This window comes from Eleutherodactylus coqui, chromosome 6 (genome assembly GCF_035609145.1).
Source record: "Eleutherodactylus coqui strain aEleCoq1 chromosome 6, aEleCoq1.hap1, whole genome shotgun sequence".
Lineage (NCBI taxonomy): Eukaryota > Metazoa > Chordata > Amphibia > Anura > Eleutherodactylidae > Eleutherodactylus > Eleutherodactylus coqui.
In genome coordinates, this window is record NC_089842.1 from 7,536,620 (window position 1) to 7,608,708 (window position 72,089).

The 72,089-nt window shown below is 46.1% G+C and overlaps 1 protein-coding gene across 1 annotated transcript; it reads left to right on the forward strand.

Moving 5' to 3' along the window:
* The first annotated feature begins 10,998 nt into the window (after positions 1 to 10,998).
* On the forward strand, positions 10,999 to 46,910 carry LOC136631777 (NXPE family member 2-like). The gene is made up of 6 exons (XM_066606112.1): positions 10,999 to 11,048; positions 11,190 to 11,287; positions 13,209 to 13,897; positions 15,180 to 15,241; positions 37,798 to 38,019; positions 46,277 to 46,910. Exons 2-6 carry the CDS (start codon positions 11,198 to 11,200, stop codon positions 46,813 to 46,815), a joined length of 1,602 nt encoding a protein of 533 aa, XP_066462209.1. The 5' UTR covers positions 10,999 to 11,048; positions 11,190 to 11,197; the 3' UTR covers positions 46,816 to 46,910.
* The last annotated feature ends 25,179 nt before the right edge of the window (positions 46,911 to 72,089 follow it).

Consider the following 72,089-nt stretch of genomic DNA (forward strand, 5'->3'; position numbering starts at 1 on the left):
ATTTCATAAGGGACAAACACCCCCCCTGCAAACACTCTAAATTTCCACACATCTTCTTGGCTTCCAGCGAGGGAAAAAAGAAAAGAGGAGTAATGATAGCAATAAGCCAAAACGCATCATTCTCCCAAAGAAACCTAATTGCGGATCCAGCGGGCCGCTACCTAATATTGGTATGCGAGATAAACAATATCACCTATACCTTGGTAAATGTCTACTTCCCCCCCAATAAACAAGCTAAATTCTTTAAAAAAGTCATGTCAGAAATGGCCAAAATTCGGGAAGGAAACCCAATCATTGGAGGAGATCTGAACTCTGTACTGGATCCCGAGCTAGACTCCACGGCAAGCAACAGAGGCATATCTCCTATTGCTCAAATTATCCATGCAGAGGGGCTTTACGACGTATGGAGATGCCTTCACGGGTCCGAAAAAGATTATACCTTCCTCTCTGCCCCACACGCATCTTACTCCAGGATCGATGTATTCCTGCTGCCGCAGAAGGGCCTAGAAAACACCCTTCAGGCCGAAATCGGAACAATCTCATGGTCCGATCACGCCCCCATATCTTTGTCACTCAGAGAGTCATCCAACTTCACCCCATCATCTCCATGGAGATTGAATGAGTATACTTTAAATCTCCCCGAACACGAATCATCTCTTAAAGAGGAGCTAGAGGGCTTTTTCGTAAACAATATAGGTTCGGTCCCGAACATGTCCACCGTGTGGAACACTCACAAAGCCTTCATGCGGGGCATGTTCATAAAAATCGGAGCCAGAGCAAAACGAAAAAGAAATGAGGAATTCAATCGCCTGATGGACCAAATTAAATCCCTAGACTCCTTAAATAAAAAAGACCCATCCACACAAAAGACAGCAGATCTGTTCAACCTAAGAGCAAAGCTCCAAAACTTATTAGTGACCAAGCACGACATATCATTTCTAAAACTTAAAATGCAATTCTACGCACACGATAACAGGACAGGGGCTCTGCTAGCGAAACAACTTAAAGACGTTAGAGCAAAAGAAAGAATCAGACACCTATTTGACCCCCAAGGCAGGAAAATTTTCCATCCCCAAGGAATTGTCAACGCGTTTGCGGCATATTATTCTTCCCTATACAACTTAAAAGACAACCCAAACATTCACCATCCCCATAGCGAAGAAATACAAAATTTCCTACAAAACATAAATCTTCCCTGCCTTTCTCCAGAGCAACTAGACTCCCTCTCTGCGCCAATCTCCACACAGGAAGTATTGGACACAATCAAATTATTAAAACCCCATAAGACCCCTGGCCCTGACGGCTTCTCAAACGGCTACTACAAAAAATTCGCCCCAACACTAGCCCCCCATCTGGCATCTGTGTTCAATGGAGCAATGAGGAGCGGTTCCTTCCCACCTGAAATGTTGGAAGCTCTGATCGTCACCATACCTAAACCCGGGAAGGACAACACATCTCCGGCTAACTTTCGCCCCATTTCCCTCCTGAACACAGATGTTAAAATATACGCAAAACTTCTCAGCATAAGACTTCTCTCGATCCTCCCCCTTCTGGTGGCAACAGACCAGGTTGGATTCGTCCCCCAAAGACAGGCCCCCGACGGTACCCGACGATTCCTAAATCTTGTCAGGGTGGCAGAAAGGAACAGAACCCCAGCCCTGCTCTTGGCGCTAGACGCTGAGAAAGCGTTCGATCGCATACATTGGGGATTCCTGGAAGCCACCCTGGGAAGGTTCGGTTTTTCGGGACCCATCAAGTCTGCCATCTTGTCTCTGTACTCGGCACCGTCCGCAAGGGTCCTCTCTTCAGGATGCCTCTCCTCACCGTTTGCTATTTCCAACGGCACTAGGCAAGGGTGTCCCTTGTCGCCCCTAATATTCGCCCTGATCATGGAACCATTAGCGGAAACGGTCAGAGCTAACCAAAATATCCAGGGTATCAAAGTAGCCTCACAGGAACATAAAATTGGATTATACGCGGACGACGTTATCCTTGCCATCACAAATCCTGTAGCCTCCCTGAGACAAGCCCAAACTGCTCTAACCAAATTTGGCAAGGTGTCATACTATAAGATCAACGACACCAAATCTCAAATGTTAAACCTAGGCTTGGACGCTAAAACTACGCAGTCTATCTCAGAATCCCTTCCCTTTTCCTGGTGTAAGGGCTCCCTACCATATTTAGGTATTAATATAACATACCCTAGCTCCTTAACCTTCTCCCAAAATTACACACCACTCCTACACCGCATCCCGAGCATTTTAAGTAAATTTCGCAAACCCTTCATTTCATGGGCTGGCAGAATAGCTGCGGCTAAAATGATGATTCTCCCGCGTATATTATACGTTTTCAGAACGGTTACTATCCCGATCCCCACTCACTTCCTATCAAAACTTCAAGCTCTCATCAACCAATTTATCTGGGGAGGAGCACACGACAGAATTAAATTCTCGACTCTGGCAAAACCATATGAGCAAGGAGGTATGCAAGCCCCTGACATTAAGAGATACTTCGCCGCAGCTACACTGGATCAAATTAAACATTGGTGGATCCCTGCATCCCCCAAGAAATGGGTGAACATAGAAGCAGCAACTTTGGGAGCCCCCCTAATCTCCCTTCTAGGAGCTACCCCCTCCCCCCTCCCGCCCCATACCCTACCAAGCATTCAAGCGTCAGTCCACATATGGAATCAATTAGTTTCCTCAACCCCGGAAAAGGTGCCGGCCTCACTCCTTCCACTGAGATTTCTATCTTCCACCCTCCCAGATTTTGAATACGGGACCTGGGAGAAATTCGGAGTTAAAAAGATTGGAGACCTTTATAAGGAGGGGTCCACTATGGACTTCCCCACAATAGGTAGGATACATAAACTCCCCAATAAACTAGGTTTTTCGCACCTAAGACTAAGGTACGCACTACAATCCATAGATGCCCACAAGCCCATATTCCCCAAAGCGGCCTTCACATTCTTTTCACTATCAACAGAGGTCTCGGGAGGTATATCCACCTTTTATGAATCGTCATTCTCCCTGATCGCCCAAACTAAATCTACCCACATGACTCTATGGGAGCTTGACTTCAAACAAACCTTTAGTCTGGAGGAGTTGAGCCGGGCGCTTTCATGGACCAAGAAGATCTCACATGGCATCTCTCACTGGGAATCCTCCCAGAAGATATTTCTCCGCTGGTATCTCACCCCGGCAAGAATAGCCAGAATGAACCCTTCAACCTCGGAGGCTTGCTGGAGAGAGTGCGGTGCAAAAGGTACATACTTTCACATGTGGTGGCTATGCCCCACCATTCGGTCTTTTTGGAACCTAGTATTTAATTTAATACACTCCGTTACAAACCAGCACGTCCCTCCGGACCCTACCCTGGCTCTATGCTTCTTAAAAACAGATAAATTATCCCCTTTCTATTCAGCCATCACCTCACACATTATCCTAGCGGCACGCCTAGCAATAGCTAAACATTGGAAATCAAAAGAAGCTCCCTCTATATCAGAGGTTAGAAATTCGGTGGAACTCACCTTCCACCTAGAGGAAGCCTACTCGCGTAGATTTGTCTCCCAACACCCCCGTACATCCTTTTGGGCAACTTGGATAGACTACACAACCAAGAACCCCTCATAGAGAGGATGGGAATCAAGCAATAAATGAAAAGGAGGACCTATCCTAAACACAGCTCTCAAACCCCGAACTCACTAGAACGTAATGACTGGTAAATAGAACCCTGAAACAATCACCCCCTTAAACATGGAAATGAACCTCCGTTGTTGTGTTGTTGTTTTTTTTTTTTTTGGCTATGTCCTTATAACATATGTTTTTGTTTATGTTCATGTTTGAATCTCAATTCTGCTATGATTATTTCTCACCTATTAAGGTGCCTCTTTAAAACTGTAAAATGTTGTTTATTTTGAAAAAATGTCAATAAAAATTCAATTATTAAAAAAAAAAAAAAAACCCAGTAAGGTAAAGATTTAAGTTAAGCTCCTACCCCGGCAATTCGTTAGAAACCACTGAGGAAGATAGGAAAGGGGGGGAGCTTTTAACCTCTCGGTGTGTTCCTGTCCTATCAGGAGGAGGCTATCTCAGGTGGTGCTGTAGTGGAGACTCCTGGAAACCCGATTATCAGGTAGGTATAATCTCTTTTTTTCAGGGTAAAGCTTATATTTCAAGTTCCCTCCCGAAAATCATTGCATGGGGTACTACAAAGTAGCGCAACTTTATAGTACCACATGTGACTTTGTAGCGCCACAAAATCACGCTATCACTGCAAGAAAACGCAGTGATATCGCACGGACCACCGATGCGATTTTCTCGCATCTAAATAGCGTCGCCTGTGTGGATGCAGCCTTGGGGTCAGGGCTACATCCACAATTAACAAGTCAAGGTCAGGAAAAGAGTAGTTGGGAAAACTGAGTAGACAGACTGGAGTCAAAAACCAGAAGAGCAGACAGAATCTGAGCCTACTCCATACCCCAACCCTGACCGCATGATGTGCGTTATGCTGTCGTCAGCAGGTTAAGAGAACAAGTGTCACCCGAGCAAAACATTTGCGATTTCTCTGTGACTTGCTGTCACATGAGTGTTTCAGGCCTACAATTTGGCTGTTCGGCTAGGGCTACACGGCAACTTCTGTCACGGGTCATGAAGATCGCAGTGCTGCATCCCGCTATTGTCAGTAGTGTTACGTTGTTTAACCCTTTCTAATCCAATTTGTATCCTGGTTTTCCTAGGGGGCTTACTCTTTTTCTGCTGTTATAGAACGGCACTATATGCTGGCTAAAGCCAGTACTGCATGAGGTGACACATTGGATAGGCTCTGGCAGCAGAGAAGCTGGCAATATACAGTAAGAGAACCCCGACGGATGTCTTCCAACATCGGAGCTGTACAGCCTTAAATCATAATGTCTTTAGACGTCAGACAGTGGATTGGAGAGGGTTAATTCCCAGTCATTGTTACAAGGCTTGCTTAAAAAGTCTGACCTTGGCTTGAAGGAATGCTGCCTTCCAATACGTGGCACTGTAGAGGTTTTATTCCATCTCCCTTATTTGCATATTACCCAGAGGAGCGTGTATGGCAATTTGAGTCTCTTCACTCACCATCTAGGTGCTCTCCTAAGGAAAAAAGATAGCATTTCCCACCCTAATGTGACTGAAACAACACAATAGCAAGAAATCCAATTATTATAGGTTTTGGTTGCTCCATTGACATCAATACTTGTTGCACATGAATCTGCCTTGCCTGTGACCTGTCTGAGATTTGGCAGATTTTTAACTCCTTAGTGGTGTGGCCTATTTTGGACCTAAAGCCACAACGATTGTTTTAGGGACTTTCATCTTCACTTTTCCAAAGTCACAACTTTATTACTTTCCTGTCGACATTTAACTACGAGGGGTATTTTTTGCGTGCAAGCTGTAGTTTTTACCATTGGTACAATGGTACCATTTTGGGTACATATAGTGTGTTGCACAACTTTTATTACATTCTTTTTGGAGGACTGGATAAAAAAAACACATAAATACAGGATAAATGACATGATAATTCTCTTCTGCCGGTACGTTTACAATAATACAAAATTGTTTTAGATTTTCCCGCTTTTGCATAATAAAACCCCTCTTTTTTTTGTATCGTTGCATTTAAGGCCTCAAAGCTTTTATTTTCCCATTGATGAAGTTCTGTGAGGTCTTTTTTTGTACGATGAGCTGTAGTTTTTATTGGTACCATTTAGGCATATAGATTGCTTTTTTCATCATTTATATTGTCTTTTTTATAGCATTAGCTGTGTGGGCTAAAAACAGTGTTCATTTTAGGCAGGATGCCATAATACTCAACATGTTTGAAAAAAAAACAATTTGTTTTCCTTTTTTGACGTACCTATAGGGGACTTGAACTTCTAATGCTATGATCGCTATGATAATACATTTCAGTACTGTTGTACAACAATGCATTATCACTTGTCCCAGTGATCCCAGGATATGAAAGACTGAGACACCATTGACTGCCGTCCAGTTGCCATGGCAAACCAACAGCCCTCCAAGATTACATGGCAGAGGGCCAATGACATCACAGCGGGAGCACCCTCCATCTATGAACCTCTTACATGTCACAATCAACCTTGATTGTGGCATGTAAGTGGGGTTTAACAGCGAGAGATCAGATCACTAGTGGGAAGGGGTTAAACAGCCAAATGGAAGCACTGAACCAGTTGCTAACAGCAAATCACACAAACTTTTTTTGTTGTGTGACTTACATGCTTGCTGTGTTGCCGTGTAGCCCTAGCCGTAAACAGCCAAATCGCAGACAAGTCACAGTCACATGTGACTTACATTAATATCTATGGTGGAAACGTTGCATGCAACTTGCAACCAAAATCCAACCAATTTTCATTTTCTGCAACTTGTGTTGAAATTTGTGGTCTAACATGACTTCAACACAACACCATTGACAATCATTAGATGTAGTGTTGCTGTGCGACACTGTGATCTTTGTGTCTTGCGACACATCTTGCCATGCAGCCCTAGCTTAAAGGGGTTGTTCAGTTGCAAACTATTGATGGCCTATCCCCAAGATATCTATATACTATCTATAGTAGGTAGACTAGAAATTATTAGGAAATTATAGCACTAGTGTTTCTGGTGGCACATTGCATCACACAGCTCTGGTACATGGACGTCACACACACAGAGCTCTGGTACATGGACGTCACACACATACACAGCTCTGGCACATGGATGTGACACACACAGCTCTGGCACATGGATGTGACACACACAGCTCTGGCACATGGATGTGACACACACAGCTCTGGCACATGGATGTGACACAGAGCTCTGGTAAATGGATGTGACACACACAGAGCTCTGGTAAATGGATGTGACACACACAGCTCTGGTAAATGGATGTGACACACACAGCTCTGGTAAATCGATGTGACACACACAGCTCTGGTAAATGGATGTGACACACACAGCTCTGGTAAATGGATGTGACACACACAGCTCTGGTAAATGGATGTGACACACACAGCTCTGGTAAATGGATGTGACACACACAGCTCTGGTAAATGGATGTGACACACACAGCTCTGATACATGGACTTCACACACATAGCTCTGATACATGGACTTCACACACACACACACACACACACACAGAGCTCTGGTACATGCACGTAAAACACACACACAGCTCTGGTACATGCACGTCACTCTCGCACACAGCTCTGGTACATGCACGTCACTCGCACACACAGCTCTGGTAGATGCACGTCACTCGCACACACAGCTCTGGTAGATGCACGTCACTCGCACACACAGCTCTGGTAGATGCACGTCACTCGCACACACAGCTCTGGTACATACACGTCACTCGCACACACAGCTCTGGTACATGCACGTCACTCGCACACACAGCTCTGGTACATGCACGTCACTCGCACACACAGCTCTGGTACATGCACGTCACTCTCACACACAGCTCTGGTACATGCACGTCACTCACACACAGCTCTGGTACATGCACGTCACTCTCACACACAGCTCTGGTACATGCACGTCACTCGCACACACAGCTCTGGTACATGCACGTCACTCTCACACACAGCTTTGGTACATGCACGTCACTCGCACACACAGCTCTGGTACATGCACGTCACTCGCACACACAGCTCTGGTACATGCACGTCACTCGCACACACAGCTCTGGTACATGCACGTCACTCGCACACACAGCTCTGGTACATGCACGTCACTCGCACACACAGCTCTGGTACATGCACGTCACTCGCACACACAGCTCTGGTACATGCACGTCACTTGCACACACAGCTCTGGTACATGCACGTCACTTGCACACACAGCTCTGGTACATGCACGTCACTCGCACACACAGCTCTGGTACATGCACGTCACTCACACACACAGCTCTGCTATATATATGTACTGTAAGCACCTGGTGGTTGTTAGTATTTTGACTGGGGTCTGTTGCTCAGGACCTCCACTGTCCTCTGGGTCAATGTGCTCATTTCCCGAGCTCATTTCTGCAGGAAGAAGACAGCTCTGTTCTTATTGTAGTTGCCTGGATTGCGATTGCAGGCCACATTCCCATTGAAGTGAATAGCATGTAATATCAAGCCTGGCCACCGCACTGAAAAATGGAGCTGTCTGCTTCCTGCTGAAATCAACTAGGGGCACAATTACAGCAGCCCAGAGAACTGCTGATTGATGGGGGTCACAGGCGATCGGTCATCAATAGCAGTAGTGGTCTATCTTGAGAATAGGCCATTAATTGTTGAAAACTGGACAAGCACTTTAAGGGTGACTACCCACTACAGTTTTTTTTTTTTTACTGCGAAATTCGCAGCATTTTTTTTATGCAGGGGTCTATAGGACTTGTAATGTTGAAATCGCGATAGACCCCTGCAGAGAAAAAAAACGCTGCGAATTTTGCAGTGAAAAAAAAACTGTAGTGGGTAGTCACCCTAACAGTTGAATTAATGGCTGTATTTGTCTGTGGCACAAAATAAAAAGAAGAGTAACCACAAATATTATTAACCTGAACATAAAAAGTATAAATAAATCTTCAATTCAGATTTGATGTAATTGAAACGTCTGTTCTCTTTTTAATATAATTTGCACTTCCAGCTTCCATCCCTACATGACAGCTATGATTAGGAGGTTTACGACGTTAATTAATTATGCTATTTTTATACTTTATATACGGCTTTATGATATTTGATAGTCTTCTTTAGAACTTTAAATACCATGTAACATTCCAGGTGTCTGTACAGAATGAGCCTGGTAATTACAGCCCTGAGATTCTTGTGGAACTTGCTTCATCTGGAAGCTGTGAACATAAGCAAAGAACACAACTGCTATGTTCTTGTTGGCCATGGGAAACCGACCCACATGGATGCAACACAGATATGGCAATCGGTCACGTTCACCCTGAGCACAAGACACACCATGCCCAGGATGAACGGAAGGACGTGTTCACACAGGGACAGAGAAAGTGCATACACAACACAAACATTAGATAACAACTTCAGGAGTCCTGCCCACAAGCGGCGCGACCGTCCCAACAGGGACGGCCCCATGCTGGAACCTAGGGACCTGGCTTGCCATAGATGGAATACAACGCTGAACAGAACACCGTTCACACACACACAAACAGACAAGGGAATCTTACCCAGAACCTCATGCATAAAACCAAAGCGGAACATGCTTAAAACCAAGCAGGGCTTTGAGAGGAAATTAGGAAAATAGCAAAAGGGGTAAATGACCAGCACCCGCTAGAAAGCAGGGCTGGTATTTACATGCAGCAAACCAGCCTTGATCGGCTGGAGAACTCCACACCATCAGCCAACCAAATCAACCACATCTGCAGCAGTGTGCTTATGGAATCCCAGAGAACCACAGGTCCCAGGAGCACAAACGTGACCAGAGCTGTGTCAAAATTTTTTGTAAGGAAGTAGCATTAAGCAGAGCTCCCCCTTACACAGTAGTGGCATTAAAGCAGCTGATAGCCACTCTGTGTAACCCCACCCCTTCCCAGTTCGAGATGCAAACAGAAGAGGGGGACAGGGATTCCTGCTGGAAAGAGCACTGGGAAGCTCTATGTGTGTTCCCCCTCTGTTGGCCAAGTGTAGGAAGGGAGCCCAGGTTTGAGTTGTGCTGTAATGAGCTCTGTTATGTTTCCTATAGTTATCTATTTTGGATGGTATAAGGGTGACCGGCCTCTACTGGCCGTTGTACATTACTGCACTTTATATATTTCTCTATGGAGTGTTGTATGTGACTTCTAATGGCTGCAGAGATCAGGTGGGAGATCTGAAGGACTTGATATCATAGAGAGCTACAAGCTGGAGAGCAATTTCAGTAGTACTAACCCTAAGAGAGACTGGATTGCTAGGAGAGAGAGCTGCAAAAGACTGAGGGGTTGGCTTGGGGAGCCATGTTAGACTTGTCCTGGAGAATCTGTTCCTGTTGGAAAGGGACAGTTGCGCAAGAAAGGAGGCAGCTGGTATTTACGGTAAGAAGCTCAGCTCAATAATGCACCAGAAACAGCATCAATGAGAGAACAAAGCTGCAGGGACTACAACTAAAGAGACAACTACAAAGGATTCACATTGTCCTGCGAATCGGGGTACTCCCAACAGATGTCCAAAGATGCATCACCTACCTTACAGTACCAACCACGCTGGAGATATGTAAGCGAGGTTGGCCCTCACGGGCAGTGACATAAATGCAGGTCTGCCATCAAAATACTTGACTTCAAGCCAACAACAGAGGAACATATATTCATCCACCAGTTGCGAACAAGTTATTGGACAACACCTGTGGGCGACTACCATTGCTGGGTGACATGTTGGGTGGTACTACAGTGAAATGTGTTGCTGATCTCTGATTCATCACAGATTGTTACCATCCCTCCGCTCACGGTTGAGTTAAGCAGACTCTAATGGGACATTTACCCACAATGATTACCGCTTAAAATTAATTCAAACTAACTAAATTGAGCGATAATTGTTCAGTGTAAATACAAAAACCTAGTTTACAATTCGTTCTCTATTCATTATCGCTGACTTTCAGGTGAAGCGCTGAGTGAGAAGCCCGCGATCTAGCGGTGAAGTCTGTCAGTCTAAACGCTCTACACGTGCGTCAACAACCTTCGCGGTCACGTCAGCGCTCGTGCAGATGTTTAGACGACTCTCACCGTGTAAAAGGGACATCAGTTAAGAGTCAGGTTGTCTAACGTCTGACTAACCGCATATTCCTATCTATTACCAGAAGCTTCTACGGTAACTTCATCTCCAGGGCTGTTTTTGACTTCCTCTGGATCAAATTGGGGAGTGATAGGCTGAACTAGATGGACAGAAGTCTTTCGTCAGCCTAGCATACCGTGTTACAAGCAAACAATAAAAATAAAACCTCCTTCTAGTGATATATTCAGCACACACCCATTGTCCTACTTCATTTGCTTTGGTTTAACAAGGTATCGCTTCTGCTGTTCCAGTTTTCATAGATGACGGCGAGAGCGGCGTGGTAAGTTCAACTTTGTGTAGTGTAGAGATAGAAATGGCAGAAATAGATATAGATATTAGATAGATAGATATGAGATAGATAGATCTACTGTAGCTGTTCTGTGAAATCTAGTTTTTAGTGATACTTTGTATCCCTTCTCAGCAGGCACAATGAGCGCCCTCAGATATAAGGGTTATCTGATCTCATTGGTGGCGTTCTGTCTCCTGGCCGGCATGATTTATCACCAAAGCTTAAAAAAGGTAACTTTGTGATCACTGAATGTTTGTACTGTCAGTATAGTAGGAATTCATGGTGGCAGATCATTTACTAAAGAAGCACACACAGCATCTAAGCTGCGCCACTTTTTTTGCGTTTCTACAGATGGGCGGAGTTAACAGGTTTTGCGGAACTTGCAGCGTTTTTTGCTGTAGAATTTGTATCTGTAAGTGCATTTTTATCTGTAAATGTTCCACTGTGGAATGTGTTGCGGTTTCGTGATCCGATAGATCCCGCACGGACGTCACGCTGGCAAACTTTTCCAAGCATCAGCAAACACAGATTTCCAGGCAGATTCAGAGCTTTTCCGCAGTGGAAAAGCAGCAAAAACCACAACAATGCTGTATTTGCGGTTTTTGATACAGAGTTTTTGTTACCCATTGATCTCCATGGAGAATATCTGCAGCAGTCGCGCACGGTTACCGCAACATAAATGGACAGATTTTAAAACCGCAGCGTCTTTCAAATGTTCTGCTTTGGAGAAGTAAACATTTGTGACGTGTAAAGCTGATTTGTTGGATCGCATTAACTTGTACTGTAAACGCTGCGGAGTCTCCACAGTGGCTACACAAGCGGACATTCGCAGCGATTACGCTCATGGAGTTTTGCCCTTACGCACATTTATTTACGTGCAAAATATGGAGTACTGAATCCCCATTGATTTGCACTGGGGCATCTAAACCAGCGTTTTTCACGCCCGGCGGCCTGCACACTACATGCATTTGCATATCCTAACTGTCGTCTGTGATGCGGACAAGATTAGGTCATGCAATGGAGTCTGTGCCTGCGATAGTGAGTAAAATCCGTGTGCTGTCTGCGTGTCGGGGCTCCTTCATGCGGGCGTACTTCTCATCAGTATTTTGTGAGTCAAAACAGAAGTGAGTCCAAAATATGGAAGAAATGCAAATGCTGGTTTTGACCCACAAAATACTGATGAAAAATACGCCCGCGTGAAGGAGCCCTCAGGCATCTCAGTGTGAATCCACATTAGATGGGAAAAAACAGCGATCGGAGCGACTTCCAATGAGCCCGGTCATCGATGCTAGGCTGGCCAGGGCCGGGATGTCACTGCCGACTGCGTGTCATCTCTAGTTCTGGCCCACACTGCCCCCAGTCCAGTGGAATGTGATGGCGGGAGTAATCAGGACGTACGGAAACAGCCGAACGAACTTAACTGCACTATTTCTGTAACTCTCTAAGTTTCTAAGGGCTCATTCACACGGGCGTATTGTCAACGTATATTTGCCATGCATAACACGTGGTGAATGGAGGTCATGAAAGTCGCACAAAAATTATGCAAATATGAACTCCATTCTATTGACTGCATACCCTATTTTTTTGCGTTCCTCAGAACGCATCGCCCAATATTTTCATTGGGACAGCCAAACATACCACATGCCATGCGATGTGCATGTGAGCTCGATGTCATGTTTCCTATTGAAATCAATGGGAAATACTTGCAGATCCTCCAATGCGTGTGAAAGAAGCGCTGGAGGATCGGAGGTGATGCAAAGTGTTTTTGCATTAAAAAGCCTCATATGTGTGAGTAAAATGCACATTATCAGGTGCGATATTGGGATGGATTTCTCGGTCCGATATCATGGTCGGCTCTGTGAAGGTAACCTTATGGAAACAATGTAGCAAAGTACCCACAGCTCCTGAGTTGTAGAAACATTGTTGCTTGCGGTGCTACACGGTTTCCTTAACCGCCATTGATTTATATGCTATATATCCCTTTAAGGTGCTTCAGGTAAAGCAACAAAGGCAATGGTTACTAAAGTCATACAAACCAAACAAAGACATAATAGGAAAAGAAAGCTTGGAAAACCATTAGACCGACTACACCAATGCCATTGTAGACTCATTGATGACTGTAGCACTTCTATTATATTTTCTCTTTGACAGCCTTTTAATAAAGAGGATCGCATTGAATTAACTAATGGCGCCACTAAACCACCTTCAGCAATTCAAATGCGGGTCAATGAAATCTACAATCAGATAGACCAGAGGATGCCTAAAGTAACTTTCGCCGATAAAGACAATACAACCAGCGCCACTCACAGCAAAGTGTTCATCAAGAACCCCCAAACCCGTTATTGTGTTGGGGACCAGTTAACCGTACGGGTCGATGTATATGACTATCTAGCAAAGAGAAAAACCTACGGAGGAGATTATCTTAGATCAAGAATTTCCAACCCAAAGACGAGAGCAGGCTCTTCCGGAAGTATCAAAGACTTTAACAATGGAACGTATCACATTGATTATACCTTGTTTTGGGAAGGTGCAGTGGTGGTGACCGTATTTCTCATACACCCAAGTGAAGCAGTCTCCGCACTCTGGAAGGCAAGAAACAGCTGGTACGGCTATGTAGACCACGTAGGGAAATTCATAAGAGAAGGGGAAGAGAAGGTGACAAAGTGTGGATTTGCACTCGATACAAAAGAGGAGCTGTGTGAATACGCTGACCACGACAACGAGGAATACTTTTATTGTGTCAAACCTCAAAATTACAGCTGTGATTCGTATGCGGAGTTTAAAAATTGGAAAACTTCCCGTTCAAGGCTGTCCCGACTGGAGGCAAGTCTGCTGGTCAGGTAGGTGATCATACCGTTATTTTAGAGAACACATTAAAGAGGTTGTCCACCGCTAAACTTTTTACCTATCCTCAGGCAGACCGCCATTTGGAACATCCACCAATCAGCTGCTTGCTGGGCTGCTGACAGTGTGTACAGAACAGGAAGCAGACAGCTTCGTATACATCTCGTGAATGAACTGTAAAAACCTGGTACATGGTGCAACCTTCCAATTAGGATACTCTTGGCAAGTGGCTGAAGATAGTGTCAGGCAGACAGATGTGGATCCGCCTTGACACACAGTGGTTTGACTTTGGGTTATCTAAGGTGGCAGCACCTGGAGAACCCTGGTTTTCACATTTAACACCAAGCCATTACACACACAGATAGTCTTGCTGCTGACATTGCAGTGGGCCAAGGTGTGGTACATGGAGGTCTGAACAGGGATGTAGTGAGGAAACCAGCTGAAGTTTGGGCTGGCAGCACAGGTGCGTAAAAGAGGTCCAACCTGAAGGTGAGGGTAGGCAACAAACAATAGCAGAGTCCAAAAAATAGGGCTGAGGTCAGCGGCGTCGACTGAAAGCAGGTAAGCAGTGACAGATAAATTTTGTTATTGAGTAAAACACCAGCAAAGAAACACGTTTCAAAGCAAGGGGCCCCTTCATCAGTTAAGCTGTGATACAGGCAGTAATCACCAGTATTAATGCAGCTTTTGTATGGTTCAGTAACGGGAAGTTAAGAATTAGGCACAAATTGAGGCAAAAGGACCTCAATTGCCAAGAGTATCTTCATTGGTTAAGTTGCGCAACGTACCACGTTTTTACAGTTCATTCACATGATTTTTAATGCCCACCCATCAGGGTAAGGCATCCACCTCATTGGCAGCACTTTCGTTTGAACTTCATCTCTATGTTTTGCTCATGGCCATACCCAACATTCTCATCTTTAAGGACCATTTCAAGTTTGCTCCACCCACGTTTTCTTCATACTAGTTCCTTAGACTGGTAACGCATTGAATTAAACGTCATACTAACCTAGGTCACTGCAATGTGTACACACTGGCAGCCGGGGGCAGCAGACCCTTGCCAATCAACAATTGACTACCTATCCAGAGGACACGTCATCAGTAGTGACAAGGTGGACAGCCCCTCTAATAGGTTTTCAACTTTGTTGAGAAGAATAATGCGCCAGGTAGGAGATTGTAGGAATATATTATTCTGGTGCAGATGTGTAGGAAGCAAATGTTAAATTCTTTGGTAAATTCTATTTCCTAAATTAAAAGAGCTCCAATTTTTTCCTTTAGGTCGAATGTCAGAGTAGAAATTCCCGTAAATTTTGAGGCAGTGAATGTCGTTCTCTGTAACAGTAAGTACGAACCATTATATAAAGTGGAAATGAGCTTCTGGTATGTCACAGGAGATTTTGGAGTGCCATTCAGGTGTCATGGCAGCCTAGGGCCTTCTGAAGACCCTTGACTGCCTCCAGTGGTTGTATATGATGATGTGCCTGTGGCCTGTGTCATGCCTTAATAGGATGTTTGTCAGAATACAGTATAATGCAATACCGTGTACAACCCTAATTCCAAAAAAGTTGGGACGCTGTGCAAAATGTAAATAAATGTGAACGAAAAAGAATGTAATTATTTGGAAATCTCATATAATTATATTCTATTCACACTAGAACACAGAACACATAGAAGAAGGGGGAAGGGCGACCTTTTTCTATTTTACTTTAAAAAATTACCTCAATTAGAAATTGATGGCAGCAACACATCTCACAAAAGTTCAAATGCTTGCGAGTTCAAGTCCCCTAAGTAAATGTGTAAAAAAAGATTTAATAAAGTATTTTGCAATGGCTGTGTACGTAAAAGTATGAACTATTAAAACCTTACAAGGTTTATGCCAGACGGTGAAGGCCGTTAAAAAAAAAAAAAGATGGAACGCCAGAATTGCAAATTTTGTTTTGATATCCCAACTTTCAAAAAATTTGAATTAAAAGTGATCAAAAATATGTATGTTTCCCAATGGCATTCATAAAAACTACAGCTCAACCTGCAAAAAAAGGAGCCTAACACAACCCAATTAACAAAAAGATTAAAATGTTATGGTTCTCAGAATAAGGAAAGCCATTGTGCTCACCAATTTATCCACTTGTGTTCCTATGATGATGTTCCATAGTTTTCTTCCCATCTATCTTTACCAGCCTCCAGTTCCGACCTGTTAAGGCGGGTCCCTCTTACCAGCCTCTGGTGCTCCGTCAGGCTTTCGTGCAGTCCTCAGTCCCGACAGAGCATTGCTTGCTGGTAACGGGGGTTGAAAACCCCACCTCCAGCAAGCAATTGTTCTGATTAGCTGAACCACGGTGCTCAGGGACCAATCAGAGCTGGCACTCAATGAACCAATCACCGCCATTCAATGTGATGCTGTGATTGGTTCATTACCAGCAAGTGATGCTCTGTCGACGTGCTTCACTGTTGCCTGCAGACATTCATTATTGTGCTGCTCTCTAAACCTTCGGTAAACAAGCTGCCTTTTGTTGCAGACAAATTTCACATTGTGATTCCTCAGTCTGGAGCATCGGCTGCCATTTTTCTGCCCCGGTTCTTATGTTTTTGTGCGTAGTTGAGTCACTTGGCTTTCTTTCTACATGGAAGGTATGGCTTTTTGTCACAGTTCTTCCATAAAGGCAACTTCTGGCCAGACTTCTTCAAACAGTAGATGGGTGTACATGGATACTACTGGTTTCTGCCAGTTCTGAGCTGATGGCACTGCTGATCATCTTCTGATTTTAAAGGAAAGAAAGCATGATGTGTCTTTTATCTGCTACACTAAGTTTCCTTGGCTGACTATTGGGTCTACAGTCCTCAACGTTGCCCGTTTCTTAATACTTCTTTAAAAGAGCTTGAACAGTACATCTTGAAACCCCAGTCTGCTCTGAAACCTTTGCCTGGGAGAGCCCTTGCTGATGTGGTATAATTAATTTCCTTGGGTCTGGTTGCTGTACTCAGTCTTGCCATAACGTGTGACCTGCCATGAGCACAGTACAGTTTTTCTTTTTTCAATATTTGTATTTCCTATGCTGTCGCTTATCGGTGACACAGGTGTAGTGGTCCAGAGTTGGGGAGTCTTTGGTGTATGTCCTTTTTGTTTGTTGTCTTTTGTGTATTGGTGGGTCTATGTTGGTGCTAACCAGCTTGTCTGTCTCAAGTTATGTGTATTGGCCCAGACAATTCATAAAAAGGTCAAATGTCTGGTGTCTCTCTAACTAACTTCATCTAACTTTGTGTCTATGATGTGTTTGGTGGTTTGGGAGAAGTTAAGAGGTAGAGTCTAGCATACTGAGAGGAAGTTGGGGAAATGTAGCCGGTGGAGCAGGATGTGCCAGTGGGAGGCTGAAGCTCGCTTTTGCTTCTGCCTACGCAGAGCCAATGGGCTATCTCACTCTCATTGAGATATGACCACTTAAAAGGACTGAAGCTCAGAGTAACAGATCCTGGTGGGACCAGCTGGAAAGAGTAGTTAACAAGCAAAGAGAGGCAGGATTTATAATGAAACTACGGTGTCAGGAGTGAACCCCCAGGGTTCCTCTATTCCGATAACTTGAACTGTGGATGCCTAGAATCGAGAAGGAAAGTGCCTCCTAGAAGAAAGCGTGAGAGTGTGTGTAACAGAGATGAATCTAAGGAAGCCTACCAGAAGTGTTGTGTCTGAACTATCAACTTGTTGTGTTCTTGGAAAATCAAAGCTGGATTCAGTGAGTAAAGAAAACAGAGTACCTCCGGTTTTGAAAACTATTTTTGTTTGTGTACTCTTTTATTTAATGACGAGCAACCATCTACTGGAAAAGAGGTACTGGTGTCACGTGGCAATACCATTAGGACTAATCATCATCATTTATATCTGTCTGTTCTATTTTGCTGGGCCCAGGATAGCCATTGTGGGAGAAAGATCACAGTGCCACCCGTGATAACCATCTTGAGAATCCCAATGGTCTCCTCCGCAATGGCTCGCCTCCGACCGGATGCCACACAGGCACCTTCAGCCCATACGCAGTGTTAATTGCACGTGGGCTGTGAGTTGGACGGCCTTCACTGACTTCAATGAAGGCCGTCTGCGTGGCGTTTGCGGCAAAATAGAGCATGCTGAAATTTTTCTTCAGCTCGCAGAATACGTGATTTGAGTGTGAATTAAAAAGCGAAAGTTCATGTTTTTCAATGCCTGCGTTTTGCTGCACGGACTCTAATCGCGGATTTCGCAATTGGATCCTAGAGGATCATAGGGTGACAAGAGTACTGCGTATACAGTAGTTATCTGCACACCGGGGGCGTGCTAGAGGCGCAGTGCATGAGCTGACACACTGTACAGAACTCAGTATTTGTCTTCATGATGTGACATTACAACTGAATCACTCAATGTTCCGGATCTCCTGGGTCACAGTTAGCAGGTCACCGGCATAAAGCACCAGTGCACTCTGCTCTCTATCCCTCCCTTCATCACTTACTGCTCTTTACATTCTGTTGACTTGTTGAGATGTTTGAGAACTCAACCTTCTGAAACTTGCAGTTTTCACAGGCACAGTGTGCATTAAGTGATCCTCTGTCAGTTCTGGTCTTAGGTTAGATGGCACTCTGTGCAGGATTTTTTATAATATATATAATATATTGCACTGATAGGCAGTCTGCTTGTGCAGAAACCAGTAAGATAGCAGCATATCTACGCCAGAAAAACTCAATGACTAACTACTGCACTAGATCCAAGCACCTACCATAAATACAGCACTAAAACCAAGTTGATTACATAATTACAGCACCAGAACCAATCAATATAAATACAGCACCAGAACCCAATTCATAACATAAATACAGCCAAACCAACCTTAATACATAGATGCAATACCAGAATTAGGTTCATAACATAAATAGAACACTAAAAACAAGCTCCGTACATAGATACAGAGCCAAGCTCATTACACAAATAGAGCACCAAAGTCCAACTCATTACATAAGTACAATACCAGAACCTAGCTCATAACCTAAACAGAGCACCAGAACCAAGATCACTACATAAAAAAGCAGAACTAAGGTTGGTACATGAATATAATATAAAAATAGAATTAAACTAATAAGCCCTGTTACAGGCCAGTATTTTCAGAGTCTGCACTGACCCCTAGCGCCGGTTAACTCTCCTCCAGCAGGGGAAACCCAGACCTGCAGAGCCGACAGCTTCCAGGGCCTCCGATGATGTCATGTGATACCCTGTGTGGGAGGAGTCAGGGATCACATGACCACGGGGGCTAAGTAAATGTAGGAATCTGCGGCGGTGGGAGGACTCTGCAGCTGTGTGTGTCAGTGTGGGAGTCAGTCAGGATGGATGGATGTAGTGGAGCTTTGTGTGTTGGAGCTGTGGGGTTATGTATGGATGGAGTGAGTGAGTGGAGCTGTGGGTGTGATCTGTGTGGGGGTCAGAATGGGTGTAGTGGAGCTGTGTGTGTGATGTGTGGGGGTCAGAATGGTCAAAATGGATGTAGCAGAGCTGTGTGTATGATTGTGGGGGTCAGAATGGATGTAGTGGAGCTGTGTGTGATGTCTGGGGATCAGGATGGATATAGCGGAGCTGTGCGTGGGGGTCAGAATGGATGGAGCAGAGCTTTGTATGTGATGTGTGTGGGGCTCAGGATGGATGTAGCACAGCTGTGTGTGCGATGTGTGTGGAGGTCAGAATAGATGTAGTGCCTTTTTGGCTGCTGCATCACACTCTTGACTCATCTTCAGTGTATGATCTATTAGTATACCCAAGTCTGTTTCACATGTGCTTCTGCTTAGCCCAATTCCTCCCATTCTGTATGTGCTTTTTTAATTTTTTTTGCCCATATGTAGGACTTTGCATTTCTCCTTGCTAAATACTATTCTGTTAGTCACCGCCCACTGTTCAAGCTTCATTTATAAAAATGTTGACCAACACCGGGCCTAGGACAGAGCCTTGTGGTTCCTCACTTGATACATTCTTCCACTTGGATGTGCAGTAGAGATGAGCAAGCACCAAAATGCTCAGGTGCTCATTGCTCGAGTCGAACTTTTCGTAATGCTTCGCGTAATGAACCCCATTGGAGTCAATGGGGGACTCATGCATTTTTGTATGGGACCGATGTTCCACTTAGGTGATGACAAGTGAAACACCAGAAAACATCAGAAAGTCATGAAAAAGACCACAGAAACGGATAGGGAAGGGCAGGGGCAGCATGCATGACTGCATCTAAGGCTCCCAGGTCCCACTATTAAGCCAAAATGGGGGCAAGAGCCTAGCAGTCACCCCCCTAACAATTTACTTGGGACAAACCCTCATTAGCAAGGCACACACGCTTGCACATCTTAGCTAAACACCACATTACCTGCAACCAAGGACAATCACAGCCTGCGGGTGACACTGCTGCCTCTTCTCCTAGGTTACATGCTGCCCAACCCTCCGCGCAACCCTGTGGCCACAGCGCACACAAAATTTTCCCTGTGCAGTTTTCAGCTGGCCTCATGCCACACGCTCGCTTGATAGCCATACCACCCTCATGTCTATTTATAAGTGCGTACTGGATCAGGAGGAACCGGAGGCACACACAACAAAGGGTTGGCAGAGCTAAGCAGCGACCCTCTTTGAAAGTGTGGGCGATAGCCCACAATGCTGCTGAGAATTAATGATAAATTGACGTACAATTATCAATCCAATCCCGTGCCACCTCATCACAAAATTGTCAGGAGCTGCAAACGTGGGCATAAAGGGGACTCAGGTGCCAGCACTTCTACACATCTCCACAATGCAGCAATACTCTGTGTGGGAAGCACGTGAGCGGGCCCAGGGTGAGGCTCGGTCCCAGCCTCCACCTTGTGTGACCCAAGGTGCCGCGAGTTACATAGCAATGGGAAATCCATGTGTCCCCACACAATTCATTCTGTGTAGGTGTCAGATAGCTCAACACCACAATGGGAAGTCTTTGAGTTCCTTGGGCTCGCCTATGCTGTTGGTGCAAAAAGATGGTATTACACAGAAAGAAATCAGAGTGCCCAAAAATGGCAGAGTTTCACCCCCCAAGGGCCTCGGCCCACATTTCTACCCTAGTCAGTCAGTGTATTTGTGCCAGACAGGTAAAACACCGCGATGGGAAGTCTTTGTGCACCCATAGCATAGGCGAGCCCCTGGAACCCAAGGAAAGTATTACACATGAAGAAGTCAGAGTGCCCAAACATGGCAGAGTTTTACCCCGCCAAGGACCTCCGCCTCTGCCTACATTTCTGCCCAATTCATTTTTTGTATGTATTAGATTAGATGAGGAAGCCTTTGTGCATCCACAGTATAGGCGAGCCCCTGGAACCCAGTGACAGTATTAAACAGGAAGAAAGAGAGTACCCAAACATGGCAGAGCTTCACCCCACCCAGGACCTCGGCCTCGACCACATTTCTGCCCAATTCATTCTTTGTATGTGTCAGATAGCTGAACAATGCAATGGGAAAGCCTTTGTGCACCCACAGCATAGACGAGCCCATGAAACTCAAAGCCAGTATTACACATAAAGAAATCACAGTGCCCAAACATGGCAGTTTCAGCCCCCCCCAAGGGACCTCGGCCCACACTTCTGCCCTAGTCATTCAGTGTATAAGTGCCAGATAGGTAAAACACTGCAATGGGAAAGCAGTCTGCACCCTAGCCAAGTCACTCAGTGTATTTCTGCCAGACAGGTAAAACAATGCAATGGGAAGTCTTTGTGCTCCCACATCATAAGCAAGCCCATGAAACTCAGACGGTATTACACATAAAGAAATCAGAGCACCCAAACAAGGCAATTTCACCCACCAAGGACCTCGGCCTCGGCTCACACCCTCAGTAATCATGGACATACAGCGGACTCTGATGCTAGTACAGCTGTGAAAGTCTCTTTAAATCAATCACGGTTGCTTTCATCGCTCCAAAGACTGGATGAACCACAAAGAAGTTCCACAGGCCAAACCTGGTGCAGTTGATTCTTCACCCCCCCCCCTAGGACTTTGGCCTCTGCACACACCCTCAGTAATCATGGGCCTCAAGCAGACTCAGATGCAGTAATGCTCCTTTTGTTTTGCCCAAACCTCTGTCTCAGATAACTGTGGTAACACAAGAGAAAAAGCATATTGCCCAGTGCTGCTCCCCAGACCCCAAGCAGAAGGAGGAAGTGGCATAATAAGGCTTAGAAACCATGACCGAGGTAGGACCCGCAATACTTTGTGCGGGAAGTATGTGAGCGGGCCCTGGGTCAGGCTTGGTCCCAGCCTCCACCTTGTGTGACCCGAGGTGCCGTAAGTTAAATAGCTATGGGAAATCCATGTGTTCCCACACACTTCATTCTCTGTATGTGTCAGGCAGCTGAACACTGCAATGGGAAACCTTTGTGCACCCACAGTATAGGCGAACCCCAGTAACATTTCTGTAGCTAGAGTATAGGCGAACCCATCAAACCTTTCAGTAGCAAGTGTATAGGCGGACCCCAGTAACATTTCTGTAGCAAGAGTATAGGCAAACGCCTCAAACCTTTCAGTACCAAGTGTATAGGCAGACCTCTGTAACATTTCTGCAGCAAGAGTATAGGCGGACCCCAGTAACATTTCTGTAGCAAGAGTATAGGCAAACGCCTCAAACCTTTCAGTACCAAGTGTATAGGCGGACCTCTGTAACATTTCTGTAGCAAGAGATAGGCGAACCCCTGTAACATTTCTGTAGCAAGAGTATAGACAGACCCCTGTAACATTTCTGTAGCAAGAGATAGGGGAACCCCTGTAACATTTCTGTAGCAAGAGTATAGGCGGACCCCTGTAACATTTCTGTAGCAGGAGTATAGGTGAACCCATCAAACCTTTCAGTACCAAGTGTATAGGCGGACCCTTGTAACATTTCTGTAGCAAGAGTGTAGGCGAACCCCTAAAACATTGGTTACCAAGAGTATAGGCGAAGGCTGGAAAAATTAGTTAGAAAACAGTATAGGCAAGGCCCTGAAAAATTTGTGTACCAAGAGTACCAATGTACCCCTGAATAATTGCTCAACCGCGAGGGCAGGTGAAGCCCATAAACATTTTTTAGATAAAGCTCACTGTTGCTTAATTTGTAACAGAGCCTGCAGGCAGCCCTGTGAAAAAAATTTGGTTTCTGTTAAAGTATAAATACTTTTGAAACTTTGAAAAATTGTAAAAAAACTTTTAAACAGAGCCTTTTGAGCCGCAGAAAAATTGGCAGTTCAGCGTGATGACATGCTGTTTTAGGAGGAGGCGTAGTAGGAGGAGGAGTAAGAATATCCAAGAGTGATTGACAAAGCTAATTCCTCCTTTTTTTGTGGTGATAGAGGATGCATTTTTCTCCTGTTGCAGAGAAAAGTCATTAGGTTCCACTGCTTCCATCTTTATGAGTGCAAGCATGTCGGCACTGGCAGTTGACAGGCTGGTACACTTATCCGTGATGATTCCCCCAGCTGCACGAAACACCCGCTCTGACAAGACGCTAGCGGCATGGCAGGCCAGCACTTCCAGGGCCTACAGCGTAGGTTTGTCCCACGTGTCCAGCTTTGACACCAAATAGCTGTATGGAGCAGAGGCATCACGGAGGACGGTGGTACGATCGGCTACGTACTCCCTCACCATCTTTTTACAGTGCTTCCTCCGATTCAGCCTTGTCTGGAGAGTGGTGACACAGTCTTGCTGGGAAGCCTTAAAGCTGGCAAAGGCCTTAGAGAGTGTTCCCCTGCCTACGCTGGACATGCTGCCTGATCCCCGCTCCTCCCCTGCTACTTGGCCCTCGGAACTGTATCTTCTACCACTAGCGCTATCAGATGGGAAATTTAGCATCACTTTTTCCACCAGGGCCCTGTGGTATTGCAGCACTTTTGTACCCCTTTCCTCTTTGGGAAAGAGAGTGGAAAGGTTCTCCTTATACCGTGGGTCAAGAAGGGTGTACACCCAGTAATCCGTAGTGGCCAGAATGTGTCTAACGTGAGGGTCATGTGAAAGGCAGCCTAACATGAAGTCAGCCATGTGTTCCAGGGTCCCAGTACGCAACACATCGCTGTCCTCACTAGGAAGATGACTTTTAGGATCCTCCTCCTCCTCTTCAGCCCATACACACTGAACAGATGAGAGGAAAGCAGCATGGGTACCCTCTGCAGTGTGGCCAGCTGTCTCTTCCCCCTCCTCCTCCTCCCCCTCCTCCTCCTTTCAAAACGTGCTGAGATATAGACGTGAGGGTGGTCTGGCTATCAAGCGACATACTGTCATTCCCCGTCTCCTGTTCCAGCCGCAAAGCGTCGGCCTTTATGCTTAGCAGCGAACTTCTCAGCAGGCAAAGCAGCAGGATAGTAATTCTAATGATGGCTGCATCGCCGCTTACCATCTGGGTAGCCTCCTCAAAGTTTCCGAGGACCTGGCAGATATCTGCCATCCATGCCCACTCCTCAGTAAAGAATTACGGAGGCTGACTACCACTTCACGGCCCATGTTGCAGCTGGTATTCCACTATTGCTCGTACAGCCTGGCCAACATGTGCAGCGTAGAATTCCAACATGTGGGCGCGTCGCATAGCAGTCGGTGCTCTGGCAGCTGAAACTGACGTTGCAGGGTCCTCAGGGTGGTAGCGTCTGTGATGGACATGCGGAAATGTGCGCAGATGCGGCGCACCTTGCCGAGCAGGTCAGACAAGTGGGGGTAGTTTTTCAGAAACCACTGAACCACCAGATTGAAGACGTGGGCCAGGCATGGCATGTGTGTGAGGCTGCCATACTGCAGAGCTGCCACCAGGCTACGGCCGTTGTCACACACGACCATGCCCAGTTGGAGGCTCAGCGGCAAAAGCCAGAGGTCGGTCTACTCTGTCAGACACTGCAACAGCTCGGGGCCCTTGCCTCTTGTCACCTAAGCTGATTAGTTCCAGCACGGCCTGCTGACGCCTGCCCACCGCTGTGCTGCCGCGCGCTACCGACTGCTGTCCATGTGCTTGCACTTCTTAATTGAGAGGTAGAGGTGGCGGAGAAGGAGGGGGAAGGTTTGGAGGAGGTGGCATAAAACGCCGCAGATACCACCACCAAGGTAGGACCCGCTATTCTGGGTGTGGGTAGGACATGAGCGGTCCCAGGCTCTGACTCGGTCCCAGCCTCCACCAAATTCACCCAATGTGTCGTCAGGGAGATCTAGTATACAGAATATGTATGTGTGGCAGCATATATGAGTGCAATCAGTTATTCAAAAAAAGAAAGAACTTTATTGATCCATGTAGCCTATTCAGGCAACGTTTCAGCCACACATCGGCCTTTTTCAAGCCATCTGACCAGGCAAAGAGTCCATGCTGAAAAAAAAAAAGCATGGACTCTTTGCCTGGTCAGATGGCTTGATAAAGGCCGATGTGTGGCTGAAACGTTGCCTGAATTGGCTACATGGATCAATAAAGTTCTTTCTTTTTTTGAATAACTGATTGCACTCATATATGCTGCCACACATACATATTCTGGATGATATCTACGTTGCTAGTTCACAACCTTTTGTGGCTATTGCATTCCTTGTACTGAGGAGGTTCCTCCCTGATGGGAGTTTTTTTGTAATCAGTGAGTGCTGTGGGCTTCTAGCATTTCGGTCAGGGAGATATAGTGGCCCTGCCCGCCAGTACTTGTCCACGTGTCCATGGTTAAGTTGGCCTTCCCTGTAACCATGTTGGTGAGGGCATGATTTATGTTGCAGGAGACGTGCTGGTGTAGGGCTGGGATGGCACACCGGGGAAAATAGTGGCGACTGGGGACCAAGTAGCGCGGGACCGCTGCCGCCATCATGTTTTTGAAAGCCTCCGTTTCCACAAGCCTGTACGGCAGCATCTCCAGGCTGATTAATTTGGCAATGTGCACATTTAAAGCTTGTGCATGCGGGTGGGCGGCGGTGTATTTCCACTTTCACTCCAATGCTTGAGAGACATTGCTGGATGGAGTGGAGGACGGTGGAGGTGAGGGTGTGGGTGCAGGCCGGGAGGCTCTCGTGCCTGCATCCTGGGAGGGGGTTGGATCTGTGTACCAGGTTGTGGCACAGGGGAAGAGGCAGTGGTGTGACCAAGATGCGGTGAGTGGCCTTCGTCCCACCTTTTGGGTACTTGGCCATCATATGCCTACGCATGCTGGTGGTGGTCAGGCTGGTAGTGGTGGCTATAGTGTACGCAAAATACCCCAGTTTGTCCCCTGTAATCCACACTATATAACCAGACTGTACACATTTTTAACAGTCTTTTTTTTTTTTTTGCTATAGTCTATGCAAAATACCCCAGTTTGTCCACTGTTATTCACACTGTATAACCAGACTGTACACATTTTTCATATTTTTTTTTCTTTTGCTATAGTGTACGCAACATACCTCGCAGTTTGCATAGCATTTTGACTCAGTGCATTATACAACATGATCAACACTAGGGGTAAGGGTTGAGGACGAGGACGTGGATGTGGGCATCTGAATGAGGGTGTGGGCAGAGGCCAAGGTCCTGGGAGGGGTGAAACAGTGCCTGCTGCTGAGGGAGAAGTAGAGGTTGCTGTTAGGGCAGTAAGTCTGAGGGAGGAGCAGACTGAGGATTCTGAGAAAGAGCTAGTGGATGATGAGGTGGATGATGAGGTGACTGACCCGACCTGGGTTGGTAAGCCTACTGAAGACAGTGCTTCAGAGGGAGAGGAAAGTGCAGCACCAGAACAGGTTGGAAGAGGCAGTGGGGTGGCCAGAGAGATAAGCAGGGCCAGAGCAAGTAATCCCCCAAATGTTTCCCACAGCACCTCTTCGCGGCAAGCTCCTGTGCAGAGGGCTAGGTGTTCGAAGGTCTGGAGGTTTTATAATGAGCGTGCGGACGACCGACGAACAGTGGTGTGCAACATGTACCGCACCCAGATCAGCAGGGGAGCTACCATTACCAGCCAGACCACCACCAGCCTGCGCAGGCATATGATAGCTAAGCACCCGACAAGGTGAAACGAAGGCCATTCACCGCCTCCGGGTCACACCACTGCCTCTTCCCCTGTGTCGCATGCTGGCGCTGAGATGCAATCCCCCTCCCAGGACGCAGGCACAAGCGTGTCCCACCCTGCACCCATCTTTTCACCTGTACGGTCCTGCCCTGCCTCCACCAATGTGTCCCAGCGCAGCGTTCAGCTGTCCATAACATAAACATTAGAGCGCAAGCGCAAATATACAGCCACCCACCCGCATGCACAATCACTGAAAAACCCTCATTAGCAAGGCATACCTCAGCTAAGCACCACACTACCACCAACAAAGCACAATCACTGCCTGCATGACACTCCGCTGCCACTTCTCCTGGGTTACATGCTGCCCACCCCCCCCCCCCCCCCCCGCACGACCCAGTGTCCACAGCGCACACCAAAGTGTCCCTGCGCAGCCTTCAGCTGGCCTCATAGCCACACCACCCTCATGTCTATTTATAAGTGCGTCTGCCATGAGGAGGAACCGGAGGCACACACTGCAGAGGGTTGGCAGGGCCAGGCAGCGACCCTCTTTAAAAGGGGCGGGGCGATAGCCCACAATGCTGTACAGAAGCAATAAGAAATCCAATCCTGTGCCACCTCCATCAGGAGCTGCACACGTGGGCATAGCAATGGGGAACCCATGTGCCACACACTATTCATTCTGTCAAGGTGTCGCTTAGCTCAATCCACACTGCAAGGGGAAAGCCATCTGCGCTCTGCCCCCTACCCAAGTCAGTCAGTGTCTTTGTGCCAGACAGGTCAAACACCGCGATGGGAGCTAAGTTTGCCCCAACAGCATAGGTGGGTCCTAGAAAACCCAAGACATGAACCAAAAATTGATCTGACCGGCCAAACATGGCAGACTTGCACCGCGGCCACGACATAGGCCTCGGCCCCCAGCTTCAGCAATCCTAGGCAGGAAGCGGACTTTCACTGCATCCTGTAGTTTGTCCCAATGCAGTGCCCCGGATAGTAGAGCTAATGTCAGATTAAATATAGGTGGGCTTCGGCCCACACTGCATGCCCCAGTCAGACCGGGGTTTTTTATAAATAGTCACAGGCAGGTACAACTCCGCAATGGGAATTCCGTGTGCACCCACAGCATGGGTGGCTCCCTGGAACCCACCGGCGGTACATAAGCAAATCCCATTGCAGTGCCCAGCACAGCTGAGGTAACGTCAGGTTTAATGCAGGTGGGCTTCGGCCCACACTGCATGCCCCAGTCAGACTGGGGTTCTTTATAAGTAGACACATGCAGTTACAACTCCGTGTGGACCGACAGCATGGGTGGCTGCCTGGAACCCACCGGCCGTACATAAATAAATCCCATTGCAGTGCCCAGCACAGCTGAGGTAACGTCAGGTTTAATGCAGGTGGGCATCCGCCCACACTGCATGCCCCAGTCAGACTGGGTTTTTTTTATAAGTAGACACATGCAGTTACAACTCCGTGTGGACCGACAGCATAGGTGGGTCCCAGGAAGCCACAGGCGGTACATAAATATATCCCATTTCATTGCCCAGCACAGCTGAGGTAACGTCAGGTTTAATGCAAGTGGGCTTCGGCCCACACTGCATGCCCCAGTCAGACTGTTTTTTTTTTATAAATAGACACATGCAGTTACAACTCCGTGTGGACCGACAGCATGGGTGGGTCCCAGGAAGCCACCGGTGGTACATAAATATATCCCATTGCAGTGCCCAGCACAACTGAGGTAACGTCCGATTAAATGCAGGTGGTCTTCGGCCCACACTGCATGCCCCAGTCTGACCAGGGTTTTTAATACATAGACACTGACAGGTACAAATCCCTAATGTGAAGTCCCTGTGGACCCACAGCATGGGTGGCTCCCTGAAACCCATCGGCGGTACATAAATGTATCCCATTGCAGTGCCCTGCTCAGCAGAGCTAACGTCACATACAATACAGGTGTGCTTCGGCCCACAGTGCATGCCCCAGTCAGAGTGGTAATATGTACCTTAACAGTAACCGCGTTGGTGGGAATGTGGTGGCGACTGCGGACCTAGTAGCGCGGTTTTATTTAGTTGGTTTTCGGAATGTGGCCAGGATTAAGTGGGCCGTTGCGGGGGGATGGTGGGGGGGCTCTCTTGTTGTGTCGGTAAAGGTGAAATTCTTGGACTGCCACCAGACGGACCAATGCAAAGGTATTTGGAAAGAATGTTTTCATTGTTGGAGGAGGAGGGGGATGTTTTTGAGGCACTACGTGTCCTCTCCACGTGTCCGTGGTTATATGCACATTAACAGTAACCGCGTTGGTGGGAAATGGCCTCGCCACCATCATGTCTTTGGGAAGCCTCCGTTTCCACACCCCAGTGACATAGCATTAGCAGCGGTATAGGCAGAGCCCAGAATTAGTAACATTTCAGCGGTAGCATTAGGGACAGGCCCCAGTAACATATCACTAGCAGCATTATAGGGGGAGCACAGTCTTAGTTCCATTTCAGTAATAGTAGCACTGAAGATAGGCCCCAGTAACAATTCCGAAGCAGCAGTATAGGGGGAGCACAGTATTAGTTCCATTTCAGTAGTAGTAGTAGTCAAGACAGGCCCCAGTAACAATTCCGAAGCAGCAATATAGGGGGAGCACAATATTACTTCCATTTCAGTAGTAGTAGCAGTCAAGACAGGCCCCAGTAACATTCCCGTTGCAGCAGTTTAGGGAGATAACAGTCTCTTTCACATTTCAGTAGTTGCAGTATAGACAAGGCCCCAGTTACATTTATGTAGCAAAAGTGTAGGGTAGCATGAGTGCAGGCGAAGCCCATAAAAATTACTAGGATTACACTGTAGGCGAGGGCCCAAAAGAATTGGTGTACCAAAAGTACTAATGTACCTCAGAAAAATTGCCCATGCCCAACCAAGAGGGCAGGTGAAACCCATTAATCGCTTTGGTTAATGTGGCTTAATTTGTAACTAGGCCTGGAGGCAGCCCAGTTAAAATAAAAATTGGTTCAGGTGCAAGTTTCAACGCTTTAATGAGAATTGAAACGTAGAAACATTGTTTACAAAAGTAATATGACTGAGCCTTGTGGGCCTAAGAAAAATTGCCCGTTCGGCGTGATTACGTCAGGTTTCAGGAGGAGGAGGATGAATATAATACACAGATTGATGAAGCTAAAAGGTCCCCGTTTTTAATGGTGATAGAGAACGATGCTTCCTTCCGCGGGTGCAGCCTACGTATTGTTTAGGTACCGCCGCTGTCCGCTGGTAGAGAAGAGAAGTCTGGAGAAATCCAGGCTTTGTTCATCTTTATGAGTGTAAGCCTGTCAGCACTGTCAGTTGACAGGCGGGTACGCTTATCTGTGATGATTCCCCCAGCCGCACTAAACACCCTCTCTGACAAGACGCTAGCCGCAGGACAAGCAAGCACCTCCAGGGCATACAGCGCGAGTTCAGGCCACGTGTCCAGCTTCAACACCCAGTAGTTGTAGGGAGCAGAGGCGTCACGGAGGACGGTCGTGCGATCGGCTAGTACTCCCTCACCATCCTTTTACAGTGCTCCTGCCGACTCAGCCTTGACTGGGGAGAGGTGACACAGTCTTGCTGGGGAGCCATAAAGCTGGCAAAGGCCTTGGAGAGTGTTCCCCTGCCTGTGCTGTACATGCTGCCTGATCTCTGCGCCTCCCCTGCTACCTGGCCCTCGGAACTGCGCCTTCTGCCACTAGCGCTGTCGGATGGGAATTTTACCATCAGTTTGTCCGCCAGGGTCCTGTGGTATAGCATCACTCTCAAACCCCTTTCCTCTTCGGGTATGAGAATGGAAAGGTTCTCCTTATACCGTGGGTCGAGCAGTGTGTACACCCAGTAATCCGTAGTGGCCAGAATGCGTGTAACGCGAGGGTCACGAGAAAGGCATCCTAACATGAAGTCAGCCATGTGTGCCAGGGTACCTGTATGCAACACATGGCTGTCCTCACTAGGAAGATCACTTTCAGGATCCTCCTCCTCCTCAGGCCATACACGCTGAAAGGATGACAGGCAAGCAGCATGGGTACCCTCAGCAGTGAGCCAAGCTGTCTCTTCCCCCTCCTCCTCATGCTCCTCCCCCTCCTCAACGCGCTGAGATATAGACATGAGGGTGCTCTGACTATCCAGCGACATACTGTCTTCCCACGCCTCCGTTTCCGAGTGCAAAGCGTCTGCCTTTATGCTTTGCAGGGAACTTCTCAAGAGGTATAGCAGAGGAATGGTGACGCTAATGATTGCAGCATCCCCGCTCACCATCTGGGTAGACTCCTCAAAGTTTCCAAGGACCTGGCAGATGTCTGCCAACCAGGCCCACTCTTCTGTAAAGAATTGAGGAGGCTGACTCCCACTACGCCGCCCATGTTGGAGTTGGTATTCCACTATAGCTCTACGCTGCTCATAGAGCCTGGCCAACATGTGGAGCATAGAGTTCCACCGTGAGGGCACGTCGCACAGCAGTCGGTGCACTGGCAGATTAAACCGATGTTGCAGGGTCCGCAGGGTGGCAGCGTCCGTGTTGGACTTGCGGAAATGTGCGCTGAGCCGGCGCACCTTTCCGAGCAGGTCTGACAAGCGTGGGTAGCTTTCAAGAAACCGCTGAACCACCAAATTAAAGACGTGGGCCAGGCATGGCACGTGCGTGAGTCTGCCAAGCTGCAGAGCCGCCACCAGGTTACGGCCGTTGTCACACACGACCATGCCCGGTTGGAGGCTCAGCGGCGAAAGCCAGCGGTCGGTCCTATCTGTCAGACCCTGCAGCAGTTCGTTGGCCGTGTGCCTCTTCTCTCCTAAGCTGAGTAGTTTCAGCACGGCCTGCTGACGCTTGCCCACCGCTGTGCTGCCACGACGCGTGACACTGACTGCTGGCGACGTGCTGCTGACACAACTTGATTGCGAGACAGAGGTTGCGTTGGAGGAGGAGGAGGAGAAGGAGAGTGGTTTAGTGGAGGAAGCATACACCGCCACAGATACCAGCACCGAGCTGGGGCCCGCAATTCTGGGGGTGGGTAGGACGTGAGCGGTCCCAGGCTCTGACTTGGTCCCATCCTCCACTAAATTCACCCAATGTGCCATCAGGGAGATATAGTGGCCCTGCCCGCCTGTGCTTGTCCACGTGTCCGTTGTTAAGTGGACCTTGGCAGGAACCGCGTTGTTGAGGGCGCGTACAATGTTGCGGGAGACGTGGTCTTGCAGGGCTGGGACGGCACATCGGGAAAAGTAGTGGCGACTGGGAACAGAGTAGCGTGGGGCCGCCGCCATCATCATGTTTTTGAAAGCCTCCATTTCCACAAGCCTATACGGCAGCATCTCCAGGCTGATCAATTTGGCTATGTACACATTTAACGCTTGAGCGTGCGGGTGCGTGGCGGCGTACTTGCGCTCAAACAGTTGCGCTAGCGACGGCTGGACGCTGCGCTCAGAGACATTGCTGCATGGGGCCGAGGACAGCGGAGGTGAGGGTGTGGATGCAGGCCGGGAGACGGTCGTGCCTGTGTCCTGAGAGAGGGGTTGGATCTCAGTGGCAGGTTGGGGCACAGGGGGAGAGGCAGCGGTGTAAACCGGAGGCGGTGAACAGCCTTCGTCCCACCTTGTGGGGTGCTTGGCCATCATATGCCTGCGCATGCTGGTGGTGGTGAGGCTGGTGGTGGTGGCTCCCCAGCTGATCTTGGCGCGACAAACCTTGCACACCACAGTTCGTCGGTCGTCTGCACTCTCAGTGAAAAACTGCCACACCTTTGAGCACCTCGGCCTCTGCAGGGTGGCATGGCGCGAGGGGGCGCTTTGGGAAACAGTTGGTGGATTATTCGGTCTGGCCCGGCCTCTACCCCTGGCCACCGCACTGCCTCTTCCCATCTGCCCTGCTGCTGCACTTGCCTCCCCCTCTGAAGACCTGTCCTCAGTAGGCTTAGCAAACCAGGTGGGGTCAGTCACCTCATCGTCCAGCTGCTCTTCCTCCAAATTCTCTGTGCGTTCCTCCCTCGGACTTACTGCCCTTACTACTACCTCACTGATTGACAACTGTGTCTCATCGTCATCGTCCTCCTCACCCACTGAAAGCTCTTGAGACAGTTGCCGGAAGTCCCCAGCCTCATCCTCCGGACCCCGGGAACTTTCCAAAGGTTGGGCATCGGTCACGACAAACTCCTCCGGTGGGAGAGGAACCATTGCTGCCCAACCTGGGCAGGGGCCCGAGAACAGTTCCTGGGAGTCTGCCTGCTCCTCAGAATGTGTCATTTTAATGGAGTGAGGAGGCTGGGAGGAAGGAGGAGCAGCAGCCAGAGGATTCAGAGTTGCAACAGTGGATGGCGTAGAAGTCTGGGTGGTCGATAGATTGCTGGATGCACTTTCTGCCATCCACGACAGGACCTACTCACACTGCTCATTTTCTAATAAAGGTCTATCGCGTGGACCCCATTAATTGTGAGATGAATCTGGGGACACCAGAAACTTGCCTCTCTCCTAATCCCGCAGCAGTCGGCTGTGATACACTTGGATCAGGAGCACGGCCTGTGCCCACACCCTGACTTGGGCCTCCACGTCCTCGCCCCCGTCCATGTCCTCTAGGCCTACCCCTACCCCTCAGCATGGTGTATTACGAGATTAGCAGAAACAGAACGCTGTAATTAAATGTGCCACTTATTGGCCTGTGGTTGGAGGCTGACTTCGCGTACGTAACGCACTGCAGAGGCAGGAAACAATTATGCGCAAGGCTGGGTAATAATTCACCAACTACTACCCCCAGCAGAGACGCTGTAAACGGAAGGCACTGACAGGCAGGCCAAATCTTGTATATTTTTTTACTTTGTGGGAACAACCACACTGCCTGTGATATGCACTGTATTTCGATTGCCCTGTTGGAGGCTGACTTCGCGTACGTAACGCACTGCAGAGGCAGGAAACAATTATGCGCAAGGCTGGGTGTTAATACACCAACTACTACCCCCAGCAGAGACGCTGTAAACTGAAGGCACTGACAGGCAGGCCAAATCTTGTATATTTTTTAACTTTGTGGGAACAACCACACTGCCTATATAGCCAGTATACCTCTTTCCCTGCCTCACCAGTACTGCCCCTATACTCTGTAAAATTACTGCAGACTGAGGACGCTATGGTCTGCACGCCCGATATACAAAAAAATTGTGCAACACTGCTCCCAGCAGCCTCAACAGTACTGCACACGGTCAGATGTGGCCCTAAGAAGGACCGTTGGGGTTCTTGAAGACTAAAATAACACCTAACACTCTCCCTATAGCAGCTACAGCAAGACAGCACTTTCCCTGATCTCTGTCAGCATGCATCTGTGGCGAGCCGCGGGCGGGGCAGATTTTAATACTCGGGTGACACCTGATCTCGCCAGCCACTCACTGCAGGGGGGTGGTATAGGGCTGGAATGTCACAGGAGGAAGTTGTAATGCCTTCCCTGTCTTTCTCTTGGCCAGAAAAGCGCGCAAAGTAACTCGAACATCGCGTGGTGCTCGTCTCGAGTAACGAGCATCTCGAACACCCTAATACTCGAATGAGTATCAAGCTCGGACAAGTACGTTCGCTCATCTCTATGGGCCACTACTAACAGAATGGTATTTACCAGGAAAAAATACAAAGTCCTACATCTGGGCAAGGATAGTAAAAAAAAAGCACAAACAGAGTGGAAGGAATTGGGCTAAGCAGCAGCACATGTGAAAGAGACTTGGGTATATTAATAGATCATAGACAAAAAGGCAAACACAAATCTGGGATGTATTAAGAGAAGCATAGAGTCTAGATCACGTGAGGTCATTATCCCCCTCTACTCTTCCTTAGTTAGATCTCATCTGGAATACTGTCTCCAGTTCTGGGCACCCCAATTTAAAAAAGCCCTATTCTTACCTGCACAACGAAAGACTAGAAGCAATCGGATGACACTCAATTTCAATGGAAATCTTCAGAGTTTGGACAGACATCTGCCTGGGATGATTAAGTGATCCTGCATTGAGCAGGGGGGTTGGACCCGATGACCCTGGAAGTCGCTTTCAACTATACTATTCTACGAGTCCTCTCTTTTTGAGTAGTTTGACCAGTTGGTTCCTCTATTACTTCAAACTGGTCATCAACATGTCAAATGAAAATTAGAAGCGGAGCAGTATCGGTCGAATCGGTGCTTTCGTCCGTTGCTAAAGAATAATAGCTGAATTCAGTTGCCATCTGCTTTAACTGATTGTTACAGTTATTGATACATCCGCTATTCTTGTCCACTCTGGATTAAACACTCTTATGTTCTGAGTCGATCAGCGGCTTTTTTTTTCACTCATTTTTGTAATCCCAAAAATTTGCATTATCTCCAAAAAAGTGTTCCGTTCTTTCTCACTGCTGCTCTGGGTGAAAGAGGAAAACAAATTTTTTTAAGAATCCTGAAGTTGAACTTTTCATTGTGGATGAAAAGTCTAATGAATAATGACCTACCTAACGGGAACTAAAGTTTAGTACCAGGTAGGTAGTTCATTATTCATCAGACTTCTGATCCATACTAAAGCATCTCTCTGGTTACTCCCGCCAAGTTCTTGACATCCACCTCACCTGAAAAAAATGCTACAACAGAAATGAGGTGTGGTTTATGGACATGATGTTTTGCTACTATTTAATGTACTGAGCTGTGGAATCGCCAAACTCTGCTGTTGAAATGCTACCTGTCAGCATAATTGCGCTGTTCGATATACTCTGGGTGCCAAACTAGATGTGGTTGAACGAGCTCTGAGAAAATAGTTTCCCACAAAACAATGGGAAGTATTAACCAAGAGATTCCCTGTTTCATTGCATTAAGACACAGCTTTTTATAGACAAATAGGTAGTTTTGTAACACCGCTTTCTGTCTAATCTTGAAACCTACATATAGCTACATCATTCATTTGGTACAAACTGGTTTTCCTTTGATGTGTAGAGAATGATCACGTTCTGTTGACTCATTTCTCCGCTGGCTCCATTGTGTTGATAGACATTGTGTTTCTTGTCTTTGGTGACTTTCTGTCTCTCTCAGGTGATAGTAAGCAAAGATAAAATTAACATTATATGAGGAATTTACCCTGCAAAACATTCTGCTTGCTGACATAGCCAAAATTAGGCTGAAATACAAACTAAATCATACAAGATGTAATCTCCCTCACACTGCCCAAAGATAAAAGCTGTCCTACAGGCCTAGCCGTACTGCTGTAGTTAGCTACTTATACTTACAGTATATATAAAGATTCTGCCACACCGCCACTCCTGGAGCCTTCTCTGAATTGAAGTATAGTCATGTGACCTGCTGTATTGCGAAGCACGTCCATTCACATTACTGAAGGTCCTTTGGTAAAGGACTGCCTGTACAGTCACGTCAGACTGGTGACACCGCTACCACTTCCCTAAACATTACTGCCAGCCGCTGACATGACTGTGCTGTGGACTATAACATGACTATAGTTGTGTTACAGTTCACGTGATTCAAGAAATCTTCTGGCGAGCTGCTTGTGACCCCTGAGTTGCATGTTGGGCGGTTCTGGTAATGGTGTATAAAGCTAGTATATTGTCTGATTGTGAAGGTCTGCCTTCTCTGAATAGAATAATAGTCACCTGACCGACTGCGTTGTGCACAGCGCGGCCAATTACACGATTATAATTCAATGAAGGTCCTTCAGTAAAGAACGGCCTGCACAGTCATGTCACGCTAGCGGGGCCACTACCCCTGCCTTAAACTTTACCGTGAGAAACACTGAGGCATCCACAACGCCCCATTTAAGCTCCTGCAATATATTGCAACGGCTGCACGCATATTAATAGCGCAACAATAGTGAAATCCAGTACGCCCTTTCGAATCGCTTATCTCCCATATAAATACAATTTTATTAAAGGAAAAATGTATAGCCATTTGTTTAGACAGAATCACCCAGTTTGAATCAACCTGGAACCCTTGGGTTACGTTTACTAACATCCCAAGTCTTCATTATTATGTGAGACTCTAAACAAACAAACAAACACATATTGTGGGGGCCTGCCATGGGAAATTCGGGCCTGCACGAATTCTCCATGCAGAATCCTGCAATAGGTCCATCCTGCACCGCAAACATGAGGCCTCAAAATCGATTATACTTACCTCTCTGGATGCTGGGGATCTCCCCTCCGTCGTGGCCGAATCTTCTTTCTTCGGCAGCGTGCCGTGCGCATACGCGGTGCACATTTTAACTGCTTCTCTCCTGCGGTCCCACAGCACAAATACAGCAGCGGGTGTGCCGCGAGAGCCCAGAAAAAAAATGTAGCATGACGTCCGCAGGTATTTAATCACCTGCGGGTGTCCAATGAATCTCTATGGGCGCGGATCACGCATGCGAGCCATCCGTGCAGATTTGCTGATTCTATTTTGCCCGTGGACATTGGGCCTTTTAGTACAGCTAGTTAGTATATTGTCTGATTAGGGTCTTACTGCTGGACCCCCCAAATCCCTTGAATGGAGGGAGCACAACGCTAGGTAACGTACAATGGACCTTTAGCTCCTAAATCTACACTGTTTTTAGAAACTACATTGTAACCTCAAGCCTTATGGAATGTATCTAGAGATGAGCGAGCATACTCGCTAAGGACAATTACTCGATCGAGCAATGTCCTTAGCGAGTACCTCCCCGCTCGAAAAAAAAAGGTTCAGATGCCGGCACGGGTGAGAGGTGAGTTGCGGCAGTGAGCAGGGGGTAGCGGGGGGGGGGGGGGGGGAGAGAGGGAGAGAGAGATCTCCCCTCCGTTCCTCCCCGCTGTTCTCTGCCTGCCACTGGCAGCTGAATCTTTTCTTCTAAGCGGGCAGGAACTCGCTAAGGGCAATGCTCAATCGAGTAATTGCCCTTAGCGAGTATGCTCGTTCATCTCTAAATGTATCCCTTTGTGTCTGAGTTGCACATCTGTAACATCTACACTGTTTCTTCTCTCTATAAAGACTCACATTTAGAGAAGAAAAAAAACTGCACAATTGGAAACGACTTAGAATATCCCAGCGGACACGTCAAAGAGGAAATCTGGTACCCCAAAGCGTGCACAATGAAGACCTACCACAGTCCGGAGGAGCTGAATGCGTGTCTGCAGGGAAAGTTTCTTTACATGTACGGAGATTCGACCGTGCACCAGTGGATGGCATATTTTGAAGGGAAATTACAAAAAAGTAAGTATTGAAAACTTGAACAGGACATGAACCGATAAAATGTACGGCTCGATGCTCACCTCTCCCGGGTTCTGTGAAATTGAGTGAGCAGATGTGAAAATAATAATTTATCCACTGGATGGGTGATAAAAATAAGATTGCAGGGGGTCCGACTGCTGGGACCAGCACCAATCACAAGGATGGATGTCTGACTGCTGGGACCAGCACCAATCACAAGAATGGATGTCTAACTGCTGGGACCAGCACCAGTTCCAAGAGTGGGTGTCTGACTGCTGGGACCAGCACCAATCACAAGGATGGATGTCTAACTGCTGGGACCAGCACCAATCACAAGGATGGGGGTCCCGAGTTCCCCTTTTGAACAGAGCATGTGCACTCTTTCTGCACTATCACTGCCCATTAGGCTGATGGATACAACTCTCATCTGTACTCGGCTATCTCTGTCAGTTCCATACGCTGTAGTGAGCACGTGTGACTACTATTCCATTTAAACTGAGGGCTCAGGAGCTCGATCTCGTGACTAGTGAAGGTCCTAGCAGTCAGACCCCCAGCAATGCTGCATTAATCATTCCTGTGAATAGGCAATAAATGTTGTTTGTTGACCAATGCATTTAAAGAGGCTTTTCAGGACTTAGAGGGAACCTGTCTGCTGCTTAAAGCACATAAACTAACTTCTGGTGCTGTTAGGGTAGGTGACAGGGAGCCGGGTACTGTATTTTTCATACTCCTGCCTCCTGGTTCCCGTGCTGCCAGCCTGTGAAGTCTGTATACCAGCCAGAAATCCAACTCTTCTCCAAGTTCCGTGCATGCAGTCTCCTATATAAGTCTATTGGTAAGCACTGAACACTGATAAAGAGTCAGATATTTTCGGACGATGTATAGACTTTACAGGCGGGTGCCGCGGGAAGCAGGCGAGTATGACAAATACAGCACCCAGCTCCAGGGGGAGGAGTGTTTAAACTAGGGGCGGGGGGGGGGAAGGGGGAGGGCGAAAAAAGAAATAAAGAGGGTAGTCAGTGTAGCTAGCGACCTGGGTCCAAGCAATGGGAATGGGCGTCAAGCAGGGGGTGGGGTTAGTACAGTTAGAACTGACAGATCAGCCAATTGTACCATTAGTAACAAAATGAATTTAAAGAACAAAAAAAACTGTGTAAAGTGTATGACCACGAATGCAAGAAGTCTGATCGGTAAAGTGGGTGAGCTTGAAGAGAGTATGACTGATGAAAACTATGATATAGTCAGAATAATAGAATAACAGAAATGGCTTGATAAGTGCGATTGAGCGGTGAATTTACAGGCTTACGATCTCTTCAGAAGAGACCATGGAAACCAGAAAGGGGGAGGGGTGTGTCAGTACATTAAATCGTACTTAGTGCCGAGGCTATGGGAGGATATAAGGGCAGGAGATGAACATGTGGAATCTCTATGGGTAGAAATACAGGGAGAAAAAAATAACAAAATCCTGGTAGGGGTATTCTATAGGCCACCAAAAGCAACGGAAGAAACTGAAACCTTACTATTAAGGCAGATAGAAGAGGTGTCAATCCTCAATGAAGTAATTATCATGGGAGACTTTAATTATCCGGACATAACATAGGAAAACGAAACCTTTAAATCTTATAGGGGTGATAAGTTCTTGATAACAATTAAAGATAATTACCTTACCCAACTGGTGCAGGAACCAACGAGAGGGAGGGCCATTCTGGACTTAGTACTAACAAACAAACCAGACCGAATAATTGGGGTGCAGGTTGAGGGGCACTTGGGGAACAGTGACCACAATATAATCAACTTCCAGCTGTCATTTAATAAGAAGCCTTTTTAGGGAGCGACAAATAAACTAAACTTTAGTAAAGCAAAATTTCATCAGCTTAGAACTACTAATCGGTAACATTAATTGGGACAACATCCTCAAAAATATCAGTACAAGGACAAATGGGAAAAGTTCGAAAGGATCCTATTCCCCTCATGTGAGCAGTTCATACCCTTTAAAAATTAAAGAACTTCAAGTAAAATGAAACCAATGTGGCTCAACAAGACGGTAAGAGGGGCAATAAACAAAAAAAGAAAGCGTTCAAACTACTAAAGCAAGAAGACAGTGAAGAAGCGCTAAAATCGTACAGGGAGAAAAACAATATATGCAAAGATAAGATCAAAATTGCTAAGGAGGAGGCTGAAAGACTGATCGCCAAAGAGAGCAAAAACCCGAAACTATTTTTCAACTATATTAACTGCAAAAGGATTTGCACCGAGAGCACTGGCCCTTTAACAAATAATGCAGGAGAAATCATTCAAGATGATGGAGGGAAGGAAAACCTATTAAATAGTTTTTCTTCAAGCGTATTCACAAATGAAAAGGAAAGGCCAAATGAGATGCAGGGGAATAAAATGAACCTCATACCTAACGCAGGAGGAAGTGCAGAACCGGTTAAAGAAGATTAAAATCGATAAATTGCCAGGTCTAGATGGAATACACCCAAGGGTTCTAAGGGAACTAAGTGATGTTATAGCTAGACCACTATTTCTTATATTGATGGACACTATCAAAACCGGGGTTGTACCATTGGATTGGCGCATTGCCAATGTGATTCCAATTTACAAAAAGGGGCCCAAAAGTGAGCCTGGTAACTACAGGCCGGTAAGTCTCACTTCAGTAACTGAAAAAATATTCAAGGGGTTTCTGAGAGACGCCATCAAAAAATACCTCAAGGAGAACAATGGAATAACTCCTCACCAGCATGGATTCAGGAAGGGTCGATCGTGTCAGACCAATCTGATCAGCTTCTATGATGAAGTAAGCTCTAGGCTGGACCGGGGAGAGCATTTGATACCATGCCACATAATAGACGGATATATAAAATGAGACTGCTCGGATTGGGTGAAAACGTGTGTATATGGGTAAAGAATTGGCTCAGAGATAGAAAACAGAGAGTGGTAATAAATGGTCCGTACTCTGTTTGGGCCACCATCACTAGGGGTACCACAGGGTTCAGTATTGGGCCCCATTCTGTTCAATATATTTATCAACGACCTGATAGAGAGGCTGCACAGTAAAATATCAATATTTGCAGATGATACAAAATTATACAAGATAATCAATGCAACGGAGGACAATGTACGGCTACAAACGGACCTAGATCAGCTGGGGCTTGGGCAGAAAAATGGCAAATGAAGTTCAATGTTGATAAATGTAAGGTTCTGCACATGGGCAGGAGAAACGGATGTCACCAATATACACTAAATGGGGTTCTGCTAAGAAAAAGTGATGTGGAAAAAGACCTGGGGGTACTAGTGGATTATAAATTAAACTGGAGAAACCAATGCCAGTCAGCTGCTACAAAAGCTAATAGAGTATTGGGGTGCATTAAAAGAGGTATAGGGGCAAGGGACGAGAACATTATCCTCCCACTATATAAGGCACTTGTCAGGCCTCACATGGAATACTGTGTACAGTTCTGGTCACCAGTGCTCAGGAAGGATGTTACAGTGCTGGAGGGGGTTCAAAGAAGGGCAACTAAACTAAAACAGAATGAGGGGACTGGAATACCCAGAGAGGCATCAAAGTTGGGATTATTTACCCTGGAAAAAAGACAGCTATGGGCCATCAAATCACTATGTATAAATACATGAGGGGACGATACAAGGATCTCTCCCATGATCTGTTTTATACCCAGAACTGTGATGGTAACAAGAGGGCATCATTGCAATGGCGACCGGGCCCCTGTGATGAGGGGGCCCAGAGGTGAGCGATTACCAACCTCTGAGCCCCCGAGCAAATCAGATTACCGGTAATCAGATAGCCGGTAAATTAGATAGCCAGTAATCATGCAGCAGTGCTGAGCCAGGGTGCACACTTTGACGTCATTGTATGTACCCGGGATTCTCCCCCCAGAGTCCTCTCCTCCATAGTTCTGCAGGAGAGGACAAGAGAGAAAACATTCCAAGCTCACACACTGACGTCAGTGTGCACTGTGGTTCAGCACCGAGAAGAGGAGGAGTCGCGCTGACTGCAAGGAGGGGATAAGTATATGGCTATTACTAGGGCTACTGAGGCTACTTAGGGGGGTATCATTATTATTGCTGGGGCTATGTGGGGTCACTATTACAACTGAGGGCCACTGTGGGGGTCACTATTACTACTGAGGGCCATTGTGGGGGTCACTATTGTTACTAGGAACACTGTGCGGATCACTATTGTTACTAGGGCCACTGTGGGGGTCACTATTGTTACTAGGACCGAGCTGAACTTTTGCACCCAGGCCCCTGAGCCTTTAGTTACGCCCTTGGCAAGATAGGTTTCTCTCTTGCGGATCGCCAACCTCTCTCGGACTGGAATGGACACGACATATGCATAAATGGCTCCAAGAGACTTGGACTTCTTTAAAACTGGCACCTGCCAGCATTTATTCCACTACGAACACAGACAGTAAACAGCAGTAACACAAAATCCATGATTAAGGGTTCACAAACCCACAGAGCCACTGTCACTACCCCGCCCGGGGCCTCTGGAGGGCGTCCTTCTCCATTAGACACATGACAATCCCAGAGTTGGTCTGCATCGGACCTCACTAGTCCAAACTGGACCTCAGACTAGCAGCCCTTCTAGCTTCACTGAGCTATAACCCCTTGGTGTGTCAGGAACCAAGGCTTTTATTTAGCTTCCTGCCACACCCATAGGCATTAACCCTTTCACTGCAGTACCAGAAGTTCTGTAGGCAGCCCTCTACAGGCCCTTCTGTGTACTGCATGCCTATATATATATATATATATATATATATATATATATATATATATATATATATATTGTAGCAGGAGACTAAAGGTCTGAAAAGGGCTTCACTGAGTGTCTATTTTCTTTCTAAAATGTAACTTTTAGTAGATTAAAGTAAAATAAAACCAGCCCACGGCTATAGGAAGTGAACAAACATGAACACAAAAAAAGGGGACACAAGCGTCTAAAACGTACTACGCTTGTTATCTACAGTAACAGCATAAATGATTGGCTCAATAGCCAATATGTATCCCAAAAGGATGCAGTAGGGAAATAATTAATTTATACCAAACGAAAATCTCTCACTTTAATCAGACTTTGTCAAATAGACACAGGTCTCCACTATGGTTTTAAAGTCGATAAAAATTAATATCTCGATTTTAAAAGTTGCCACGCAAGACATTGGAAGAGAAATATTCCATATGGTCAACTGAAACGTATAAGAAGGAACTGAACTCTGGACAATGATTTTGAAGAACAGGCCACCATCATAAAAAAGTGTTCAAAGAAAAAAAATATCCCACTAAATTAATTGATAACGTATATAAAAAGATTATCACCTCCAATGTATCAGTAAGTGTTGCAAACTGTCCAACTCTACCTCAATATAATAGATCGGTAAATAATTTTTTAAAAACTAACCCCTCTTTTATAACCAAATTCAGTAATACCAACGTGGAAATCAGAGATATTTTTACAAAAACATTGGTCTATTCTTTTAAATGACTTTTTTTTATCTCGTAATCTTGAAAAAAATCCATCACTTTTCAAAAGGAATAAAACTCTACAAAACATTATTGCACCATCTAATCCTGACAAAAAAAACTATGCTTTATAAATAGAGATGAGCGAGCCTACTTGGCCACGCCCCTTTTTTGCCCGAGTACCGCGATTTTCGAGTACTTCCATACTCGGCGAAAAGATCCGATGGGCGAGTGGGGGGTTGCAGCGGGGAGTGGGGGGGGGAGAGGGAGAGAGAGAGGGTTCCCCCCTGTTCCCCGCTGCTACCCCCTGCTCCGCCACGCCTCCCCCCGCCCCCCCCCCCGAATCTTTTCACCCGAGTACGGAAGTACTCGAAAATCGCGGTGCTCGATCTAGAAATTACTCGAAACGAGTATGTTCGCTCATCTCTATTTATAAACAAATAAACCCGACAAAGCCCGGTGTCTTCAAATGTTATCATAAAAAATGTATATGTTGTCCGATTCTAGCGCATAAAAGAACGGATATAGATTTTAATATGAAAAAATATACGACTGGACAATATATGACCTGTGATATAACAAGAGTAGTATATCTAATAGAATGTCCCTGTAATTTAAAATACATTGGTAGAACAAAAAACAAATTAAAAATGCGGATAAACCATAGACTAAATATCAAAAACTATTCACAAACTCATAGCGTATCGAAACATTTTAATGATTATCATAACGCAGATTATTTTTAAATGAGAGTAACCCCGTTAGAATATAAACTAACTCCATCACTAGGCTAAGAAAAAAGAAATGTTTTGGATCCACAGACTAAATACTGTAACCCCGTATGGGCCAAATGAAGTCCTTGAAAAATTTTTTAATGATAGTACTGATATCTTTAATCCTTTTGGTGATAAATTATCTAAACTATTTTATTTTCCCTATTGAGCATCTTATATCTTTTTGTATAGTAGGAATTAATTTTAATGTGATATTTCTGTTCTTTGATGTTTGTCCAATATGCACTTGTGATGTATTATATTCTTAATCTTTGTTCTTATTAGAATAATGTCTACTCGAGGTTATTAGTAAATGCATGACTATAAATGGCTTGCTATATGTCAGTCAACGTTTTCAGAAAACCATAGCGGAGACCTGTGTCTATTTGACACAGTCTGATTAAAGTTTATTTAAAACTTGAAACGCTACGTGCATTTCAAGCGACGTCAGAGTATGTCGGTATTCCACCAGGAGGCTTGACCCCGCCCCCGGTGATTACGGAGGATTCTCCATGGCGCTGCCCGCCATAAACCTCATGGAGATGCAAGTCCCCTATATAATGTTTGTGTTGTATCAGTGTTGTATTTTATGAGCTTGAAAAAGGCTGCTGCTGCAGCTGAAACGCGTTGCTCGATGTATGCAATAAAAAGATTTTCCTAATAAGTAAGCTCGATCTGTGCTACCACCAGTCTGTATCCTGACGAGCGCGGAAAAACTTTTTTATTTTCTACTTCGCAATTCTACCCTAGATTTTTTTTTTACACTGTTAATCATGCAACACAATACATTTGTTCTGGGGGTCGGTACGATTACAACCATACCAAATGGTTATATATTTTTTTAGGTTTTTCCACTTTTCCAAAAAAAGGGTTTTCATTGCGGAAATTATAATTTTTTTCTTAATCGCTGCATTCAAGGTCCTATAACTTTTCTATTTTTCCATGGGTGCAACCCTGTGAGGGCTTATTTTTTGTGAAACGAGCTGGAGTTTTTATGGGTACATGTGGCTTTTTTGATCACTTTTATTGTGTTTTTTGGGAGGTAAAATGAAAAAAATAAGCATTTTGCCTTTGTTTTTTTAGGGTTTTTTTTTAATGCTTTTTGGCATGCGTTAAATATATTGTACGTGTTGTTACAGCGATACAAAAGATGTGGGATTTAAATTTTTTTTAAATTTTATGTTTATATGGGAAAAGCACCTTAACGCCAGTAGGTGGTGTCCTGTTGTCATGACAACCAGTCGGGCTCTCTGCGATTACAGCGCGCCCTCTGGGAACCTTTTACATGTCGCGATCTACATAGATCGCGGCAGGATAGAGATTAACAGCGGGGGTCGCTGTCCCGATGCACCACCGCTGTTGCAGCAGGAGGCCGGCTATCGGTGACAGCCAGCTCCCGCTGTTGGATAGTGCGGGATCTCTTGATCTTGCGCTATCTACAGGATGTAACTGTATGCCCTGTTGCGTTAAGTACTTCCCTGCCAGGACGTACAGTTACACCCTGTGGTGGGAAGGGGTTAATCCCCGGCCAGAAGAGATGCTGAAGACCACTGCCAGGGAGAAGACGAGCTGGAGCCAGACAGCGCATCTTGGGTGATTTATGTGGGGTTTTTTGTTTTTTTTTCTGCAGCTAGGGCTTTGACAGTAGGATTTCCTATTGTCAAACTTGCATCGCACAAAACTGCGTTTTCATGTGATGCGATGCAACAGAGAGGAAGGCTCCATAGGTAAACATAGGTTACAAAACCTCGCAAGTTGCATGCATACCGCAAAACCCGCAAGGTTTTTGACTCGCAATCTCGCATGCTACAAAACTTCACAAATGTGAAGGAACCCCTAGGAAAGCACGTGCTTTACATACATGCGATTTCTCGCTTTGTCGCAACACTAGGAAATCGCGCTACTTTGTCGCCCGTGTGAACGAGGCCTTAGTGTTAGTAAATTTGCCCCATACAGTAACTAGTTGATAATGTCATGTTTACTAAAGTTTTACTTTATTTCTTTTCTAGCACTGAAACCACTTAATGACTATGAAGGTGGGTGGGCACAAAAGCATATAAACGTGGACATCGAAAGGAACATACATGTTGTGTGGAAGAGACACGGAAGGCCATTTGTGTATTTAGGCTTTGCGACTGTCAGAGAAGACCACTCTATCCCACGGGAAATCGATTTCATCGGAGGTAACGCTCATACGGTTATCGCACTATACATTGGAGTACATTTCCGACTGTTCCCCACCCATCACTTCATCCGAAGACTCCTTAACATTCGTCGTGCCATAGAACGTCTCCACCTCAGAAGCCCACAAACAAAAGTCATCATTAAGACTGAGAATACAAGTGAGATGATCAACGAGTTTGAAGGGATGACCGATTTCCATGCATATGTTCATTACTCCATAATGGAAATAGTCTTCAAAGGTCTCAATGTTGGCTTTGTTAATGGTTGGGACATGACCACCGCATTTAATACAAACCAGTTACATCCACCAGAATCTTTTATAAGGAATGAGGTGAACATGCTGATGACCTATATATGTACCTGAGCTTTACAGGCTGGGGACACCTTTGAACACTTTTTTTATTACGCCATATGTACTTTTGCAAATAAAAGGTATTTGCAGTTATTTTTATTACAAAAGTTCTTCCATTGTGCAGCTTGCATGTAATACACTTATTATCCGTAACATCCTCCCCTAGAAGGAAAAATATATATAAATATTGTGGGAGAGTCAGCTCAGGTAGAGCGCGGGGATGCACTGTGAACGGCAGTGAGAGACCAAGACACAGGTATAATAAATATACAGGCTTGGCCTGCGTTTATTAAAAAGTACAAAAATCAACAAAACACGGCCTAAGCTTTAGGCATAAACAAAATCCTGCTTCTTACGCACTTACTAAACAGAGTCCTTCCCCAACTATACGTTACGGCTAGCTGCAGCCGCACGGACACCAAACATTTGCACAAAGACCAGTTTTTCCCTGGGTCAAGAATAAAGCATCTCTTGAGGCCAGCAGCCTCCAGCATACTTAGCTGCTCCCGGGCCTCCCTCTGTCCGCAGCTTTGCCGACTTTATGGACCACCTAATGAGACACGAACTCCCTTCACTCCTAATGGGCGTAATATCTGAGCCCAGGCGAAACACAGCGACTGTCCAGAATTAATCCCTTCAGTGTCGCACAATAATATATATAAAATCAATCATTGTTATATATTTATTATACACATACAGAGAGGCGAGGTAGATTCTCCTCAGTATAAACACATAGAGGTGAGGTAGATTCTCCTCAGTATAAACACATAGAGGTGAGGTAGATTCTCCTCAGTATAAACACATAGAGGTGAGGTAGATTCTCCTCATTATACACACAGAGCTGAGGTAGATTCTCCTCAGTATATGCACATAGAGGGGAGGTAGATTCTCCACAGTATATACACATAGCGGTGAGGTAGATTCTCCTCAGTATAAACACATAGAGGTGAGGTAGATTCTCCTCAGTATAAACACATAGAGGTGAGGTAGATTCTCCTCAGTATATACACATAGAGGTGAGGTAGATTCTCCTCAGTATAAACACATAGAGGTGAGGTAGATTCTCCTCAGTATAAACACATAGAGGTGAGGTAGATTATCCTCAGTATATATACACACAGGTGAGGTAGATTATCCTCAGTATACAAATCATTTTCCTGGGTTTTAGAGGTTTTTGAGAAAAGAACTCTCACTCTTGTATCACAGATTTCGCACAGTTTTTCACACTTAGAATTAAATATTGAAGTTGTGACCACTTTACTTTTTCTATTTAGGATGTAGAGAATAGTCATGGTAAATTTCGCATTTGTACAACACCAGGAAGTTAGAAAATTAGTGTCGAGGCAATGAGTGGGGGTTTTCGCACAAATATATATATATATTAGTGACAACACTGGGGTTAAATATCACGCCAAACGGTCACTTTCCTTCTTTACTTTCATTTATTCAAATAAACTTTATCCAAAACAAAGATGACTGGGTCTCCAGGGGCAATAATCAAAAAAGTCTCTGATAGCTTTAACCCTTCACAGTTCATAGGCAAAGCAAGTACATCCGCAGCTGAGGCAGCAATATAAGTCCATAGGTTCGCACAGACCTGTGGGTATCCAGGACGCAGCTGGTCTTTAAGCCTTCAGTCTCTTCAGACTCTAGTCCAAGGCAGGCGTTCCCACAGCGATTCTGCTACTTCTCGCAGCGCCTCGTCCACAGCGCCTCTCCGCTCACGAATGGAATCACCATTTAACTGCAGCCTGGATCTCCCAAACACACACCTCTCCTAGGTGTTGAGGTGAGGGGCGTCTCCCTGTCCACCTCTGGCCTTCTCGGTCACACACTGGGCCTGGCAGCCCCAGCTCCAATGAGCTGTCTTCCTGGCTCACTCAGCCAGACACTCTGTCACTTCAGCAGGAACCACCCTTTTTATACCATTAACCACACCTGTGGGTGTTTTCCCTCTTGCTTCAGGCCCCAGACTGATCATCTGTTGCCCCCTACAGCCATCTTCTGCTGTGCACCCCTACATATCCCTTCCTCTTGATGAAGGCCGTAGGCCGTATCACTTCTTCTGGCCCTCCAGGGTCAAAACTCCAGCCTCGGGGGTCTCTTTCTCGTTATACCTGTCTGATGAGTTCCTTCTTGTCTTCACTCTGCTCCTCACATCCTTGCAAGTTGCCTCCAAAGTGCAACTTTGTGGCTTGTAACTTATAGTTTCCCTACCTGACCCTTCATTTCTTCTTTTTGCTGCTCCAAGGCTTTAGTAGACTTTTCTTGTTTAGGTACAGTCTTTTCACCATCATCCTTGGAGCTAACATAGTCCTCCATTTCAGTGCAGGACGGCTTGTGGAGGCTTTCTAACTGAGCCTCCATTTTGAAGGTCTCTAGTTCAAGAACCTTTTCTCTGTATTCTTCCAGTCCCTCTTGTAGCTCATGCTCCAGCATGGCCTTGCTATGGATTACAGTCTCCACTTCATTTTTCAATTTATTCAGGTTTATAACTATCATTTTTTCCCCTCACTTTGTAACAATCCCATTTCTTTTCTTAGTACAGTGTTGTCATCCGTTAAAACCAATAGCATTCTTCGAAGTTCCTTTCCCTCTGACTCTGACTTTTGCTTGGCAGCATGCAGTTCACTGATGAGTGGGTCCTTGGAGCCAGCATCCTTGTGATAGGCTTCTACCATTTGGACAAACTGTTTCTTCACTTTCTGGGTTTGCTTTTTTGCTTCATTATTCTTTTGCTGCAGTTCTTCCAAGACTTCTGCCACCACTTGTGAGACCTTCTGAGCTTCAGTAGTCTCCCTTTGTAAACATAATTCGGCATTCTTTACTACTTGTAACTCTTTCAGATTCTTTAACAAGATCACCTTTTTCCTTTTCTGTCTGAACTGGGTTTTAGACATCTCTGGTCTCTGAACCTTTCTTTCAGCCGCTTGGCTATTTGACTTACAGCATTTCATCTTCATGCACAACTTCTCTGCGAACTGCTGAAGCGCTGCTCTTTCTTCTGACACTACTTTCAGCGTGCGTGTCAGGGTTAGTACCTCTGTTTCTTTCTCATTAGCCCTTTCTTCTGCATGCTCAAGTTCAGTGGCATATCTTGCAGATCTGGCTTTCTCTTCAGTCAGCCCCTGTTCACACAGCTTCTGTTTCTTCTCCAGTTTGGACACAAGCTCCTGTTGCTGACCAAGCTTCACAGTAGCATCTTCTACCTCTTGCTGAAGACTTAATTTAACCTTCTCAAGTTTATCACAGGCGGCTGATTTCTCTTCACACTGCTGCCTTGGAGTTTCTAATTCTCCTTGTATTTCTCTTTCCTGCTCTTCCACAGAATCCAAACACAAAGCCCTCTTCTCCAGTCTATCTTCCAGATCCACCACCTCAGCCTGAAGTGTTGCAATCTGCTCTGATAGGTTTCTCTTAGCTTCTGCATCCTCCTCTGCCTGCTTGAGGAACACATTTTTCTCACCTTGCATAGTCTTCATGTCTGCACTGAGACCAAGCCTCTGCTGCGTCTCTTCTTGCAGTAACTTCTGGAACTCTTCACTCTGAGCTTCCAGCTCCACCTGCAGCCTGCTCACCTACTCAGACAACGCTGTCTGAGCTCTTGAAGCTGCATCTCTACTGTATTTTTCTTGCATTCATATGCACACTTGCCTTCCAACAACCCCTTCACCTTTTGGGTCAGCTCAAGAAAAATCGCTTTTCCATGTTTCTTTCACCTTTTCAAGTTGCTTCCTTTGCTTGGACAGTTTCCCAACAACTACATCATGACTCAGTTCCAACTCCTGGATTTGGGCTCCATGTATTTCAGCTTTCTCATCCAAGCTCATCTGTAGCTGGGACACCAGTCTTTCATGCAGCGCTTCCTGGTTTTCTTTGTCACCCAGTAAGTCTTTCAAGATCTCTGCTTGCTTCTCTGCTGTACTGCAAGCAGCTTTCTGTATTCCCAGCTCTTCCTTGAGCTGACTTACTTGGCACTCCAAGTCACCATTCTTCTTTGCTAACAGCATTTTCAACTCTGCAACTTGATTCTGCAAACTTGTAGTTTGATTACGTGCATCTGTAGAAGCTCTTTCTAACTCGCAACACGTCATCTCCAACTCTTGGGTTTTCATTTGCAGTTTTTTACAGTCCTGTTCACACTGCACAGATTGTTCTAATCGTTGGGACAGTTCACTCTTAGCTAGCGCATGAGTTTGCTTAAGGTTCTGGATCTGAGCTTCATATAGCTCTATTTTTTCATCCCTGCTTATCTGTAGCTGGGTCAGCACCTGTTCCTGACGAGCTTCTTGGGCTTTCTTGAAGTCCAGTATACCTCTCAGTACCTCTGCTTGCTTTTCTGCTTTGCTGCAGGTGGCTTTCTCCACCTCCAGCTTTTCTTTGAGCTGTTTTACCTGAACTTCCCATTGAATATTCCTCTTTGCTGAAGGTATCTTCAACTTTTTACAGTCTTGTTCACACTTATGGGTTTGTTCTCCCAACAAAGCCCTGTGATCAGTTTCAGTCTCCGTTATAAGGTGCTCATTCTCTGTAGCTTTGACTGACTCTGTCAGTGCAGCCAACTGCTTTATTTGGAGTTGCGTTTCCTCCAGCTGCACTTGCATAGCCTCCTGTTGCTGCAGCCTCTCTTGTAACAACTGCTTCAATAATTCCTCCATACTTATAGAGGTTGTCTGCCTTTTCACTGGCGTCTTTGAGCTGGGACCTTCACCGCTTGTGCCCGCATCCTCCACCATATGTGACAACACGGGGGTTAAATATCACGCCAAACGGTCACTTTCCTTTCATTTATTCACAAAAACTTTATCCAAAACAAAGATGACTGGGTCTCCAGGGGCAATAATCAATACTTTAAACAATAAAGTCTCTGATAGCTTTAACCCTTCACAGTCCATAGGCAAAGCAAGTGCATCCTCAGCTGAGGCAGCAATACAAGTCCATAGGTTCGCACATACCAGTGGGTATCCAGGGCGCAGCTGGTCTTTAAGCCTTTAGTCTCTTCAGACTCTAGTCCAAGGCAGGTGTTCCCCAGGGATCCTGCTACCTCTCGCAGCGCCTCGTCCACAGCGCCTCTCCGCTCACGAATGGAATCACCATTTAACCGCAGCCTGGATCTCCCAAACACACACCTCTCCTAGGTGTTGAGGTGAGGGGCGTCTCCCTGTCCACCTCTGGCCTTCTCGGTCACACACTGGGCCTGGCAGCCCCAGCTCCAATGAGCTGTCTTCCTGGCTCACTCAGCCAGACACTCTGTCACTTCAGCAGGAACCACCCTTTTTATACCATTAACCACACCTGTGGGTGTTTTCCCTCTTGCTTCAGGCCCCAGACTGATCATCTGTTGCCCCCTACAGCCATCTTCTGCTGTGCACCCCTACATATCCCTTCCTCTTGATGAAGGCCGTAGGCCGTATCACTTCTTCTGGCCCTCCAGGGTCAAAACTCCAGCCTCGGGGGTCTCTTTCTCGTTATACCTGTCTGATGAGTTCCTTCTTGTCTTCACTCTGCTCCTCACATCCTTGCAAGTTGCCTCCAAAGTGCAACTTTGTGGCTTGTAACTTATAGTTTCCCTACCTGACCCTTCATTTCTTCTTTTTGCTGCTCCAAGGCTTTAGTAGACTTTTCTTGTTTAGGTACAGTCTTTTCACCATCATCCTTGGAGCTAACATAGTCCTCCATTTCAGTGCAGGACGGCTTGTGGAGGCTTTCTAACTGAGCCTCCATTTTGAAGGTCTCTAGTTCAAGAACCTTTTCTCTGTATTCTTCCAGTCCCTCTTGTAGCTCATGCTCCAGCATGGCCTTGCTATGGATTACAGTCTCCACTTCATTTTTCAATTTATTCAGGTTTATAACTATCATTTTTTCCCCTCACTTTGTAACAATCCCATTTCTTTTCTTAGTACAGTGTTGTCATCCGTTAAAACCAATAGCATTCTTCGAAGTTCCTTTCCCTCTGACTCTGACTTTTGCTTGGCAGCGTGCAGTTCACTGATGAGTGGGTCCTTGGAGCCAGCATCCTTGTGATAGGCTTCTACCATTTGGACAAACTGTTTCTTCACTTTCTGGGTTTGCTTTTTTGCTTCATTATTCTTTTGCTGCAGTTCTTCCAAGACTTCTGCCACCACTTGTGAGACCTTCTGAGCTTCAGTAGTCTCCCTTTGTAAACATAATTCGGCATTCTTTACTACTTGTAACTCTTTCAGATTCTTTAACAAGATCACCTTTTTCCTTTTCTGTCTGAACTGGGTTTTAGACATCTCTGGTCTCTGAACCTTTCTTTCAGCCGCTTGGCTATTTGACTTACAGCATTTCATCTTCATGCACAACTTCTCTGCGAACTGCTGAAGCGCTGCTCTTTCTTCTGACACTACTTTCAGCGTGCGTGTCAGGGTTAGTACCTCTGTTTCTTTCTCATTAGCCCTTTCTTCTGCATGCTCAAGTTCAGTGGCATATCTTGCAGATCTGGCTTTCTCTTCAGTCAGCCCCTGTTCACACAGCTTCTGTTTCTTCTCCAGTTTGGACACAAGCTCCTGTTGCTGACCAAGCTTCACAGTAGCATCTTCTACCTCTTGCTGAAGACTTAATTTAACCTTCTCAAGTTTATCACAGGCGGCTGATTTCTCTTCACACTGCTGCCTTGGAGTTTCTAATTCTCCTTGTATTTCTCTTTCCTGCTCTTCCACAGAATCCAAACACAAAGCCCTCTTCTCCAGTCTATCTTCCAGATCCACCACCTCAGCCTGAAGTGTTGCAATCTGCTCTGATAGGTTTCTCTTAGCTTCTGCATCCTCCTCTGCCTGCTTGAGGAACACATTTTTCTCACCTTGCATAGTCTTCATGTCTGCACTGAGACCAAGCCTCTGCTGCGTCTCTTCTTGCAGTAACTTCTGGAACTCTTCACTCTGAGCTTCCAGCTCCACCTGCAGCCTGCTCACCTACTCAGACAACGCTGTCTGAGCTCTTGAAGCTGCATCTCTACTGTATTTTTCTTGCATTCATATGCACACTTGCCTTCCAACAACCCCTTCACCTTTTGGGTCAGCTCAAGAAAAATCGCTTTTCCATGTTTCTTTCACCTTTTCAAGTTGCTTCCTTTGCTTGGACAGTTTCCCAACAACTACATCATGACTCAGTTCCAACTCCTGGATTTGGGCTCCATGTATTTCAGCTTTCTCATCCAAGCTCATCTGTAGCTGGGACACCAGTCTTTCATGCAGCGCTTCCTGGTTTTCTTTGTCACCCAGTAAGTCTTTCAAGATCTCTGCTTGCTTCTCTGCTGTACTGCAAGCAGCTTTCTGTATTCCCAGCTCTTCCTTGAGCTGACTTACTTGGCACTCCAAGTCACCATTCTTCTTTGCTAACAGCATTTTCAACTCTGCAACTTGATTCTGCAAACTTGTAGTTTGATTACGTGCATCTGTAGAAGCTCTTTCTAACTCGCAACACGTCATCTCCAACTCTTGGGTTTTCATTTGCAGTTTTTTACAGTCCTGTTCACACTGCACAGATTGTTCTAATCGTTGGGACAGTTCACTCTTAGCTAGCGCATGAGTTTGCTTAAGGTTCTGGATCTGAGCTTCATATAGCTCTATTTTTTCATCCCTGCTTATCTGTAGCTGGGTCAGCACCTGTTCCTGACGAGCTTCTTGGGCTTTCTTGAAGTCCAGTATACCTCTCAGTACCTCTGCTTGCTTTTCTGCTTTGCTGCAGGTGGCTTTCTCCACCTCCAGCTTTTCTTTGAGCTGTTTTACCTGAACTTCCCATTGAATATTCCTCTTTGCTGAAGGTATCTTCAACTTTTTACAGTCTTGTTCACACTTATGGGTTTGTTCTCCCAACAAAGCCCTGTGATCAGTTTCAGTCTCCGTTATAAGGTGCTCATTCTCTGTAGCTTTGACTGACTCTGTCAGTGCAGCCAACTGCTTTATTTGGAGTTGCGTTTCCTCCAGCTGCACTTGCATAGCCTCCTGTTGCTGCAGCCTCTCTTGTAACAACTGCTTCAATAATTCCTCCATACTTATAGAGGTTGTCTGCCTTTTCACTGGCGTCTTTGAGCTGGGACCTTCACCGCTTGTGCCCGCATCCTCCACCATATGTGACAACACGGGGGTTAAATATCACGCCAAACGGTCACTTTCCTTTCATTTATTCACAAAAACTTTATCCAAAACAAAGATGACTGGGTCTCCAGGGGCAATAATCAATACTTTAAACAATAAAGTCTCTGATAGCTTTAACCCTTCACAGTCCATAGGCAAAGCAAGTGCATCCTCAGCTGAGGCAGCAATACAAGTCCATAGGTTCGCACATACCAGTGGGTATCCAGGGCGCAGCTGGTCTTTAAGCCTTTAGTCTCTTCAGACTCTAGTCCAAGGCAGGTGTTCCCCAGGGATCCTGCTACCTCTCGCAGCGCCTCGTCCACAGCGCCTCTCCGCTCACGAATGGAATCACCATTTAACCGCAGCCTGGATCTCCCAAACACACACCTCTCCTAGGTGTTGAGGTGAGGGGCGTCTCCCTGTCCACCTCTGGGCTTCTTGGCCACACACTGGGCCTGGCAGCCCCAGCTCCACTGAGCTGTCTTCCTGGCTCACTCAGCCCGACACTCTCTGTCACTTTAGCAGGAACCACCCTTTTTATACCATTGACCACTCCTGTGGGTGTTTTCCCTCTTGCTTCAGGCCCCAGACTGATTGTCTGTTGCCCCCTACAGGCCAAGAGAGAGAGAGACCAACAGATCTGCCCTATTCTTGCTACAAGCATATTCATATTCAATTATATATCTATAGCCACACACATTCGAGATTGCCATAATAATGACCCTATGGCTATTTCGTCTCAGGGGGTGGAGATTTTGTGGCCAAATGGATGGAGAGGTGACATCGACAATAAGTTGTTGTGTAAGGAGTCTCAATCGTTTTTTTTCGGATCAGTAGTTGCCACCCTGAAGGATTAAATGAGACGCTCTCCTTTGCCCTTTTATCCCTTAGATACTGGTTATACGACATTCCTGTATTCATCATAGATGTTGCCGTAAGGTAAAAATAAAAAAATAAATCTTGGTATTTGTATAGCGCCAACTTATCACGCAGCGCTTTCAGGTAATTATTACTTAATTACCCCCCACCAAGCTGGGTTCTCATTTTACCGACCTCGGAAAGATGAAAGGCTGAGTCAACCTTGAGCCGGCTACGTCATGCGGCATGTGGGGATCGAACTTGCAACCTTCAGGTCGTAGGCGAGAGCTTACACTCTGCGCCACATGAGGCTCATCAAGGTACAGTTTTTACTTTGTTTAGGTGGCATCTCTCTCTGATTAGGAAATATCCTCTTATTTGTTCTCAGCACTCATGTATTATCATGGCGGCTTGCGGCACCGTATCCTCTGCAGGGACATTTTATAGCAGTTTATTCCCCACTATTAATGCTGATTAATGAGATGGTATCAGCGCCATGTATGTAGTGTCCCAGAACCAGAATCCCTGTTACACCCCAGTGCAAAGTTGTTGTGTGGCTGCATAAAGCATATTTTTAACATGCATAATAATATATATTGTTTGCATCTTCTATTGTGCAGCCCAATATTTGCAAAACCTTGCATAAGCTCAGGCTATGCAGAAATGTAAGGGTTAAATTGTACAGATGAGATGTGATTTTTGTTTATCAAGAAAACCCTCATCAGATTTTCCACAACCCCAAGGAATGTGGGAGGGACCCAACAGCAGGAAGAGTGAGTTGTCTCTTGGAGGGGGAAGGGAGAAGAGTAACATGTGAGCTCAGGACAAAAACCACAGAGAGAGAGGTCCTGGAATCTTAACTTACCCTGCCATTTTTGGGCAATGCTGATTTTTGTGCCAGTCAACGCTATGAAGGGAATTACTGTGTCATGAGCTCTGAGGAAGAGAGTTGAAGCTAGACAAAGGGAATAAGATGTACAAGGAGGCGTACTCTGTTTCTTAACCTCCGGTAGGAACAGTGCCAGTCAGCTGCCATGCTGATGAATCGTCCTCACATGTGTCCTTCCATGTAGTGCTTATGGAACTGAATTGTGAATAACAAGTAGATATTGTAATGCAATTTGAGTGCAACCCCACAGCAGAGGCTAATCTACATTGGACTGTGCATGTTAACCCCTTAACGACCAGCCCATAGTGTTTTTACGTCCTCCCGAAGCGGGCTCTATTCTCTGAGGACGTAAAAACATGCTTCCTGCAGAGAATAGTGCCCCTCGGGCTGTGGACGTGACAGCTCCATGCTGTCGGTGTCCGCAGGTAGCTGACAGCATGGAGCTGTCATCCCGGGCTGTTCGGAGCCCCCCCCCGCATTGCGATCGGCGCTATGCAATGGATAGCGCCGATCGCAAAAAAAGTAAATAAAAGTACATAAAAGTTAAAGATTCAGCTGCTCTGATGGATCGGATCCATCGGAGCAGCTGAAATTACTCACCGAGGTCTGGCACGCTGCTCCCCGCTCTCCTGCCGCTCCGGGGCCCGAAGCCGGTCTTCTGCGCATGCGCGCCAGGCGGCATTACATCAGCCGCATGCGCAGAAGGCCCGGCAGCGCGTGAGATTTAAAATCTCCTGGCTCCCGGCTCCTGTAGGTAGCCGGGAGGCAGGAGATGTCAGCGGGGACTGCAGTGAGCGGTCCCCGGTACCGCGATCGCCGTTATCCAATGGTTAGCGGCGATCGCGAAAAAGTTAAAAAAAAGTTTTTAAAAAGTCAGTTTCACCTCCCCTCATGGATCGGATCCATGAGGGGAGGTGAAAATACTCACCCCCAGTCCTCAGCGGTGTCCCGATGTCCCGGGACCCGAATCCCCGTCTGCGCATGCGCGCCCGATGATTGACATCGGGCGCGTGCACAGACGGGCTCGAGCCCCGGGGAATTTAAAATCCCTCTGCTTCTGGCTGCCATGTGTAGCTAGGAGCAGAGAGATTATACCGGGGACATGATCACTGTCATCCAATGGATGACAGTGATCATGTAAAGTGAGAAAAAAGTGTAAAAAAGTAAAAAAAAAAAGTTTTTAAAAGTTTAAAAAGCGTACGTTTCATCTCCCCTCATGGATCATATCCGTGAGGGAGGATGAAAGTACGTACCTAAGGCCCCCAGATTTATCCGCGGACCTTACCACAGCTTCTGCACACGCGCCCGTCGCCAAAATGGCGGGCGCATGCGCAAAAGCTGTGGATTGCCAGGATAATTTAAATTCTCCCTGCTCCTGGCTACAAAACGTAGCCAAGAGCATGGAGATTTAATGGGGGTCCGCGGTGAGCGGTTCCTGGTCATGTGTTCGCCATTATCCAATAATGGCGATCACGTAAAAGTAAAAAAAAAAATTTGAAGTTTCATCTCCCCTCACTGATGCGATCGGTGAGAGGAGATGAATCTTTTTACCGGAGGCCTGCGTATTTGAATCCCGACGCGATCTTCCTCCGTGGACCTTCCAGGATTCTGCACATGCGATTGCCGGCAAAAAGCCGGACACATGCGCAGGAGTCAGGGAGCCCAGGAAACTTAAAGTCTCCTTGCTCCCAGCGACCAACGGTCACAGAGAGCCTCGTTGAGCGGTCCCCGGTCACGTGATAAAAAGGTAGCGATCTACCTTAGGCCGGTCTCACATGACCGGATAGGAATTACGGATTCCGCATGCGTCTGATCCGTGGTAATACGCAGATCAATCGCATTGGATTACACAATTCCGCTCACATTAGCGGGTCAGAATTGCGTAATCCACTCGCAGAAAAGAGAACGCAGCAGGTTCTATTTTACTGCGGATATCGGCAACATAGAGCCCATTGTGCTCCATGGTCGCGGATATACCCGCAGTCCATACGCAACTACATTGTATACGGGCTGCGGGTACCCGCGTCATCGCTAAGCGATGGTGCGGGAAATACAAACAAAGGTGTACTGTGCATGACCGCCTGTGTGAGTAGGCAGTTATGCGCAGTACATTACGCAGCCGTACGCAGGGTCACAGCCGGGCTCACAGATGGGATCCGCTGTGGGCCTCCACAAGCGGATTCCGCCTGCACCCGCGTGAGCCCGGCGTTATTCAGACTGCTACCTGTGATACGTATTTTACAAGAAGCCCCGGGAACGCTCGCTTTCCTGCAGTTCCAGGAGCACCTTGTTGAGCGCCTTCTGTGTGAGACCGCCGCACCTCATCAAGCTTACGGAGACTCACGGAACGCCACTTTTTACACCCCATACCCGCCACTGAGGTCATGAAATACCCCCAAAAAGCATGAGAGGAGGGGGGGGATACCCGGTTTTATTGCCCCATGGGCCCATTCCAACCAGCCTCCATAATTACCCCTGTCTTCGGAAATACTACACAGTTCACATTTTTACTTTTATCTAAGATTTGTGAACGCCAAAAAGGGCGTGGAGGGGGAGGGGGGGAATTTTTAGGGAGTCAATCTTTATTCTGTACAAATAAGCAATGGGGCCTGGAATTTATTCAGTTGTGCCCTAAAATCCAACAGGTGTTCCGTCCTTTATAGGCCTTGCCATGCGTCCTGTAAGTAGATTAGGGCCACAATGGGTATGTTTCTGAACTCGGGACAAATGGGGGTCTCCATTTTGGGGTGAACATCTTCATTCCTATGTGCACTGTACAAAAAAACTGTTTTTAAATTGAAAAAATTGCCAAAAAAATTGAAAATCGTAACTTTTTCCTTCTGCTTTGCTTAGATTCATTCAAATACTGTGGGGTCAAAATACGCAGTACACCCCTAGATGAATTCGTTAAGGGGTCTAGTTTTCAAAATGGGGTCATTTGAGGGGGTTCTTTATAGTTTTGGCCGCTCAATGGCTCTATAAGTGGGCAATGGGGCCTGAAATTTATTCAGTGGTACCCTGAAATCCAACGGGTATTCCTTTCATTGTAGGCCTAGCCATGGGTCCTGTAAGTCTATTAGGGCCACAATGGGTATGTTTCTGAACACGGGACAAACAGGGGTATCCATTTTGGGGTGAAAGCCTTCATTTATATGTGTGCTGTACAAAAAAAACTGTTTTTAAATTGACACAATAGCCCAAAAAATGAAAATCCTATTTTTTTCCTTTTGCTTTGCTTGAATTTATTCAAAAACTGTGGGGTCAAAATATGCAGTACATCCCTAGATAAATTCGTTAAGGGGTCTAGTTTTCAAAATGGGGTCATTTGTGGGGGTTCTATATGGTTTTAGGCGCTCAAGAACTCTACAAGTGGGCAATGGGGCCTAAAAGGACTTCAAGCAAAATCTATGTTCTGAAAGCCACCGATTACTCCTTTTATTTTGGGCCCCGTTATGCATGCGAACATAAGATTAGGGCCACAATGGGTATATTTCTGAAAACAGCACAAACAGGGGTATCCATTTTGGGGTGTAAGTCTTCCTTCATATGTGTGCTGTACAAAAAAAGCTGTTTTTAAAATGACAGAATTGCCAAAAAAAAACAAAAATCCAAATTTTTTCCTTTTGCTTTGCTTGAATTTATTCAAAAACTGTGGGGTCAAAATGCGCAGTACACCCCTAGATAAATTTGTTAAGGAGTCTAGTTTTCAAAATGGGGTCACTTGTGGGGGTTCTCTATGGTTTTGGGTGCTCAAGAACTCTACAAGTGGGCAATGGGGCCTTAAAAGGACTTCAAGCAAAATTTGTGTTCCGAAAGCCACCGGTCGCTCCTTTCATTTTGGGCTCCGTTGTGTATCCAGACATAAGATTAGGGCCACAATGGGTATGTCTCTGAACACGGGACAAACAGGGGTATCCATTTTTGGGTGCAAGTCTTCCTTCATATGTGTGCTGTACAAAAAAAGCTGTTTTTAAAATGACAGAATTGCCGAAAAAACGAAAATCACAATTTTTTCCTTTTGCTTGGTTGGAATTCATTCAAAAACTGTGGGGTCAAAATATGCAGTACACCCCTAGATAAATTCCTTAAGGGGTCTAGTTTTCAAAATGGGGTCATTTGTGGGGGTTTTCTTTGGTTTTGGGCGCTCAAGAACTCTACATGTGTGCTATGGGGCCTAAAAGGACTTCAAGGAAAATTTCTGTTTTGAAAGACACTGACTACTCCTTTCATTTTGGGCCCTGTTGTGGACTCAGATATAACAATAGGGCCACAATGGGTATATTTCTGAACACGGGAGAAATAGGGGTATCCATTTTGGGGTGTAAATCCTGATTTTCATGTAAACTATAGGAAAAAAATATGTCTTTAAAATGACAGATTTGCAAAAATATGAAATTTTACTTTTTCTCCTCTAAATTGAATTAATTCCTGAAAAAAAACTGTGGGGTCAAAATACTCATGACACCCCTCAGTGAATACATTAAGGGGTGTAGTTTTTAAAATGAGGTCATTTGGGGGGGTATCTATTATTCTGACACTCATGAGCCTTTCCAATCTCGGCTTGGTATAGAAAAACAAAGTGTTCCTCAAAATGCTAAAAAGTAATGTTAAATTTGTACGTCTCCTAAATAGTTAAAAAAAAACCGAAAGTTTTTCCAATGTGCGCCCAAAATAAATTAAACGGGTGGAAATATAAATCTTAGCAAAAATTTCTATATTATGTTTGCACATATTTAAGATATTGCAGTTGGAAATGTGAAAAAATGACGATTTTTTCAAAATTTTCCCAATTTTGGCGCTTTTAATAAATAAACACAATTTCTATCGGTCTATTTTTTCCGCCTAAATGAAGCACAACATGTGGCGAAAAAACAATGTCAGAATCGCTTGGATATGCAAAACCTTTCTGGTGTTTTTCCATGTTAAAGTGACACATGTCAGATTTGCAAAATTTGGCCTGGTCATTAAGGCGCAAACAGGCTTGGTCACTAAGGGGTTAAGAATTGAATCAATAACTCTGCTAAAGAAGCCACCTTTAACTCCTTCCCGCTCCAGGACGTACCGGTACGTCCTGGGAGCCTGGTACTTCCCGCAACAGGACGTACCGGTACGTCCTGGGGATAGCGCGGGATCACATAAGATGCCGCGCTATCCCGCAGCGGGAGCCGGCTGTCAGTTACAGCCGGCGTCCGGCTGCAACAGCAGGGGGACATCGGAGATGCGCCCCCCGCTGTTAACCCCTTCCCTGCCGCGATCTAAGTAGATCGCGGCAGGGAAAGAGTTCACAGAGGGATCGCGATCCTGTCGCCATGGCAACAGGACGCCAGACACTGGCGTCCTGTATTGCCTGTGCCTATAATCACTGTATAGGCGATAAGGCATGGGAGAGCAGTAGCTCTGCCATGCCTTATAACAGCGATCATAGGAACAGTGCTGTAAGTCCCTTAGAGGGACTCAAATAGTGTAAAAAAAAGAAAAGAAAAACGTAAAAAAAAGAAAAATGTAAAAAAAATGTAAAAAAAACCCTTTTTTTATGCTTTTTCTAATATTAGCATAAAAAAAGGGGAAAAAAATTAAAACCCCACATATTTGGTATTGATGCGTCCGTAACGACGAGTACAAAAAGTTGAACACACTTTTTATTTTGTTCGACAAAAAGCGTAAAAAAAAAAGCTAAAAAACAGAGGCAAAATGCTAATTTTTAGCATTTTGCCTCCCAAAAAATGCAATAAAAGTGATCAAAAAAGCCGTACATTCACCAAAATGGTACCAATAAAAACTACAGCTCGTCTTGCAAAAAATAAGCCCTCATAGAGCTCCGTACATAGAAAAAGAAAAAAGTTACAGGACTTTGAATGCAGCTATAGAAAAAAAAAAGATTTCCAAAAAAAAGGGGGTTTTATTGCAAAAAAGTGTAAAAACCTAAAAAAAATATAACAATTTTGGTATCGTTGTTACCGTACCGACCCGCAGAAAAAATTTTGTGTGTCATTTATGCTGCATGATTAACTCTGTAAGAAAAAGAAAAAGAAATCTATGGCAGAATTGATGCGGTTTATCTCTATGTTATCATAAAAAAAAATTAAAAAATTTTACGATATAGTCTATGTACCCAAAAGTGGCACTGATGAAAACTACGGCTCGCCACGCAAAAAACAAGCCCTTATACGGCCGCGTCCACGGAAAAATAAAAAAGTTATGGCTTTTGAAAAATGGAGATGGAAAAATACGAAAAAAATCGCTTGGTCCTCAACGCCAAAATAGGCCATGTCATTAAGGGGTTAAAGTTACAATAACATAATGATCATTCGTCTACTGCTGTTTTATAATACCTCACGTTATGCTATGATTGACTGTGGTAACATAGAATGTGCATAACCAATTGTAGTAAAGTTTAAAGTTGTTTCACAAAATCGGTTAGAAGTCCATCCTGCACTCTGTATAACTGTAGCAGCTCCCTTGACAAAAGTTTATGGTGTGGAGCCACCCTGCCACATGACATAAGAACTACAGCTTAGTAGCTCGAGTAATGTAAGCAATTACCATCTGCCTACAAGTAGAGGGTTATTTATTGCTTGGGTTGCCTCATTTGTAAATTAGGCTGTGGTCTTATACAGAAGATTTTTCTACAACCTTGTGACCAGCAGCCATAGTAAGGCTGGGTGTTACGGTACTAGTGGGGTGCTAGGTACACACGGCGCGGGACTCCCTGAACTACACCCACGCCACGGTCCCTTCCTGGAGATAGCCCAAATGGTGGATACGTCCAGGCTGACAACTTTGACCCTACGCTTACTAGGGGGGACAGGCAGGGACCGCAGAACCTAGCAAGAGACAACTACCCACTAGCACCGACAGGAGAGGCAGATGACAAGACCCAACACGAAACAATACAAACAGACCGAGGCAGATGGGATGACCTGGCAGAACAGCAAACAAGCTGACAAACAGGAGACTGACAGAGGCAAGATGCAAGCACGCTGACAGAAACCAATAGCCTTATAAACAGAAGCCTCCGCCCAGGGGCAGAGAGAGGGAGGCGCTACCTCCCAGCAGAATCCAATTTACAGGAGCTCATGCACGGATCCGCAATCACAGGCGCGCATGCAGCGCCTCCCGGACCCACGAGCGTGCGCACCGCGCCGACGAGCCACCCGCACCCCTAGCAGCAGGACAACAAGCCAGGGGGATGCACCCTGACCGCTGGACCCAGCGCCCAGCCACCGCATGGTAACATTACCGTAGATATTGCACTAAATCTTGGTTATTCCGCTCAGTCTGACCTTTGGTTTGCAGGGGGAATGCTGACGAAACGGAAAGTGACGTTCCTAGGTTCCTGCAGAAGGCTCGCCAAAACTGCGCAGCAAACTGAACCCCGCAATCAGAAACAATGTTTTCGGTAACCCCATGTAGGCGAATGATTTCTTTTACAAAAATCCTAGAAAATTCTATTGCCGAAGGTAGTTTCTTTAATGCCACAAAATGTGCCATCTTTGAGAACCGCTCGACAACCACTAAAATAGTGGTGAACTTCTGAGATTCCGGTAGGTCTGTGATAAAATCTACCGATACCTGCGCCCACGGGCGCGAAGGTACCGGTAACAGTCTCAGAGGCCCCTCCGGAGAATGCCGCCGACTTTTATTGCGTGCACAGACAGAGCATCCCTTAACAAAGTCGCGGATCTCCTGAGCCATGCCTGGCCACCAGAAGTGTCTTGAACAAAGATCCAGAGTCCCCTGTACCCCCGGTTGGCCTGCAAAAATCGAAGAGTGAGATTCTTCAATGACTCTGAAACGTAAGGTCTCTGGCAAAAATCATCTGCCCTCCGTTACCCCCGAAGGAGCGTCCTGATGACAGTTCTGTAGTTGGGGGACGAGGTTAGTTTCTACAGCTGCCACCACCACCCCAGGTGCCAAGATATTTTCAGGAGTAACTGTTTCACTTTCCGGCGACCTGAAACTCTGTGACAGGGCATTCGCCTTCACATACTTTTCTCCCGGAATAAAAGTCACAACGAAATTAAACCTGGCGAAAAACAACGCCCACCTGGCTTGACGAGTGGTGAGTCTTTTAGCATTAGCGAGATATACCAAGTTTTTGTGATTGGTATACACGGTAATGGGGTGTCTAGCTCCCTCAAGATGGTGTCACCACTCTTCAAGGGCCTATTTGATCGCCAGTAACTCACGGTTACCCACGTCATAGTTACGTTCTGCCGAGTTAAACTTCCATGAAAAGAACGCACATGGGCAATACCCGGATCTCTCTCTGACTTGCTGAGACAACACAGCTCCTACTCTTACCTCAGATGCATCTACCTCAACGAAAAATGGTCGCCGCGAGTCCGGCTGTATTAACACCGGGGCAGTAGTAAATGCTCTTTTTAAATGACTAAAAGCCTCTAGGGCCTCAGGCAACCATCTCACCAAGTTGGCCACTTTCTTAGTCAGATCGGTCAAGGTTGAGCAATAACTGAGTAATTCTTAATGAACTTTCGGTAAAAATTAGCGAAACCCGAAAACCACTGGAGAGCCTTAAGGTTATCTGGTCTGACCCATTAAGAGATTGCAGCTACTTTTTCAGACTCCATCTGGATCTCTGTGGGTGAAATAACATAGCCCAGGAAAGATACTTGTTTGGTACCAAATATACATTTCTGCAACTTGACAAACAGCTGGTACAAACGGGTCAGAACCAACCTCAAGTGCCGCACATGTGAATTCCAGTATGGGGAATACACCAAAATGTCATCAAGATATATGACCAGAAACACCCTCAATAAGTCGTGGAAGACCGCGCTCATAAAACCCTGAAACATAGCGGGGGCGTTACAGAGTCCGAAGAGCATTCCAGACATTCAAAATGTCCTAGCGGTGTGTTGAACGAGGTCTTCCATTTATCTCATTCTCGAATGCGAATTAAATTGTAAGCCCCCCTTCCCCCCCCCCCCCTTAAGTCCAGTTTGGAAAATAAGTGGGCCCCTACCACCTGACCCAACAAGTCCGGAATCAGAGGTAAGGAGCATGGTTCTTCACTTTAATTTTATTCAGAGCCCGATAATCCACGCAAGGCCTCAATGTACCATCCTTCCCCTCAACAAAGAAGAGACCTGCCCCAGCAAGGGACCTGGACGACCTGATATGTCGTTTGGCCAGAGAATCTAAGATATAGGACTTTAGGGCTTTGTGCTCACACCCTGACAAATTGAAAATGGCTCCCTTAGGGATGGGACTGTCGGGAATCAAATCAATACCACAGTCCCACTCCCAATGGGGAGGCAAAATCTTAGTTCCCTGGAGATTACGTCCTGGAAATCAGACAAATACTTTGGGACAAACACGGTATCTGCTGAGCACAGAGATATGGTAGTTAAGTGATTATGAATCAATGTGTCAATTTCCAGGTAGGCCAATCAAATTGGGGGTGGTGCCGTGCCAACCAGGGCATACCAAGCACCACATCAACAGACATCCTTTTCATAACCAGGAAGGGCAGATTCTCAGAATGGAGAACACCCACAGTGAACTGTAGAATTGGAGTTCTCCATTGGACAACACCTGTGGATAAAGGAGTTGAATCAATACTGGTAAAGTGTATTGGGGGACTTTAGCGTGGAGAATTCGGTTATCAGGGGTCAGGCAAAATTAAAATTAATCAGATTTGAGGTGTTAAGGACCGCTGCACGGTCACATAACCTTTCAGGTCTTGAAGTCCAAATTAGTTCGTATCCGGGTGCACCAAGGAGGCCAAGAACTAGACACAGAGAGTCAGTTTTCAGTTCTCCTCAGATACGTAGAGTGAAGCCCCGGCAAGTATACAGCTCATTCTGCTTAAGGCGCGTACTGAGCGTTTATTCACTTGGTATAGTTCTAATACAGGAAAGGAATGGGTTATTAGTCACAACGTTAATCTTATTGGCTTAGACAAACATTAAGAATCATGCATTGTTCAGCAGCAGCATAGCGTGAGAATATATATGAAATGTCCTTCAAATGTTTGTTCCTCCCGACGTTATCTAGTCCTCCCTTGTGAGTTTGGATGGTCGCAGCGTCTAATTAGCACGATTCGTTCTTTTTCAAAACCTCCAGTCATTCCAATGGCGTGGGGGAGTTTCTTCTGATAGCGATTGTACCAGGCTTGGTTCTCGGAAGAATAGAAACAAATCATCATACACTGTACCGAACCTCCTGCCCTAAACTTATTTCTGCTTTGTTTACTGTTTTACTATGCACAAGCTTTATTCGCATCTTATAATGCTCCATTTTGTGTCTAGCATCCATTTTGAGACAGATTCTTCCGTTTTATGAAACTGTACCTTCTCAATCCCCCCTAGAAACTGTCTCAAAACAAACAATACCTTTATAACTTCTACAAGACGGGGTAAGGTTTGCTTTCCCTATCTCTAGCTTATGATCTATGCCCTACCTATTATTGTTGGTCAGCTGTGCAAGGGCTAATCCTTTCCCCGACAAGTAATCCTAACTAACTAAACACGAAAACCTAATAGACACAGAAGGGATCTACCACGCACATGCTACTCTATTCTAATGGCTGGGAAACTAGAGTGGTCACCCCTGTTTCTGTTGAGACAGCTCCATTTGAGGGTAAATTGCTCTGTTGTATTATAGGCATATAGCCATTGCCTGGGGTCTCTACATCTACGTATACGTGGGCGACAGGTACTATCTGACCTGTAAGCTTAGCACAGGAGCGTTTTATGCAGGGCACAATACAGACAGAAAGTAGCAGGAGTATGATAAGAATAACCAGAATCCCAATTTCTATCTGCATCAAGAATTGTTTCCATTATCCGGTCCATGCAAACCACTCATTCCAGGGGTTAGTTATCCCAGAATTACGCTTCAGCTCTTCTGACAATGTGGCCAATTTCTTTATTGAGATAGTCACTTTACCTATGGGGCCTGTGTTATCTGGAATATACGTACAGCAAGTCTCGCCAATCATTTTACAAACGCCCCCTTTTTCTGCAAGAATCATGTCCAGAGCCATTCTATCTTGAAAGGTCATAGTGGCAGTTGGGCCCAGTTGGTCCGCCAATCCCTGTAGGGCATCTCTTGTATAGTTCACGAACCTTGGTTCGTTGTAATATATATAGTTAATCCAGTCAACATTATTATTGATGGTTACTATTCCAAACAGGGACTCAAATCCGGCCTTAACTTGATCCCTCACTTTAAACTCATCTGGCACCCCCCTTGGCACTCCTATCGCATCTATATATACATGTGGGTCAAAACTGCCCCCGGGGTTAGTAACCTCTCTCTTTCTACGGTGGACTGGGGGAGCTTCGGTGACAGAATGATTAATATGCAGAATGTGCAGAGGCATCAGGGCTTTGGCTAGGGCGCATGCTCCTGTCCAGTTTCCAATTAATCTGGTTCGGATTTTCCCATCCCCACATATCCAGTAGATGTCTCCCAAGGACTGTACCTGTCCCCGGGCTTGTGAGCCGTCCTTTCTACTACCACAATATCCGTCAGTGAAGTTTCCCAGGAACCTGTCCGACCCATAATTAGTGAAACATGTATAATTGCCGGGATAAATTGTAATCAGATCAGAAGACTTGGCTTTACCAGCTATCAAGGGGTATTCCTTTTTCCACTTCTCGCATGCAGTAGCATTGGTGGTGGTGTTGGTGCATAGACTGAGAAAACAATCCCAGTCATCATCAGGGATATTCAGAGGGACCGTGCCCAAATGGAGCCTAGCACTCCCACAGACAAAGCAGTTACTTTGATTGTGTGTTTCAGCATTATACTTCATCCATTCTAACCACAAATTGTGGTCAGAAAAGCCTGCCTCTATTGCCATTGTGTCTTCAAATGTGGGGTTAGCTATAGCCCATACTCGATCTATTCTTTTTAACTTGGGTGCGAGGGGATTGGGTGGCGTAGGTGTTGGTGACACTTTCCACCCGGTGTTATTGTACATGTCTGCAATTTTAAATTTGCCAAGAGTGCCTGTGCTAAAGCCTGCCATCCAGGTCCCTATTATATACGTCCCTTGGTCCTGTGGGCCAGGGTTCTCAATGGTCATAGCGAATGCCATAGTAGGTGCATCATTTATACAGGTACCTGTCTTGGTCAGAGTCATGCGGTTGATGAGGGAGCTCCCATTCTTATCTTTCCTATCCAAAGCACTTTTTGGTCTGTACCTCCAGTCATTGCCCGTGTTCCACCCCACAGCTCCCCAATATCCACAGTACTGCCCCCAGTAGTCATCTGTCACACATATGTATGTACTTCTGGATTTTGGTGTATTCCTGTACATGTTACATTGCCATCCAGCTTTAGGGCAGACTCTTACTACTACACAGTAGTCAAAGGTGTATGTCACTACCTGGGCGTTGGATAAGTTGTACCAGAATGTTACCACCCCCCCCCCCCCCCCCCCACACACACACACACACACTTTTCCCTGGGTTATAGCTACTTGTGAGCCTGAACCTCTTACAGTATTCCTTTCCCTTGAGGAGGACGTGTCCCTTTGTACCAAGCTGCTTAGTAATAGGAAAACAGGTAAGACCAAGGCCTTAGTCATCATCATTATGATTGTAGGCTTTCTTACAGTGTGAGGCATGTATCCAGGAACCTTTTCCAGCTACTTTGACAGCAGTAGGAGTTACCAGGACCACTTGATATGGACCCTCGCATCTGACATCCAGTGCCGCCTTTCTCATGTGCTTCTTTACATACACCCAGTCACCCGGCTCAATTGTGTGAGTGGTTTCATTAGTGGAGGGGTCTGGAATAGAAGCAGATACTGTAGCATGCAGGTTAGACATTTCCTTTGCAAGAGTGATCACATATTGCACATTCTTATCATGCATCTTAGACAATTCCTGCCTATTGTGAGAGAAATCAATGAAATTTGCTCTAGCATCAGCACCAAACAGTATTTCATAAGGAGTTAGTCCTGAGGCGCCGAGGGGAGTGCGCCTAACATGGTATAGTGCAATGGGCAAGAGTTCAGTCCATGGCAGGGTGCTTTCCTGCATTAGTTTAGTCAGCTTGTTCTTCAGAGTGCCATTCATCCTTTCTACTTTGCCACTACTTTGGGGGTGGTATGGGATGTAAAGTCATTGTCCTGCTCCCAACATTCTGAGCAGGTCCACAAAGATTTGGGCCGTGAATGCTGGTCCTTGGTCGCTTTCAATGATCTCTGGGATTCCATAACGGCACACAACTTCAGTTATCAACTTTCTGGCTGTCACTGGCCGTGATACTTGAAACCGGATATGCTTCTGGCCAGGAAGTGAACATATCCACCACCACAAGTACATATTCATATTTCCCTGATTTGGGCAATTGCATGTGATCGATTTGGATCCTTTGGAAAGGATTTTCTGGCCTCACTAGGTGCTTGGGAGGTACCAGCTCAAATTTTCCTGGGTTACATTTCTGGCAAACTTCACATGCCTGGTTTAGTCTCCTGAGGGTTTTTATTATTCCTGGAGCCCAGTACACTTTCTTGACCACCGCCCAGGCTTGGTTGTGGCCTCGGTGTGTTGGGCCATGGGCCCATGCGGCTACAGCCGCATAGAGGGATGCTGGTAGACATGGAAGGCAATTTATTTTCCAGAGTCCATCCTGTTTTGACTTAGTAGCCCCCCCCCCCCTCTTCTCCAAATTTCTCTTTCTTCTTCTTGCATTTTCTCTTGTTGATCACGTAGATTCTTTAGTGCAGGGGTGAGTTCTTCTTCTTCCCTGCTTTCCTTCTTCTTCATCTGTCTGGTGACAACTGGCATTGTAACCAGTGGCTCTGATGCTAATTCCTCCAGGACTCTCCCCATGGGTCTCAGGGCTGCTGCCTTTGCTTTCCTGTCAGCTCTGTCATTTCCTCCTGCTTCTTGTGTGTCCAGCTTCCCATGGGCATGCACTTTGATGACCGCTAGTTGCTGCGGCAATTTCAGCGCTTTCATCAGTCCCTGTATTCTGTCTGCATGTTTTACTGACGTTCCAGCCAAGGTGATGAAACCACGTTGTTCCCAGATCTTTCCAAAGTCATGTGCCACTCCAAAGGCATATCTGGAGTCTGTGTAGATGTTAGCTCTCAGTCCTCTGCCCAGCGTGCACGCTACTTCAAGAGCCAGCAACTCAGCAGCTTGCACTGAGATGGAGGGAGGCAGGGATCCTGATTGTAGTAGTCCTTCATTATCCACCACCGCATAACCCATGTGAAACAGTCCATCTGACCCCATATACCGGGAGCCATCGGTGTGGGTTGTCAAGCGGGGTTTGAGAAATGGTGAGGCCTTGTAGGGCCTGTTGCTTGATTTCTTCAATGCAATCATGCATCAGAGGCTGATCTTCATAACGGGCATCTTCACCCCCACCCCCCCCCTTGGAATTGGCAGAAGAGTCGCTGGATTGAGGGTAGTGCAGCGCTAAAGGGTAACGTTGTCTGGGACCAACAGAGCATGTTGCAGGCGTAGGGGGCGCTGAGCTGTGATAGCTTGTGAGTGGTAGAGGTTGAGGATTGCAGACAAGTCATGCGGGGACTGAATGGTCAGGGGGTGACCAAGAACAATGTCAGGAACCTTGAGCAGGAGTACATAGGCAGCTTGAACAGCTTGAAAGCAGACAGGGGGTGAGCTGGCCACTGGGTCCAGCTTGGCTGAGTAATACCCCAGTGGGCGATCCCTGAAGGCATGGAGCTGACAAAGGACTCCGGAGGCATGTGAGTCTTGTTGGCTGACGTAGAGAGTGAAAGGCAAGTTGTAGTCCGGGAGGCTGAGTGCGGGTGCGGAGATGATGGCTTGTTTGAGGGCTCTAAAAGCCCTTCCGGCCTCTGCATCTGGGCATGAAATGTTATCATAGATTTCATAGTCACGGTCCTTGAGGAGTTCATACAGGGAAGCCATGAGACGGGAGGCCTCAAGGATCCATTCACGGCAATAGGTGACAAGTCCCAAAAAAACTCTGTAGTTGTTTGACAGTCTCTGGAAAAGGGGTCTCTTTGATGGTAAGGATCCTGGCTTGAGTGAGGTGGCGCTTGTCTGGGGTGATGCAATGCCCGAGAAAGAGAACTCTACTCTTGCAGTATTGAACCTTTTGTAAGGAGACCTTGGCATTAATTGTAGACAGGAACAACATGAGAGAGATGGAGGCAGCCGTAGCATCCTCTAGATTGTCAGCGCAGAGCAGAAGGTCATCCACATAGATGGGGAGAATGACGTACCGATGAAGTTGCATCCAGGGATCCAAACACAAGCGTATGGACTGAGAGAATTTGTTAGGGCTGTTTTGCTCCCCTTGGGGCGTGACAGTCCAGGTGTACTGACGGCCCCTGTAGGTGAAGGCGAAGAGGTACTGGGAGTCCGGGTGCAGTGGAATGGAAAAAAACGCATTTGAGAGATCCAAAACTGTGAAGATCGTGGCAGTCGGTGGGATCTGCGACAAAAGAGTGTGGGGATTAG

Coding starts and splice junctions, on each gene's coding strand:
- LOC136631777 (XM_066606112.1), top strand. CDS start 11,198: ATGAGCGCCCTCAGATATAAGGGTTATCTGATCTCATTGGTGGCGTTC. Junction 15,242..37,797: donor GAATGTCGTTCTCTGTAACA/GTAAGTACGAAC, acceptor CTCTCTATAAAG/ACTCACATTTAGAGAAGAAA. Junction 38,020..46,276: donor TGAAGGGAAATTACAAAAAA/GTAAGTATTGAA, acceptor TTTCTTTTCTAG/CACTGAAACCACTTAATGAC.